The sequence below is a fragment of the Ursus arctos genome, unplaced genomic scaffold (assembly GCF_023065955.2).
Source record: "Ursus arctos isolate Adak ecotype North America unplaced genomic scaffold, UrsArc2.0 scaffold_1, whole genome shotgun sequence".
NCBI classification, from domain to species: domain Eukaryota; kingdom Metazoa; phylum Chordata; class Mammalia; order Carnivora; family Ursidae; genus Ursus; species Ursus arctos.
Window position 1 is genome coordinate 62,844,478 of NW_026622763.1, and position 72,089 is coordinate 62,916,566.

Genomic DNA, 72,089 nt, shown 5'->3' on the forward strand with positions numbered 1-72,089 from the left:
ACTGGCTACCATTTTACTCCAAAGAAATATTTGCCAATGAAGGTCTCTATTTGGGGGAAAATCTCCTGTGATTGAGCTTTACCTTTTTTGCATAGCTGCCTTTCATTGTGGATCTAATATTAAATCACAAAATAATTAAATGATAACTCTGTTTTTTAAGTGAAAAATATGTATTATGTTTTTGCATCATTAGAAAATTAATATTGATTTTTAAATGAAGTAAATATCACTCAGTCCAAACCCTCATATAAAAACACTAGTGCTTAGCAGATCCTTTGCTTCACTTTTTAAAAATATTACTACCATTACTTTCGAAGAAGCAATAATCAATTTTATAAATAAAAGTGGTATTTATATCTGTGTTCAAGTAGAATTTTATTTAGGAGGTTCCACTACAGAATAGGGCTGCTTTCTCTTTTTTTTGCTCACTGCTCAACAAGTAAGATACTTTCTCCCTAACTTCCAATAAACTACTAAATTAAATAGTTTTTTGTTATTTCTTTCATAATTATGGCAATGTTCAAGGAACAGAATTATTTAAAAAGAATACCTCACATAACAAGTTTTAAAATATTTTAAAAATAAATGTGAAAATGCAATTACATTTCCATGATGATTGTTTTCCCAACCTTATTTATGTGCATGCATTTGCAATATTTCATCTTGTCCCTTCAATCAATTGTTGGATATATTCAGAAATCATGACATAATGATTGGTGATTATGAGTTCTAATTTGAGCCCTATTTGTTTGAAATAATTTATACTTGACAATCCAGCAATAATTGAAAGACTGAACGCTTCATTTTGGTCATTGCAAAATATAATCAAATGTCATTTAAATAACTTTATTTTTTTTTCTTTTCACTTACCAGTTATCATTGAGATAAAAATGGTAAAGAGTCTGCTTAATTGCACTTTGAAAAAACCTGTGTTAGAAAGTGGAGACACCTAGTGTTTGTGAAACATTGCAATAACATTTACCATGAGCTTGTTAAGTAAGGACTGGTGAACTCTGCCTCAGAAACTGGAACACTCCGTAGAGGGAGTGATACTTGAGTGAAGCCTTGAATGGTCCATTGGTATTCAATAGCAGCAATTAGGTTGGGTCATTACAAGCAGATGTAATAATAGGAGAAATTCCACAGAATTGACAGAATTAGACATTTTCAGTGAATTGTGAATAGTTCAGTATAAAAGGAACATGCTGTATGATTGGAAATACAAACAAATACAAATAAAAAGCCTGTAATATTCTGGGGAAACTGAAACAACTGGGACCATCAATTATTTAGCTCAAATAAATTGCCAATAAGATTTATCCTGAAAGTAAACAATATCTAAAATATTAATACTATAATCAATGCTGATCTGATCTCTAGAGAGTTTCTTTCAGAATGTACAAGTACTTATAATTTTCAATTCCAACATATAATTCCATGTATCTTACTCAATATAACAGTCAGCAAATGTTCTATGAACCAATAAAACTCAACAGTCTTCAATATCCAAAGAAGGAGTATTAACTTAGTTGAGCTCAAGATCATAATTTTCAGAACATTAACAAGTATAAGGTGCATATTAATTTTTATTGTTTTCAAAATCATCAGGAACCAGTTACCATAAGTTTAACTCAAGCAGTTGTTAGGACACTGGGAAGTAATACGCATTGTACTGATACTATAGTAATATACTATTGCATGATAATGATGCCCCCAAAGTGCTCTCTCTAGAATAAGTTAAATCATCTAGGCATGCTCTTTCTATTATTTGTAAAGTTTTCCAGAAAGGACACATTCTGGTATCACTCTATTGGTGATAACAATTGAATAATACTCAAAAATGTAACTGTTCTTTAGTAGCTAATAGTGACCAAAGATTATAATTGTCCAATATTGAGCATTATAGAACAAAATACAATTATATTGTTGACATAGGCAACAGAAATACTTTTGTCAGCATTGCTCCAATATTATTACTAAACCAAGCATAGTGCTATATGCACTAGAATTTTCAATCATAGAAAATGAGTATAAATCCACTAAAATGAAATATAATATTTGCTATCAGTAAGGCCATATTTAGGCATTTGACTACACCAATGTATCTCTTATCAGCCTAACCTTTTTTGTAAAACTATGAAACTGGACAATTATAGAAAGAAATCTTTTTAATATACTGGAGAACAAGCAGTACGTGATTTTGATGCCTGAGAGAAGAACACAATGGAACAGCATCCTTAAAGTGCTGAAAGAAAAATCTTTCGAATTATAATTCATTATCAGGTGACAGTATTTGTTAAAAATAAAGACAAAGCAAGATAAATAAGAACTCAGAGAATTTGATCAGTAGTCCTGCTACAAGAAATATTAAAAGATACCCTTCAAATAGAAGTCAGATGACACCAAATAACAATTAAAGCCATCAAGAAAGGACAAAAACATATTTTGAAAATAGTATATATGTGGGATAGATATAAAAGACAATATTTTATTCTTCTTTATTTCTTAAAAGATAACTGGAAGTTGAGAGCAAAAACAATCACAAGGTATTCAGTTTTGTGATATAAGCAGAGATTATCAGCAGCAAAAGCACAAAAATTTGCATTCCCAGTCCTGATGCCTTCATTCCTAGGTCTCTTTATCTGGAGTCTTGGACAGAGATCTTCCCCAGGTGTATTTGCTGAGACCTGTTTATTGGGTAGGAGAAGAAGAGAAATCATGAAGACACTTTTCTGCACCCTGGCTCAGTACCCAGTATTTTCCACTCCTAGCCCTTCCTCCAAACCTCCACTCCCAAAATCCATAAGGCCACCAGACTCCAGAGTACCGGGCTTTGTTCAGGCTCTCTCAACAGTGAGGAAATCCACACATAAGTGCTGAGCCACTGGACCCACCACCAGCACTTAGTTCCATCGGGGAAATGGAACACGGAGAGGCAGAGCCCTTTAGTCTCTTTCCTCCACCATCACCATCACAGTAAGTGATCAAAGGCTTCACTCTTTCCTTTCTGACTTGTTGCTTTAATCGGCTACACCAACCTTTGGGAGCTCAACAGGCTCTCCGTCAGGCCATGTGAGCTCCCGGCACTACACACATAGTAGAAAGGCAGAGAGGACATTTATGAACAACACCAAAACCTGGTGAGCATTTGTAGCAACAAGAACTCTTCTCTGTCGCTGGTAGATTGCAAAATGGTATCACCAGATTTGAAAATGGTTTAGAAGTTTTTACAATGTTAAACATTTACCTATGTTACCAGAGAACTGGTTCCAAACTCAGGTTTGGCTGCTTGGATGCTCAAAAATCAATACTTGAGACACACGTGATGGTGGAAAAGGGAAGGTTGTTTTAGTCGGGAAAATGGCAGCCTGGGGAGATGATGGACTAATGTCTCAAAGACCGTCTTCCACCTCCAGGGGAGGCGGGAGGGCTTTAAAGGGAGCAGTGTGGGAAAAGGGAGGGGTCTACATAGAGGAGAAGCTGGTGCCCAGGCAGTAAGTCATCTGCCATCTGAACAGACTTGCTGGCATCAGTGGCAGCTGTAGTCAGGCCCTATCTTCTGGAAAAGTTTGGTCCTTCACTCCTCAAGGCCAGTGGTCTGCGAATCTTAAAGAAAGTAAATTACTTCTGTTACAGATCAAGGGACTTGGGTCAGCAAGCAAGGAGTGCATAAGCTTGAAGCAAGTTAGCCCTTAAGACGGCTGGGAGGGCTGTTGCAGCTCTACGCCGACCTAACGACTATGCATCTAGGTGTTTGCACACGAGAAATGAAAACACAAAAACGCTGGTACGAAAAGGTTCTTAGAAGCCTGAAACCAGGAAAAAAAAAATCAGATTTTTATTACTTGAATAAATAAATTGTGGTATACATATAATGGAATACTGTTCCGCAATAAAAAGGAATGGGCTGCTAATATATACAACGTGAAAAAAATCTTTAAAAAATCATGCTGAGAGAAAAATTCAGACACTAAAGAATACAGGATATAATCTTCCATTGCTGTGCAGTTCTGTATCCGGCAGACATAATCTTTGGTGAATGAAATTAGAACATTTTTTCTGCCCGTGGTGAGTGAGGTTCAGAGTGACAGGAACGGCACAGAAAGGATTCTTTGGGGTGATAAAAAATATTATGCCTCTTGACACGTTCCTACGAATATAGAAGGTCTGTGCAATTTATGTAAATTGAACCTCAATAAAAAATAAATAATTGTGACTGTCAGTCACATCCCTTCACCTATGAAACTTTGTAGACCCTGTATCTAAAAGATTCAGTGATATCTAAATATTTTATTTTCATTATAAAGAAGAAGAAACTCCAAAAAGTATATTTGTTCACTATGAGCTGCACAACGATTTGACAGTCTATTTTAACATTTACATATCAAATACAGTCCTAAGATAAATTTATCTAAAGATAAATTTCTCTGTGGAAATAATTTAGAAAATGAAATGTTCATGTAACTGTCAGTTACAGTATAAGTATAAACTACAGTATAAGGACTTTGCAGATGACTTTGACTAAGTTTTTAGGTTTTCTATTTGCAGCTGCTGTTTTACAATATTTGGTGTATGTGCACCAAATTTTGTATTTCTTTATTGGTAAAGTCTTTAGAATTGGCTTTTACTAGTCAGATCCCATTAGACATGAACTGTGTCCTTAGCCCAAAGCATCAATGTTAGAAATATACTCAATTAAAAACTGGGATCAAAACTAACTGAAAAGCTGCAGTGATGCAAATTTCCTAATGACTGCACTATATTTCATTCGACAAAAACAAGATAAAAATTTAAAGACAGGAATAGGTATTTGTCCAGCTACTAGATAATAGATAACACCAGCATTTTGATTATTCAAGGAGAACTTGTACTGGACTGCAAATTGGTCTTCTTTACTTTGGAAGTATAAGCAATCATTCTCACATATAATATCTACCTGTTTAATCCTTGATGTCTGCGTTTGAGGTGTGTGTGTGTGTGTGTGTGTGTAAATGGGATTTGGCACATTAGTTTAGCTAATTGAAAATTGTATTCAATTCCATTTCTATTGTACTAACAGACAAATTGGCTATAGCTGGGAACAATTGCTTTTGAAAAGGATTCAAGAACATATTATTTCAAATATAAGTGTATACAATTGAGCAATGATTAAACAACTAAATGACTCCACCCATTCAAAAAAGTATTTATTGTGAATATAGAGGAAAGAAAAATATGCATTTACTAAAATTCTGAGTCTTACCTCTACTATTTATTAGACAGGTAGCTAATTTTTATAGCATCTGCAAATTAATGAATGTTAGTACTTGTTTAAAGCTTCATGCTGATAAATAATGTGTATATAACTTCAGTAAAGAAAAAAACATAATTTTTTTCATTAAAAGTAAAACTTCCAACCCCCCTGCCCCGGGCTTATTTTGCAGAAATTGGCAAACCAAATCCACAATCTTTCTCCAAGGGTGAAGAAACTAGAATAATCAGAACAAGGCTGAAAAAGAAGATGAAAGTTTTAGAATTCACACTGATTTATTTCAAGGTAATTACAAAGCTACTAATCAAGATAGGGTAATATTAGTGAAAGGATAAATATGTAAATCAGTGGAATAAAATATAAACTTCAGGAATACTCCCAGCAATGATTAATTGATTTTTCCCAATTATTAAGCTTTTTCAAGATTAGTTCAACCTAAGAAAGTCAACGTAATATACCCATTAATAGAGTGAGAGAAAAAACAACAAAGTGATTCTTTCAATTCATACAAAAAAAGCATTTGACAAAATCCAACACCTTTTTGTGACAAAAACACTAAAACTGAGCAAACTAAGAATAATAGAGAACTTTTCAATCACGGAAAAGCATCTTAAAAAACTCATAGATATACTATCAATAGTCTTAAATAAATCATAACTGTTGACATTCTAATTTGTTTATTCATTGCCTTTAGGGAAAATGATTCTAAATGCATAATTTTGATATACAAATATTTACTATAGAAATAACTATAAGAGCCAATAATTGGAAATATCTTTAATACCTACTGATCGGAATTTCAGGAAAAAATACATTATAAATGGGATATAACAACCAATACAAATAGTTTTCTCCAAAAACATACATTATATTAATAATTTCGAAGTAAAAAGATCAGTTTATAAAATGGTAAAGAATGATACTATTCTGTCAAAAGTATGTATATTGATATCTATTTACCTTTCCATACCTAATTATACTATCATTATCTACATAAGCAGATATAGCAAACCCTCTTTTTTTTTTTTGTTTAAAGATAAAATCATTGTTTGAAACATAAGTACATTATATATAAATGGGATACTGCATGTTGCTTGCAGCCAATGTTGGTAGGGAAGTGATGGTCTAAGGGGATGGAAAGAGAGGCCAGCATTAAATTATGAATCTCAAGAACTTAATCCATGCTACAAAACAGGGTTATTGTAAGGCAGCAAATTTTTGGCTGTAACTGACAAGCTATTAGTGGGTTGTGAAGTCATTTTGTAGATCATGCCTAATTTTACAAATACATAATTACATAGAATAAGATAGCGTAGAACAAAATAGGATAGTCAGAATGGAAATATCAGAGTGTTTACACTTAGTAAGTTTGCACATTGTTTCAGGAAATTCTTACAGAAATTCTTATACACATAGATTACAGACAGACATACAAATGTACACTAGGTCATAGGGTAAAATATCGTAGTCATTGTGGGGTCAAAATAAAAAATATTGGAAAGTCATTGTTTTATGCTGGTTGGCGCAAAAAAAAAAAAGAAAGCAAAAGAAGAAAAAAGAATAACATTTCATGGCATGTGAAAATTATAAGATATTCAAGTTTTAGGTTCCATAAATAAAGTTTTGTAGGAACACAGTGAGGCTCCTTTATTCACATATTGTCTATGCTGCTTTTGCATTACAAGGGCCAAGCTGTGTTGTTGCAATAAGGAAGACGCTGCTTATAGAGCCTGAATATTTATTATGTTCTTTTGCAGAAACATTTTTTAAACCATGGATTAGATACTGAGTATTTAGCAGGAAAATGAAGGAAAAAGTAGAATAATAGTTTGGAAAGTCTTTGTAAATATATACGGATCTACAAAATAATCGGATAAGTGCAGTTGTGATTCTGGAAACAACAGAAGGCAGTACATTTTAAAAAGAAGAATTCGGTTATTACATTATTATACAAGTCCTTGGAACGTTAATGACTAATTTAAAAATAATAAAGGCAAAAAGATACATTTCGCAGTTTATGTAAATGTATAGACAGCATTTATTTTTTGAACTACTGCTGTATTCCAAAAATTGTGTTTAGAGAAGCAAACGGGATCTGTCTCAATACGTTTAATATGGTTGAAGCAATCATTACTTTCCATTAATATTTCCTCATAATTTGTAACTTTTGAAAACTTCTCAGTTTCAAAAACCAGTAATTTTGTTGAATTTCAGACTCACTTTATTATCTTGTTTTACACAAATGACTCATTTCTTCTTACATGAAATAAAAACTATGGACAGAAGTCTATGAGTGGGAGTTATACACCTATATTCACAGTAAGATTCCCTGATGCAGTAGCCAAAGAAAGTTAAAGTATTTTGCATAATACGGATTATGGCTTCCAGTTTCTCAGAGACCCCTTCCTTCTAATGCTGTTAACTGTTCGTTTCCTTGGAAGTCAAGATAGGTGTGGTCCCAAGCAGGAAACATTTACTTTCAATCTGCTCTGGCCCTGCCTTTCCAGGTTGGATGGAGATGGAGGGAAAGGGAGAGTCCAGGAATCCAGGCTTTCTGCAGAGAACACTGCATTCTGCGTGCACGCATGGGAAGGACACGGTACCATGAGCTCTGGGTTGAGAGGCAGAGAAATCTCACCTGATCACCATCCAACTAGTTGTAGAAATTTCTACATGTTGTTTAATTTCTTGGGATTTCATTTTCCTGATATAAAATGAGGTAACAGCAAATGGTCAATCTCTTTCAGTTTTAAATTTATTTTTGAGTTGACCCCAAGAACATAAGCTTTATGTTTAACACACTTCATAAACGGACTCAAAGAGTCCTATTTATTGACACCATAGTGTATGGCGTACGTGATAATGTCACATAGAGAAGTTTCTGCACATTGTTAGCTTATAATTTCCGAGATAATATTAAATGAGTTGTGAAGCATTGGTGGAAAGTTTTATACGTATAAATGAAACAGATTTTATAAGCAAATGAATGCACTGTGACAGGCTTGAAAGATAGGGTAACATATGTCAAAACAATGAACCTGAAAGATTTAAATTGATTATCTTTAGACAAGAGTCATATTAGATGGACTTAATTAGGATTTTCACTATATTCATTCATAAGACTATAGACTTCACTGCAATTTCTGGGGTCTAATTAAAGTGGAATATAATCATCCAGAATCCAAAATAACACTTAGTAATCTGAGCCAATTTTTAAAAGACATTTTCACTCTATTTGTGACATTTAGAATCATGTCTTAGAATTTAAATTTAGAATATTAGCCATGCAGGAGAAATAATAGATTAGTGATAGACTTCCAAATCATAAAACGCTGTTTAAAAAATATTGGATTTTTTTAATTCAGAATTTTTCCTTTCAATATTGAGATCCTTGATAATAAACTTCTTAGGTTTTAATTTACCTTAACTTCTTAGATAAATTAGCTTTTACATTTTAGAAAATTCGTTGCATATTAGGCAATAGGGAAAATACCGGCATATGTATATTTTCTGTGCAATGAACCAGCCTTAATAGCCTTAGGTCATAATTGCATGTTTTATTAATTCACTTAAGAAGTGTGCCATGATATCTAAGATTTATCCACATAGTCCACATAATCTTATATTTTCTTTTTCTTGTGTACCTTGCTTTTAATTTCCTCTAGTGCTTGCTACATATTTGACCTGGAATAGGGACTTAAATAGTAACATTTCTAACTATGGAGACAGTTACTGTTTTGTTTTGTATTGTATTTATTTATTTTAGAGAGAGAAAGACAGGACAAGTGGGAGACAGATTCTCCAGCGGACTCCATGCTGCGCTCAGAGCCCCATGCTGGGCTCGATATCACCATCAGGAAATGGAGACCTGAGCCAAAACCAAGAGTCAGACACTTAACTGACTATGCCACCCAGGCACCCTGACATTTATTATTTTTATTGAAAATTTGAAAACAGATAAGAAAATTCTTTTTCAAAATAACATTTTCATTCATATTTAAAGCCATGGGAAAAGTTATATTTACACAAGTCCACTAGAGATGTAAAGTAGTAAGTCCTATGAAAAATATGAATCTGATATTGCAGTGTCACTAAGGAAATAATATCACAAAAATAGCATCAGGTGTGCTCACAAGGGCATTATTCTAAAAAGATGATGTGCCAGAGAACATTTTTAGTAGTTTCACTGTCTAAAGAAAAATAGAATGCTTAGTCATACTGTGCCAGTAATAGAATTGTTCAATTACTCAACTAGAAATACCTGTATGTGTGTGTGTGTGTGTATACACACATTATATTGTGTATTTTATTTTATGCTAATTATAACTCAGTGAAGCTGATAAAAAAGCATTACATGAAATTACTGGCGAACTAACTGACAGAAATTAAAAATAATGATATACTAAAATTTTTAAAAACTGGTATGTAGTGTAAACTTTGGAAGACTATCATCAGATAAAGGTAATTTAAAAAGGAGTTTCAAAGACAGGAATCTTGAGAAATACCTCAAAGTAAACAAAAGATAGGATTATATGTATGGATGGGAAATACTCAGTTTACAAAGAATAATAAAAATTTTTACTTACGTTTTTACTTTACCTAAAAAGGTGAAGCGAATCCACATGTTTACTAGGTACTCATTATTAGCAGTTTATGACAGAATGGGATAAAAGTAGTGTCAGAATCAATGAAGAACTTTGTTGGACTCAGTGTAAGCCAATGATTAAGAGCAAGATGTCTGAGGTCTAGTGACTTGGTTTTAAATATTTACCCCAAATTCCATAGCTCTGTGATTTTGGACAAATTACTTAATTTCTCTGTAAGCATCAGGACTTTTTGTTTGTAATTTTGGGAAAATCAGTAATAATGTACCTTTGAGATTTGTGGTGAAGATTTAGTGACATAAAATACATAAACTACTTAGCACCAGGTTTGTGGAAAATAAGGGCTCACATATTCTTACTGAAAATTAGACCACCGTGTTAGATCAGGAAAATGTTTACTCGTGGTCTATGTAGTAACATGAGGAAGTTGTATTTTTAAACAGTGCTTCACAATACTTTGCTATGTTAGGAAGTGATAAATGTTGCAATGGGGGAAAGAAGGTAAGTAACTTCCCCATTAAGTAAAGTTCACACTGATAAAGAAGTAAATTTCAGTAGAAACCATGATAATGTCTCTCGTGACATCTCCAAACTGCATGTGTGTTTGCTGGTATGATGTCATTCTTGTGAATGATATCTAGGTCATGTTCATTGAACTCCCTCTGTGTATTAGCCCAGTCTGAGAGAATGAAAAAAGAATTTCAAACTGTCATGAAAAATAAGAGAAATGGAGAAAAGCTGAGCATCAGAGGCACTAGATTTTGCTTAAAGGGTGCCTAAAAAATAATTTGACATCAACATTGATAGGCAAGAAACATTGATATGTGGGAAACCCATTAGCAAAAAACATCAAACACAGGGCTGCTAGATTTAAACAATATTTTGCTTAAAAAAAATAAAAGTTGGGGCGCCTGGGTGGCACAGCGGTTAAGCGTCTGCCTTCGGCTCAGGGCGTGATCCCGGCGTTGTGGGATTGAGCCCCACATCAGGCTCCTCTGCTGTGAGCCTGCTTCTTCCTCTCCCACTCCCCCTGCTTGTGTTCCTTCTCTCGCTGGCTGTCTCTATCTCTGTCAAATAAATAAATAAAATCTTAAAAAAAAAAAAAAGGTTAAAATCCTTAAGAGGGAAAAATCCAAAGCAGAAACTGATCATTTTTGGAAAATGTCTACAAACTCTGCGAACAAAACCCATGGCAGACCTATGTTTCCTATATGGGAAAGCTATTCAGAGGAGCAGAAGTATCAACATCTTCAAAGTTAAGTAAGAAGGATAATCATTGCTTTAACTAAATACATCTTCAAGTGAAATCTGGGGCAAAATAGAGCTATCCCTTGTCATGAATTAGAGGGACATAGTTGTTATCATAGAACTTGTGTTTCTTATGACTGTTTTCATGTTGCTTCTCAAAAACAGATTGTTGAATATATTACCTCATTAACAGAAGTCTCAATAAGTCAACTCCACAAAATAAATACACAGAGAAAAAAATAGAAGAGTAAATTGAGTTTGAATTTTTAATGACATGCATATCAAATTTAGAAGATAGTTAACCATATGCCAAACAATCTGTGGTTTCTTGATGTCATTAATAACATTAGCTCATTGAAATTACGACTTAAGCTGTCTTCTCTTTGCATCATATGCGTCCGTGACCACCAGGAACCACCTGGATCCACGTTCTATATTCACGGTGAACAGATTATATGGCACTGAAAGCCTACATACCGTATCTGGGCCTTACTTAATAGATTGGAGACTAAACTAGTTCTGACACGTTAGCAGCCTCTCAGAACACATCTAAATCCCTACTCAGGTGAACATTAGACCTAGAGACTGCTCTGACAATGCAAAGCTTCTCTTTAAAGGCTTACTCATCCAAGTTCTCATAATCTATTAATGAGACTTAAAAGAGACTTTGATTAAAATACAGTGGTTGGATCAGATCTTTAATATTATGAAATTGAGTTTTCTTTCTTAGATCTGCTAAGCTGCTTTGTCATATAAACTCCCCCCTGATTTTTACAAGCTTCACTACTATGAGTATATCAGAGACAGCACACTGCAAACACAGCTTCTGCAGCATGAGGCAGGGATTCTACCACTGGCAGCCCTAGTCAAACACTTGATAAGCGTGTCATCCATGAGGAGGCCTATGGCCCTTGCCGCTAAATTCTAGGGTATATGGAAGTTACTCTATGCTCCAAATTATTTCTTGAGGATGTACATCTTTTAAATAATCTGGGTATATGTATCTCAACCTAGTTAAATGAGCACCATTTGTAGTCATTGACATTAGACATTTCGAGACAGGTATATTAACAGAAGAACTCTTAAATGTCAGAGTCACAACTGCCCAGGACCTCTGTAGTAGACAACTATCCCATAGCTAGCTGAAAATATCCTTGTGCTATTTTCTTCCTGTGAGTTACTTTCTTCTTTTTCAGTTGACACAGTTTACATACCCTATTATACTTGTTCTTGCTTTGCTGCCAGATATTAAGTGGCCTAAACCACCTGACACCTTAGTTCACTACACCCAGCTTGTGACTATCTTATTTACTTGGACTAGCAATCTTGACACAAACAGTTCCTTCTGCATTTATTTATCATCAAGGTCCACCTTTCCCAATGTGGTTGATTTTATTCATATTTTATGCAAATGTAATAAGTTATAATTCACGTGGAAAATAAATCTGTGAAAAACAATTCTCTATCCACCCCACTCAGGGGTATGATGTAGGGTCTGAGAACATCATGAAACACCATAGAGCAAACCCAAAAGAGAGGAACAACTTTAGGTGTCTGCTGTCTCTGTGAAGGAATGCTTTGGGCGCCACCAACACTGAGCACATCTTAGATTTTAAATACAAATGAAGCCAGAGATCCATGAAGAATGACAATGACACCTTTCACAAAAAAGGGGGCAAAATAGGTAGCACAAACTGTCATTTTCCCAGTACACTTGAGGTAGTTTGCAGAGAGGTCTTATACATAGCAACGACTATATCTCTGTTCTGGAGACTTCTCTTGGCTGTAGGAGGATGCTAGGCCACCAGTCACACAGGGCAAGCTTGAAGTGCGTGTAAGTCAATGCCCTGGAGCCTCTCAAGCCCCAGGAGTTGTAGATAATTCTCCAACATTTAGATGTAGTGCCAGCAGTTATAGATAAATTCTTCAATTCCCTGCCACTCGGTGGGAAAATTCTCTGGCATGTTCTGCACAGGTTTTGGTGGCTCCTAGTGGTATTAAGCCCAGTTGCCAATAGTGGTAGCTTGTTCATTAACTTACTTTTGCTGGATTTACTCTTCTCATTTTCTCACTTCCCTTCTTTCTCAAGTGGTTCCAGGGATCTACTCACAAAGAAATGTACTGTCCCCAAGTTCTTGTGTTAGTATCTAATGATGGCAGAACTCAAATTAAGACCAAACATAAGGAGCTGTTTCCAGAATTGATCGTATTTATAGAAACGTAGCCCAAATTTGTTACCTATATACTATATTGTTTTGACCTCTGCCTTAAGAGGTTAGAAAAGTAAGGATAAATGATTGGCTAATTAATGGAAGTTATGAGTAAGCAGTAACTGCTGTATTCACACGCTTTTTGATATTATCATCTTTTAAATGCTTTGTCTTTAGTCTTAGGAAAACATGTATGTTAGGCGGAAATAATTTTGCCACTCCTTGATTATGTACTCTTCAACAAGTTACTTAATCTTTCTAAACTCAGTTTATATTTTATAAGACTGAACAGAGAATAGCTAGTTCATTACTCAGTTTTAATTATTGAGTACTTTAAATCTCACTGTAGATGCTCCATATATTAGTTCCTGTTTTCTTCCTTCATCTCAGCTTGATGATTTCTAGTATCTCCACTCTGATTTCAAGGTGTGGTTGCTGGATTGTACACAGAATTCTCAGTGTAGATACTTCACGTGCTTGTAAAAGTGTGTTGTTTTGTTTTTAGGAATAAAGTTTTATGGTGCTTTATGTTTTAAACTGAGTGAATTCTAATGTCTTCTGTGTACATTGTGTTAAAAAAAGTGAGGCATGAGCGCTTGGTCTGCAAATCTAGATCGAAAATGATGTTTGACTCATGTTTAAGTACCTATTAGAAAGATGCAAAGCAATATAAAGCTTTCTTTGTCTTGAGTGGAAACTAACATGCATATGCTACATATTTAATCCTGGGAATAAAAAAGTAGTGCTTTAATTATTGTGATAGATAGTATTAAATGTAGACATGTTGATATGGTTTTCTTAGAAGATTTTATTTATTTATTTATTTATTTATTTATTTAAATTTTTTTTATGTATTTATTTGAGAGAGAGCAAGAGAGAGCCCGTTATCTACTTTTTGTAAATAACTTATTGAGGCATAATTACTGTAATGTAAACTTCATATATTTAAAGTATAACTTTGATATAAGTACACATTTATGAAAACACCAAACGCCTTCATGAAAATATCATCTTGGAGGGGTGATAAGAAGGAAAGGAAACATGGGGCCCTTCCAAGATATGAGTAATATTCTATTTTTTCATCTGGGTGTTGATTGCACAGTTGCCTTCGTAGATTTTCACTGAGCTGTAAACTGATGATTTGTGCATTTTTTCCAAATGTATGTTGTATTTCAATAAAAAAATCATTTCTGATTTGTATCAAATCCCCTGTGCTTTTCTAACTTGAATCTCAATGTCCCTTTTGCAGTTTTTTTATACAAAAATATTTTTCACACATTTATGAGTAAAGATTCAAATCTTCCAGGCATTATAACAGTCTCAAGGAACTGTATGTTTAATTAAATCGAGGACGAACTCTTAACATAAATAGTGATCTGCTGTTAACCTAATTTAAAGCTACATAACCATATGTGAGAGTGTCAAGAGTTAAAAGGGTTTTGCCTGATTTATAAGCTGAAGATTTTGTGTAACTAAAATTCACATAAAAAGAATCTAAATCTTAGACAGTTTTTCTTTAAAAGACATACTAATTAGATCTCTAAAAAAAACTAAAATACTGGTTATATTTTCCTTGCAAAATTCCTTATGTCTTGTGAAGAAATAACTTATGTTTCAGCATCCACTGAGTTCATAAACACTCCTCAATATTTTCACACTATGTAATTGTGTTATGTGCAAAAAGCAGTCCCTTTTCACCCTTAATTGTCTTCTAATGTATGTTTACCATATGGCAAGCTGCTGAGTATAACAAAACAGTGATGCTAGTGCTCTTTTATCTTATAGAAATCTCATAGCAAATAAGTCAATAATAATCTTAAGCTGTTTTTTAGGTAGTGGGGGTGTCTCTTGTCCCCCTCTCCGAAGGACTACCAAAATAACCTGTTGATTAAGTCAAGATAGGTTTATTGCTACTGCAATAAGGGAGTGAATTATTGACAGTCTTAGGAGTTTTTTTGGAGCAAGAAGGTCAAGGACAGGATATTTGTAAGATTTGAGGGGTCCAAGTAGATGTGGGTGTTTCAGTGAAAGATTTTGTATTTGTGAGATGAGAATAGTATTTCAGGAGAGCTAGTTAAATATTCTATTGTTCGGGCGTCTGAATTTTCATGAAGTTTCTGGAACAAACTTATTTGTAACTTTCTTCCTGGGTAAGAATTTCTTGGAAGAGTGAAATAATGTTTATGCAGAGTGTTGGATAGTAGAGTTATGCAGACAGTAGAATTTTAAAGAAATTTACCCTGAGAAATGGCTTGATCAATTATTATAAATGCTTAAAATTATCACTAGTAATACAGCATTGTTCTTCCTAGAAATACTGCATGTTTGCGATGCTGAGAACTATATAAAATAGTAACTTAGTCAATAACGTGGAAAACTTGAATAATTTATAGTTAAAGGTATAAAAGCAGTACTAAGTAAATGTAATGGAAAAGCACAAAGTTACTTTACCAAAATGTTTCTTGTAATGATTTTTATCATTTTCTCTTTCCACATTTAAAAAATGTTGTGGAATTTTTTTTTTTAAATGTAGATCTTATCTTCAGAAAGTCTTTTCCCAAATTTACTTTTGTCTATGTATTACTCTAGTTTATCACTTTTAGAGGTACACTTTTTTTTTTCACATTTATTTTACTTAAAATAGCAATGTATCTTACAAGTGATGGTATTTTAAAATTACTGTCAATTCGGTAGCACATATAAAAACCTTCTATTTTCAGCATCAGAATCAGTGATTTTAAGGTTGTTGAAATATTGGTATGTAGGTACATTTTAGTATTAAATATTTGGTAATTCAATATATAATATTGTGGATAAAATTAGGTTATCAATTAGTGTTTATGGGACGAGAAATTTCAAATGCAAGTTGCTTATTCTAGTTCAAGTAGCACAAAATATAGTCACTAAAAATTATTTTAAGAAGCTATTTTTTTAAGTTTTATTTATTTATTTATTCATTCATTCATTCATTTAAGTAATCTCTACACCTAGCATGGGGCTCAGAACTCTTGATCCTGAGATCAAGAGTCACATGCTCTTCCAAAAGAGCCAGCCAGGTGTCCCATATATTAAGAAGTTAGTAACACCAATAGTTTTATTCTAAATATCATATGGTTTCTGAGTTTTAAGTTTGAGTTTATTAAGTTGGTCCATGAATCTAGAAAAAAAATCCATTGTTGGATCTTTATTAGGCTGATCTTGGCCTTAAACTACATGCTTAAAGAGGTTTTTTTGTTTTTTGTTTTTCTTGAGAGAGAGAGAGTGCACAGCAGGGGGTGGGGATACAGAGGGAGAGGGAGAGAGAGAATCCCAAGCAGGTTCCATGCCGAGCACAGAATCTGATGTGGGGCTTGATCTCATGACCCTGAGATCATGACCTGAGCTGAAATCAAGAGTCAGACGCCTAACCGACTGAACCACCCAGGTGTCTCTGTGCTTAAAGAAATTTTAGCATTTAAATGCTCACTGTAAATTAGACTACTGAAGCACAACACAGTGTCCTATTTCTGAGCAATTATTATTTCTATGTTTTCTACAGGGAAATTATCATTAAGACATTCTATTTTCCAAATTATTCATACTTCAAATTTTTTAGATTTAAGGACTTTATTAGTTTACACACTTTGTTCAATTGTTTCATTTCTCCTGCAATCTAAGAGGAGGCTACTTTAAACCAAAGCATTTAACTGTATCTATTCAAGGAGATATGATGGTTACTCAATTCTCTTGGGTGTGAGCTCTACCTCGAGCTGAGAGATGATTCTCCCTAATATCCACCTGAAACAGCTTTGACAGATAAGCAAATATCAGTAAAGAAGTTCTAAGCAGTTATTAGTTTGTTTTCATGAAATGAATAATTATTTTTTAGCCTCATGCTCAAGTTTACAAATGAGTTTTTATTACCTCCCATCAAATGAAGCCACCTCTATTCTCAATGGAGCTTTGACTATAATTTGTCCATCTTAAAGGTGTATATATAGTACATATTTTCAGTATGTCTGTTCATACATTGTGTTTCTCCTCAAAGGCATCTAAATATTGTTATCGTATACTAACCTCAAATAAATATACAGACATTTAAAAAATGAATAGTAATTTTATAAATATTACATTAAATAATTTGCAAAACCTTAACTAGTACATTTTTTTTAAAAAAGTACCCTATCAAGGTTTAAGCTTCAACTTGAATAAATTCTGTTCTGTTTTTATCCTTAGATTATGATTATAAAACATAAAATTAATGGAAGATTTAACAAGTTTATAACATGTAGAAGTTTTATAAAAGTTATATATAAAAAAAAAGACCTCATCAGATAACAGAAATAGAAAACTACTGGACAAAGAGAATCATACTAGTGATACAGAAACTGGCAATGATCACAACAGTGTTAGGACTAGTGATATTTGAATTTTATGGCATTTTATTCAAACTTATCCCCTTAACATTAAGGGACAATCACAGCAGTTTCCAAATGGCTTTTGCCTCCACAGCCCATTTTCTGTACTACCTTCAGAAACAGTGCTCACTATGCTACTGGCTATTGTAAATGCTTACTAGCTCCCTGGTGACTCAAAACCCTAAATACAAAACCACTTAGGGAAAATTATATAGCAAGAAGTTACTTTTCCAGCACATTTCTCTTCTATTTCCTTGCACTCAATTCTTCTTCTCTGCATTACTCAATGTCCACAAACATACCTTTCCATTCCCAGATTTGCTGCTTGTCTTATGCACACACCTATTTACATAAAATCCTGCACTGGCCAAATGAAATCTATTTTGCCTTTACTTGCCATCATACATAGCTTTTTCCACGCATACACGCATTCATTCATCACAGACATGCTTATTGAGTTCCAGCTACATGTCAGAAACAGTCTAAATAGTTGGGATTTAGGTGTATCAGTGAGCAAAATTGGCAATATCTGCATTCAAACTGCTCATATGTAGGCTAGAGTAGACAGAGAAGAAACAATGGGTATGATAAGTAAATTACAGCAGTCAAGAAGGTGAAAAATTCTACGGACTTTTTTTAAGGGTGAAAAGTATAAGTAGGGAAAGGAGTGCTGGGGGAGGGAGGATGAAGATTGAAGCATTAAACTTGGATATTCAGGGCAGGCCTTATCAAAAATGAGACATTTGAATAAAACACAGAAAAAAAAAATGAGGAAGTTTGCCGCAGGGAGAGCTGGGACTCAGGTAGGGCAAAGGCCGTGAAGAGGGAACATGCCTGGAATGTGCAGGAAATGGTATGTAATAAAAAAGAATGAAATCTTGCCATTTGCACTGACATGGATGGAGCTAGAGAGTTTTATGCTAAGTGAAATAACTCAGAGAAAGACAAATGCCATATGATTTCACTCGTATGTGGAATTTAAGAAATAAAATAGACAAACATGGGGGGGGGGGGGAGAGGCAAACCAAGTAACAGACTTAACTCTAGAGAACAAACTGATGGTTACCCAGGAGGGGAGGTGGGCAGGGGATGGGTTAAATAGGTGATGGGGATTAAGGAGGGCTCCTCAGTGATGAGCACTGGGTGTTGTACGTTAAAGTGAGGAATCACTAAATTCTATACCTGAAACTAATATTGTACTGTATGTTAACTAGCTGGAATTTAAATAAAAAACTTGGAAGGAAAAAAAAAAAGAAGAAAGCGTATGTAAGCCAGTTGAGTTAGCTCACAAGGGCACTAAAAGAGAAGCCTAAGAGGTGGGAGTGCAAATCCTACAGGTTAATTTGCAAGGGGGAAAATGCATGGATTAGTACAAAGGAGTGAAGTTGTCTGAGTTATATATATAAAGAATCACGCAGGCTTCTGTGTGATTCTTTGGGGAAAGGGAGGCAGGTGAAACAGGAAGGGTATGAGAAGCTAGGAAGTTGACATAATCAAGAAGTCCCCTCCCCCTAAAAGAAGAGAGATACTTGGACAGGTTGGGGAAGACGAAGAGTTGTGGTACTTTATGTATTTTGACAATAAAGCCAAGGTTTCCTCTATGAAATCTTCCAAAATTCTAATCTTCCACAGTTATTTTACTTGTTTCATATTGTGTTATAAAATATAACCTAGGTCTTATTTTTCTGTATATTTTTGTCACAATGTTTGATTGTGTCTTATGAAGAAGGACAAGAAATATCTAAGACTTGGTGAACACCCCTGAATTAGCTGTTGGTCTTTTGAAGAAAATATAACTACAGAATATCTTTAAAACAACTGAAATAAATATAATGCAAAGTAAAGTCACTAAGTAGTCCTATGGCACATTAGATTTTTCTAAGGAAAATTACATTTTTCTCTATAATCTATCAAGGAAATCAAACCGCAGTAGATATTTCCACTTGTAAAATATTTGTTTTCATATATGGGGGTCAATTATACTTTTCTTTAGCTTGACCTCTCAAATATTATGTCCATAGCTGGTAATCTCCGTTGGTTGGCAAGTATTGTATGGATACAACCACGCATGTGTTTTCACTCCCTGGTTGATCAAATTTAGTCTAAGCACTGTCAACAGTGCCATTAACATCAACCAATCAACCATCAACAGCAAGCAATAATGGGTCAAAAGCTAAGAACTTTGAGATAGGCATGGGAGATCTGGATATGATCTTAATGTGAACAAAAGCTATGGACATATCTATATAATATAAAAATGATGAAAATATGCAGTCCTTCTAGAATATCCTTCCTGGAATTGGCTAAAAAACTTCTTTCTATATATTGCCAATGGATGAAACAAAAGCATTAAGGGGCTGAAACTTCCCCTCCTCAGAAACAGCAGCATCATTGGTAAATTGTTGAGAATAAACCTTAAAAAAAATACCATAATTTGGAGTGACAAGGCCTAACAGTGTACAACATTGTCACCAATTTCTTAGCAGTGAATTGACAACATATTAGAGTAGTAAGCTACTAATCGTTCCTTGTGAACAACAAGTAGAATCTATGTATAGCTGAGGAATGGGATGATAGCCCAAGAAGGATTCTGGGAACCACTGCAGCTTGTGGATACCCTTGAATTTGGGGGGGTAGGGATCAGTTTTCTGAAAAGTAGCTCCAGGAAAACATATCCCTCCTCTCTAATTCTGTCCATGCAGTTGGCCCTTGAGTGGCTGAACTGCTAATGTCAATAATATGACCACCTCTCATCCCCCGTTTATAATCTGAGAAGAATGACATGGAAGTATGACTGACAGTATGGACCACATCAAACCACAATTATCCAGACTTAAATCATTTCCTAAGTAAGGGTTGTTTACCTTTGCATATCACATGGAAACATCGAAAGTTCCTCCCAAACCAGTTCCTTTTAGTAGACTGTTTTGAGTGGAAAATCATGCATTTACCTCTTTCCAGCAATTTTTGTGATCTCAGTTCTAAATTTTCTGTGAATAGATACTTGAAAATTAATACACATGCATACCCACACATGTTATTCTTACGCAAAGCATGTACTGATACATAGAAAGTTTGGCTTTCAGCCTGAAGTACATTCATGTGTGTTACTTTACAATTTAGATTATGGATGGATTAGAACCTGGACCCTTGTCACTCTATTTAGAGCATCCTTCATGCTGCAAGATGTACACAGTTGGACTGAAAAATACTGACCCAAAATCCAATTATAGGGCTCTATTCTTATGCAGCTAGTCTTGATTCAAAATGCTACTTTCAAAAATATCTGCCTTCCTCTTAAAGTTATCACAGTATTGTAGTATAAAAGTAAATAAGCAAAAATCTGATTAACTTTCCTTCATGGTTGACAAAATATGTTTTACAACCATGGAACCTCTTTTTAAATGCAGGAAAAACTATTCCTTTAAACCCACATCAAACCACAATTATCCAGACTTAAATCATTTCCTAAGTAAGGGTTGTTTACCTTTGCATATCACATGGAAACATCGAAAGTTCCTCCCAAACCAGTTCCTTTTAGTAGACTGTTTTGAGTGGAAAATCATGCATTTACCTCTTTCCAGCAATTTTTGTGATCTCAGTTCTAAATTTTCTGTGAATAGATACTTGAAAATTAATACACATGCATACCCACACATGTTATTCTTACGCAAAGCATGTACTGATACATAGAAAGTTTGGCTTTCAGCCTGAAGTACATTCATGTGTGTTACTTTACAATTTAGATTATGGATGGATTAGAACCTGGACCCTTGTCACTCTATTTAGAGCATCCTTCATGCTGCAAGATGTACACAGTTGGACTGAAAAATACTGACCCAAAATCCAATTATAGGGCTCTATTCTTATGCAGCTAGTCTTGATTCAAAATGCTACTTTCAAAAATATCTGCCTTCCTCTTAAAGTTATCACAGTATTGTAGTATAAAAGTAAATAAGCAAAAATCTGATTAACTTTCCTTCATGGTTGACAAAATATGTTTTACAACCATGGAACCTCTTTTTAAATGCAGGAAAAACTATTCCTTTAAACCCACATCAAACCACAATTATCCAGACTTAAATCATTTCCTAAGTAAGGGTTGTTTACCTTTGCATATCACATGGAAACATCGAAAGTTCCTCCCAAACCAGTTCCTTTTAGTAGACTGTTTTGAGTGGAAAATCATGCATTTACCTCTTTCCAGCAATTTTTGTGATCTCAGTTCTAAATTTTCTGTGAATAGATACTTGAAAATTAATACACATGCATACCCACACATGTTATTCTTACGCAAAGCATGTACTGATACATAGAAAGTTTGGCTTTCAGCCTGAAGTACGTTCATGTGTGTTACTTTACAATTTAGATTATGGATGGAATTAGAACCTGGACCCTTGTCACTCTATTTAGAGCATCCTTCATGCTGCAAGATGTACACAGTTGGACTGAAAAATACTGACCCAAAATCCAATTATAGGGCTCTATTCTTATGCAGCTAGTCTTGATTCAAAATGCTACTTTCAAAAATATCTGCCTTCCTCTTAAAGTTATCACAGTATTGTAGTATAAAAGTAAATAAGCAAAAATCTGATTAACTTTCCTTCATGGTTGACAAAATATGTTTTACAACCATGGAACCTCTTTTTAAATGCAGGAAAAGCTATTCCTTTAAACCCCAATGAACTCAATGACTCAGCATACAGGAAGAAGGAGATCTAAGCCAGAGAGAACTAAAACAACTAGAACAGAACAAATACTTAAAAATGCAATTTGAGCAAAAAGGCCTTAATGTTTCCTTGACTAAACTTTAGACAGGCTTCTCCCTGACTCTAGGCCCCTGACCTAGAGCATTTACTTTAGAAAGTGTGTAATTGTAAATTCTTTCTCTGCCCTTTTGAGATGTAAATCTTTAGAACATCTTCATGATGGTTTTATAACCCAGGAATGCCTTTCTCAATGACCTGGAAGTCACCCCTTTAAAATGTATCCATCAAGGAAGATAGAACCCTATCTTCCAGTTTTGCTGGGAGGGTAGCGTTTAAATTCCTCAAGCACCTTCCTGGAAGCTGTAAAACTACCTGCTGTCCGGAAGACTGGAGAAAGTTTACTTTTCCTTTTGAGTAAAGCCAGCTAACAAATACAGGTGTTCTTCAGTCCTTCCACCCCATGCCAGCTCTTAAATAACTCTCCAGTGTTTACATTCAGCTGAGTGGAGCTCAGATTGAGTTCTGGTCCTCCTTCCCTATTGCAGTGGCCTTGGAGAAAGTCCTTTTTGTCTATTAAACTTTGTCCAATGTAATTTTTACTTTGACAAATTCAAGACTATTTTCCTGAAATCAAATGAGGTGAATTTCATATTAAGAGATAGTACTTCCAGGGAAAGCTGACATATTTTAGTATAACTTCAGATTTTAAAGACAAAATAATAATAATAATAATAATTAATAATAATAAAAAATACTTTGGGCAGCCAAACATATGATTGAACTATTTCACTAGAAAAATTAAATCCTGCTATAGTAGAACTTACTTATTTACGGCATTGAGGTAGATTTCAGTATTGGTCCAATTCTTTATCTATCCCTGTATCCAGATTCTTTGTCATATTATTTTGCAATTTCTAAAGATAAAACAGTAGAATATATTTCCTCAACAGTTGAATTTGGGTAAGCCACATGTCTTACTTTCGCCAAAGGAATGTCACTGGTGTGATGTGATTAAAAGCTTTGAAAGTGTTCCTCTGATTGCACTTACTTGCTCGTGCACTTGCACCATCACCGTGAGATGACGTGCTCATCTAGAGCCTAGTCTCCCCTGGGATGGATGGACCCTTCTGGGAAGATAGAGACATGTGGAGTAGAGCTACCCCATCCGAGCCCAACCTCAAATCAGGTGACCGGAACCAGCCCTTAGGTATGAAAATTACCTCAACAGAAATCATCAGAGCTGCCTGGCTGAGCTCAGAGTAGATCGGTGGACTATCAGCTGATCAACAGAACCTTAAAAAATGACAGTTTAATGCTGCACACCACTGAGATTTTGAAGTGATTTGTTATGAAGCAGAAATGGGATCCAATAACATTTAATGGCCAAAATTAGTGGAGTGACATCTCCAACATTCTTATGGGAATGAAGAAATTTATATCCAGGCAGTTTGTCTTTTATGTGCAATAATGAAAGACAAATCACTTGAGCATGCAATAACATAGGGGACACTGTTAACATGAGTCCTTCTAAGGAAAGACGAGAGAAATATCTTCAACCATTCAAGTGAAATTGTGGAAATTAAGCAAAAGAACTGTCCCTGACCATTTAATATATTTAATTAAAGATTCTTAGTTCTAAAACCATGATGGGATAAGGGTGAAAGAATGGAATATATACATCACACACAGTGACAACATAGAAATAAAACATCTAAAAGAAGGGTGAGGGGGGCAAGGAAAATATGTAGAAAAAAATAAGAATGCTTAATGTATGTCTTAGCTATAATAACTGTGACTCAAGGCTGACAAAACAAGTAGAAGAAATCCAAGCTTGTTCAAGAATGTGAAAGTAAATTCTGAGAAAGATAATACTACTGATAAAAATTAGGGATCTTGTTCTTAAAAAGAATAAAATCTTGCTCTTAGAACAAGAATCTGAACCTATAAATAAAAAAGAAGGAAATAGATCTTATATAAAATCCTAAGTCTGAAGTTATGTAAGCCATCTCTCTTGGCCTGTCTTATAACTTCCAAGCCTGTATTTTACTCTAGCCATTGCGGGGACAATAGTGGTAGTAGTTTCATGCAGCTGTAACCAGATGGGGCCTTTCCTCAGCTTTACAACTTTTTCTTTCTGTTTCTCTGACATCTATGGCTGTATTGTGACTTTTGTTAAACTAACATTTGTTAAGTACAGCCTTAGGGTGTTGGGTAGTGCGTGAAGGTTCAACAACAGACTGCAAGGGGGTGAAGTAGAGAAGTTCATTACTCACAGGTCCTGAAGGAGGTACATGGTGTGCATTCCTCAAGGAGCCACAAAGAGAGGTCAAGGCACGGTGCAGACAGACAGCTAGCAGCAGGCCCTGGGGCACATGCCTTTAGTAGGGTTGAGTGCTTGGGGCTCCCAGGCTAAGGGAAGATTGGTATTTCAAATCAAAAAGAGTGGTTTTGTAAGCTCAGTGAGGGTCTTATCCAAGCGGTACACAAGCAGAGGGAGTTGGGAGGCAAGAGAGACTATTTATTACCAAGTGTGTTGAGGAATTCACATCAGGAACTTACAATTATTTGTGACTCTGCCACCTGTTATCTAGGACATGTTATCAAGGCCATATGTCAGTTCAAAGTCCCTGAGGCCTCTTGGCCGCACAAAATGGATGCCAACACAGAAATGTTATGGAGTAGTTTAGCTAAACTCTCAATAGATAGGGACTCCTGACAAAGTCACAGGACCCTCTCTCAGAAAACCTGGAAGTGTTCAAGGGTTAATAGTTAACACACCAGGAACCAGCTCCTTGACCAGCAAGCTGAATGCTACTAGCTCCATGTCAGAACATGCCAATGGAGTTGGGCATCACTACCCACAGCTGTGTGCCCTCTTCCCTTCATTTCTCATTTCTCTCTCTCCAGCCCCTCACCTTGTTCTCTGAGATCACTTCCCAAAACAAAACTGCACAGCAAGCCCTTGTTTTAGGTGCCATTTTCTGATGGAAACCAAGGTTTAAAAAAAAATCAGAAGATGGGGCACGTGGGGGGCTCAGTCTTTTAAGCATTTGACTCTTAATTTTGGCTCAGATCATGATCTAAGGGTCATGAGATCAAGCCCCATGATGGGCTCTTCATGCTGGGCATGGAGACTGCTTAAGATTCTCTCTCTCCCTCTGCCCCTCCCTGCTTGCTCTCTCTCTCTAAAAAATAAAAATAAAAAATAAAAGGTAAATATTGAAACAAATTGTTGAACTTTTAAAACATTTAAAGAGCTACAGTAAAAAATATGAAAATGTCACCTACTATGTGGGAAAAAAATTACAGTTACTGTTGATACGACTGTGATTTGTTGCCTACTTTCATAGTTGAAGGAAATGCTAAATTTAAGTTCCAAGTTAGGAAACACTCAAGATCTCATGTTATCCCTGTCGCATTTTAAGGACCCTGCTGCATTGCATCAGTGGGCCCATGAGTGAAGAATTTCTGGTATAAGAACTGATTTCCATGGCAAAGTCACTTATGAGTTGGTATAAACTTTATCCTATTAAAGAACTAACATTGGGGCGCCTGGGTGGCACAGCGGTTAAGCATCTGCCTTCGGCTCAGGGCGTGATCCCGGCGTTATGGGATCGAGCCCCACGTCAGGCTCCTCCACTGTGAGCCTGCTTCTTCCTCTCCCACTCCCCCTGCTTGTGTTCCCTCTCTCGCTGGCTGTCTCTATCTCTGTCAAATAAATAAATAAAATCTTTAAAAAAAAAAAAAAAAAAAAAAGAACTAACATTATTCACTCCAAGACAATTTCTTAGAAGTAGGTACATTTTTTAAGGATTCCAGTTGGCCTTAAACGTCATTGATCACATGTACAAAGTGCATGTATGTATTTTCTTAATTATACGCAACTTTAAAACTTCTACAGGGCAGATTTTGTCCGTTATTTACAGAAGAGGAAAAATTAGTAAGTGCAGGAAGCTGGTGTAGACCCAGGTTAGCAGAATTCCTTGTCAGGATGGCATACGGCAAGCTCTGGAGGCTTCATAGCTGGTATGGTGTCTCGGGTAATTCACTTAACCACATACACTCTTAGAACCTTATTTGCAAATTGAAGAGGATGTAACCCTTTTACGAGATGTTTATCAGTGTCTTTATTTATAAAAGACGTTCTGTGCAGGTAAGTCTGGGGGCATAGAGGGAGAAGGAAAAGCATGGTCACTGTTTTAAGGAAATTATTTTATTGGTGCGATGAGAAATCTTTACATGAAGCAAATGGAGGACTGGGATTTCTGTAACAACGGATGGAAAAGATGTGAAAAGCTCATCAGACAGCTAGTCACAGTCAAGTCTAGACAATGGAAACTGCCCCACCTTCCCCAAAAGAACGACAGCAGCCTAGAGAAAATCCTTGCTGGAGAAAGGTAGATACCTCTCCTTCCAAATAAGGAGTGGAACAGGAAAAAGGGTCTGACTGAGGCATGTAGACTTCTCCCAAATTCACTAGCCAGAAAAGCTGTTCCTTCTCCGAAAAAGATGCCATGAGGGGAGCACTAACCACATGGAAGGAAAACATACGAGTAGGGAATATGTGCATCATGTATTAAAAGATGAGAATTTTTATGTCACTTTACGTTTGTAAGAATCAGGTCAGCCTTACCCAATGTCGTAAAACATACTGATCACATATTAATTGTCAGAGTGAAACAGCGGATGAGACCGAAGAAAAAGAATTGGTAGAACATGAGTATCATAAACCAAGATCAAAGCAAAACCCAAGTTCAGTCTAGTCACAGGCAGAAGAGGAAGACAGGAAGGAATTGAAATGAAGAGAGAAGAAAGTTTATAAAAAAGAAAGAAATCTTGCCATTTACGATATCGTGGATGGAGCTAAAGTGTTTACGCTAAGTGAAACAAGTCAGTCAGAGAAAGACAAATACCATATGATTTCACTCGTATGTGGAATTTAAGAAACAAAACAGATGAACATAGCAGGGGGGAAAGAGAGAAGCAAACCATAAAGCAGACTCTGAACTAGAGAGAACAAACTGAGGGTTGCTGGAGGGGAGGTGGGCGGGGGACGGGCTAAATGGGTGATGGGGATCAAGGGGGGCACTTGGGATGAGCACCGGGTGTTGTATGTAAGTGATGAGTCGCTAAATTCTACTCCTGAAACCAGTATTACACGTATGTTAACTAAATGGAATTTAAAGACAAACTTGAAAAAGAAAAAAAAAAAGGAAAGAGGCAAATTTGACATGTGAACTGTTAGTGTGACTGTGAGGTCCTAATTCATTTAGGCAAATTCCTAATTCATTCATGGCAAAATAAGTGTCCTAATGAAATAGTGACTTCACTGTAGTCCGAATTGGTGGGTAATTTTAGCATGCATGAGGAATTAGAAAACATGGAATCTAGGCGATGCAGTTGGAGGTCTAGAAATTCAGACAGGAGACTACAAATGTCACAAACCCTGACTCCGAGTGTAAAACACAAGAGCCGGATGAGATGAACAGCAAAGCTGAGGTGATTCGGAGTCAGCGAAGTGTTAAGGCTCCTTTCCAAGAGCTAGAATTTGAGCCAGATCTTTGTGGAGCTGGGTTTTGTGTAAGGATTAAATTGGTATCCTTTGTATGATAGGGTGAGTAGAAGAAAACAAGCAGCTCTGACACTAAATAACACTACATTTATATTTTAAAATCAAAGAACCTCAGGTTTGGAGTGTCTTTAAAGGGCATATTCAATTTCTGCATTATGCAGTACTGACGCCAAGTTGAAAGAAGATCATTGTGAATTGAAGTCCAGAGGAAGGCAAGAAATGACTTTTTAAAAATAAAAACCTTCGACTACATTAAAATAGCTTCTGAGTTATTTTTAAATCCTGCCTTAGCCAAAGAATTTCCAACATCAATAAACATAAAGGACTCAGGTTACCATCTAACATTTGTATCAATAGAATATGCTAGATAAATTTCCTTTTGATAAAAAGTTAAGACGTTTTCTTAGATATGCTCATTCTTCATAGAGTATAACTTACTAATCACTTAATACCACACTTAATAAATAAATAAATCACTTAAATACCACAACATTCTCATCAACCCAGGCCATTTTAAAAAAAGAATTACATCAGCTGCTCTCTGTAAAAGGGGCAGTTTACTCAAATTTGTGTGTGTGTGTATATATATATATATATATATATATATATATGGAAAATAAAATGAACAAGCTTCATATGTATTTGTACAATCCATTTCCTTTGAAGTGGAGGATTATGAAGGAAATGAATGCCTAGTCATATAATATCTTTTATGTTCTATTCTTAGAACACTAGAACAAAGACATAATAGCATTACACTGGTTGATTAATTTTAATTATTTGATATTTTCATAAACGTACTATTCAAAAGCAGAATGTCTTGGGTTATTATATTATTATTATATATTATATTATATTATGTTATATTATATTATTATATTATTTCTTATGATATGATAAAGAAGGCTGGACATGCCAGAAAGACCAAGCACTTGATTAGAGGGCTGGCACTTTCAGCCCCATCCCTCAAACTGAGGAGGGTAGTGGGACTGAAGATTAAGTTCAATCATGTGGTCAATGAGTTCATCAATCATTCCTACTTAGGGAAACCCAAATAAAATCTCTCTACACTGAAGCTCAGTGGAGGTTCTGGCTTGCTGAACACATTGCTGTCCTGGGAGGATGGCATGCTTGGATTCTACAAGCAGAGAAGATGGAAGTTCTGCACCCCCTCCTCCCTTGAGACCTTGCCTTATTGATCTCATCCATTTGGCTTCTTCTCAGTTGTAATCATTATAATGCAATTATAATAATAATTAAGTAGAGCACTTGCAGTGAGTCCTATGAGTTTTGCTAGCAAATTATATAACCTGATGGGGGAGGAGGCATGAGAATCCTGGAATTTGTAGCCCAGTTGGAGAAAAGTGGAAGTAACCTGGGGAACCCAGCTGTGGCTGGAGTCTGACATAAGAGCAGTCTTGTTAGAGACCTCATCCTGTAACTTGCGGGATCTGACGCTAACTGGAGGTATTCAGTATCACAATTGAACTGAATTGCAGGACATCCAGTTGCTGCCAAAGAATTGGTGTCAGAATACATTCGCAAATGTTAAATAATAAACTAATCTTAGTTTTTGCAAACAAATGTATCTTTGTAGGCATGCCAGCAGTTAATTAGTTTGTTATGAAAATAAAATTGCACATAAAGAAATGAACCTTATACTTGGCGTATCATAAGAATGCAGCAAATGTTACCATGGGGAGGCATGAAGCTCTGTTATTTGTTCAAGTGATTTTAATTTTACTCTTTAAATTAATAAAGAAAGCTGCATCATATCCATGTTTCCATTTGCTGTAGTATTCAGAACCATCATGCAAAAAAGATGCTATATTTTATAAATGTGATAACTAGCTTCCAAGACAGCCCCAAATGATCTTCACCTTTTGATATTTACTTTCTTACATAATTCCCCTCCATAGCAAATCAAGGCTTTTTTTCATGAAAATATTTTTATTTAATGGCTTTTCATTTAGCAGCAGGATCTTGAGAAACAAAATCAGGTCGTTAAGTGAGGAATGGGCAGATAACCCTGCCTGCTTGTCTATCTACTTGTGAGCATGATACACCCAAGATCCCCAGAAATGCAACTTTTGTCACTACATCCAGACAGATGTGATGCTAGCCGAACAGCAACCTTTTACTGATAACAAAGCAGCGATGTTGGAGGATGTTTCCAAGGCACCAAGAGTAGACCTGTCTCCATGCTGGTGCACGTGTGCATGTGTGTGTGGGTATAGCTGGGGGAGGGATCTGTGAAGCTGGGAGGGCCAACTCTGCAGAGACAGGAGTGGGGAGACAGCAGAGCCTCAGAGACACAAGGTGCTGGAGAAGAGACGTCAGAGGCTACATTGAGCTCAGCTCCCAGGAATAGCGGGTGCTTTGGGCTCAGGCAGCGGCTGGGGGCTGCTGCACTTGCTGTGGTGGGCTTTCACAGGGGGCTGCTGTAGCCGTGGGCACGTCGTCAGCTGGGTCCTGGTACCCATCCGGGCCCTGGGGACGGGGTGAGGGTGCTCCTCCTTGTCCCACAAAGACCTCACTGACCCCTTCACTGGCCAGGTGTAGTCGAAGGTGGCCTGAAACCCAGGAAAGTGGCCTGGAAGCAAAGCCCAGCTCCAGGACAGAGAAGAGCAGCAGCAGCACCAAGAGAGTCTTCCAGGGCATCTGCTGGTGGCAGCCAGCTCCGCCAGAAAGGTACACATCCAGAGACCAGCACACAGCAAACTGACAGTGTCCGGCCCTGTGCAGTTTGAGATGATGACCAGGGTGGCTGCCCCTGCAGAGAAGAGGGGCATTCTGCTGTCCAGTGGGTACCAGAAAGTGGTGGGAATGCAGCAGGAGAGGTAAGGTGCGGCTTGCAAAGTGTTATAGCTTCTGTCTTTGTTTCTCGGATTACTCATTCTGGGGAAAAGCAACTTCTATATCTTGAATACATTGAACACATTTAGACATCCCATGGAGAGGACCATGTGGGAGGGACTGAGTCCTCATGCCAGGAACCTGTAGCAACTCAACAGTCATATGAGCGAATCCGTCACCTTGAAGGCAGATTCTCCAGTCTAAGTCAATCTTCAGATGATGGCAGCCCGAGCCAGTACCTTGGCTGCAGTCATAAGAAGTCAGGGGCCAGACCATCCATCTAAGCCAATTACTGTTTGGGGTAAGGAGTTACAGAGCAATCGATAACTAACACAGATGGTGGTATCAAAAACAGCATGCTTCCACTTAAAAAAAAAGTAAAACTGAAATTAGAAATGTGGAAGTGGCTTTAGGACCAGTCCGTAGCTAGAAGAGAAGCTGGAAAGACGCTGAGGGAAGTGTTCACCAGAGTTTAGAGATCTTTGAGCATAATGATGGCAGAAGCCTGATGAAATTTATTGATAGAGCTAAAAGAAAGGGAGGACAATTTTGATGGTAAATTTTAGAGTCAAGGGGATTCTTGTGATGTAGAGGCAGCAATACTGTTGTTGAGGTCAGCATGAAAAGTAGAAGATAAAGTTAATGAACCGGGTGATCAAGTGAAGATCTCCAGGCAGTGTCGTAGGTGTGCACACCGGCCTCTTCCTGCTGCTTAGATTACAATGAGAGAAGAGTGATAACCTAACGGAGAACAAACAAACAAACAGACAAAAATGAAGATAAAGGAGCTAGAACATGCTTAGTTTAAGAATTTCAAGTTCTCCAGGTAGCAAGTAAATCTAATATTAAAAAACAGTTCTCAAAGATCAAGAGGAAACTGAATGTGACAGTTTGTAACTATTGTGAGTTTTAGGCTAAGAGAAGAAGCGAGCCTAAATGGAGGCAAAGTGATATTGGCAGAAATTCTTCATAGGTCCGAGGAAAGTTCAAAGATCTCACACAAAGGAGTATAAAATGGTCTCAACGGGAGAAAAAAGAAACACTAGTTTAAGAGGCTGAAAAAATGTTAATGGCTTCCATGCATAGTTTTATACATATAGCTTTACATCAGAATCGCCTAGGGAATTTTAGATTTTAGATTTTCAGAGGACGCACTGAAAATCAGATACATTCGACTCTGAGGGTGAGGCCTAAACATATTTAAAATGTCCCCTAGTGATGAGTATAAAAATTCAAACTTGAAAATAACTGTTTTAGAGACAAACTGTATATCCTATAAAAAACAAGAATTATATTTCATCAATCATCTATCTAAAATACAGGATGAAAGAAGATAATTATTAAATAAGCCAAATACTGGGAGAAAAAAACAATTTTGAACATGTTTCCATAATAAATCTTATTTTAAATTGAATATATGCATTTTTTTTCATGTGCACAAAATTCAAATACATCATCATTAGAAACATGCTCTGAAAAAAATTGAAAACTACTTTAGCTGAAGTAAAATTAATCTAGGAGGAAACCATTATATGGGAAACAAGATAGAAAAAGACTTTATTTAGATTTACAATTTTTCTAAATTGACAAAATGCATATTCATATTGAAGACAAATTTCAGATTGGGTTTTTTTTTTTTAAGATTTTATTTATTTATTTGAGAGAGCATGAGCGGGGGGAGGACTGAACATGTGGCTTCTATAGAGCTTAGTTTGAGCTGGGCTCGATCCCAGGAGCGTGATTTGAGCTGAAGTGACGCTTAACTGAATCACCCAGGTGCCCCTCAGATTGGGTTTTAAAAAATATTCAGCAATGTGTTGTCTTAAAGTAACACATCAAAGCAAAAGACAACAGAAAATTTAAGTTTAAAGGGAAATAAATAAACAGAAGGCAAATATGGAGCAGATACCCCAAATGGGCAATTTCAAATCAGATTAAATATAATTCAAGACTAAGAATAACGATAAAAGATTAAAAACAGATAGCTAAAAGAATAATTTACTAAGACTATATTGTATTCCTGATATAGTCTTAACATCTATATAGAGTCAAAATTTGCCAGAAATACAGAAAGAAATTATTCTAAAATTACGGTTTTGTGTGTATCTTGAGAACTGATAGATGTACCTGAATAGAATAATCAAAGTATCAAAAGTTTGATTAGAAAATAATGAATAGTTCTCTAAACAGATACATACTATATACAATTGCCTTGGACACATAGCATATAAACATCAACATTAAAAAGAAAGACATTATGTGGCTCAGTCAGTTGAGTGATAGACTTTTGGTTTTGGCTCAGGTCATGATCTTATGGACTGTGGGATCAAGCCCCCATCTGGCTCTGGGTTCAGCAGTAGTCTGCTTGGGATTCTCTTCCTCTGCCCCTCACCCCATTCGCGCTCTCTCTCTTCCTCTCAAATAAACAGAAACATAATAGATTATAATAAGTGTTAATGTGTTAATATATTAATCATATTTTTAAATAACTCATGGCTTCTATGGGGAAATATGATAAATTATGAAACATTTAAAGCAAAATATACTAAAAGCAATAAATTACAAATTTACAGACTAAATCCAAAGTGACCACTGAAGGATGCTGAGAGGGAGACAGTGAGAGACACAAATAGAAATTAATTTTAATACTTTCATCAGAAAAGAATGAAAATAAAGGCTGTAATAGTTCATGTAAGAAAAACTAGAAAAGATTAAAATTGTAAATCCAAATAAATAAGGAGAAAAAAATAATAAATATAAAACAGAATAATTTAAAAAGTGAAAAATAAATTTTTTACTGAAACAGTTTTTTCCCTCTAAAATCTAATAAATCTTTGGCAAGGCTGGTAATAAAAAACAAAACGAAATAATTACCTAACAGAGCTGTTCTTTGTTTGTGGGTTCTTTTGTTGTTGTTTTTTTGCAAGGATCAGAAATTAACAATGGATGGATTAAATATAAAAAAAATACATTAAGCAATAATGGGAAAGTCCATAGAATTTACTTCAAACTCAGAAGAACAAGGCCTGGAAACAGTTGGGATGAAGGAGTCCGAGCAGGCGTGCCCACACGCGTCTTAAGGATTGAGTTGCTGTCAGCGGGCAATCTGGCCAGCTCCAACTTGCAGTCCTGTGGCCAGCCAACACCAGCCAAAACTGCCAGAGCCCTAGCACTTTTGACTCTGCAGTCTGGGGAATTAATCCGCTGTCTTTACTTCTTTGCCTTTGGGGCTCCTTATTCAAAACCCACAGTTAGTACTTTTGATTAGTGAGGCTTCATTTGGTCATGTTCTCATGCGTGATGGGCGAGCTTGACTGAAAAAGAAGTACCTGGAATTTTTTTAGACAGAAACTGCAGGAGGTTCTGCCTCCCATCCTATTAACCCCTTTTCCCCTAAATCTCATGTTTAACCTTCATTAACTAACAGAAAGTGTGTTTCCCAAAGAAACCAATTCAAACCTCTTCAGTTACTGCAGCTAGAAACAAGTCTTAGACTTTTAGCTAAAGTAAAATCCTTTTCCCATTCTGGGATGATTTCATCTGGATTATCAGTAATCTGTAGTCATGTGATGTTGTGACTCATGATTTAAAAAAATACATATTTGGTCTTTGTCTCCTTTCTAACACAGAGCTCCTAAAATCCTTGGAATTTTTTAAATTTCTGGGAAGGATAAAGGTGTCTTTTGTTATGTTAATTAGCAACTTTTCAGATTGGAGGCTACCTGCCTGGAGAAGGAAACAGGTGATTAGAAGCTTGGAATTTTTGGGTCCACACCTCTGGAGGGAAAGGGATGTTGAGTCAATCAGTCAGGACCAGCCAATGATTTAATCAATCGTATCTACATAATGAAGTAAAAAAAAAAAAAAAAGAAAAGAAAAGAAAAAAGAAAAGAGAAGAACAAGGTTCAGAGAGCTTCTAGGTTGGTGGGCATGTGGAAATTTGGAAAGTGGTGCCCCTGGGAAGGGAATGGAAGCTCTGCCACTTTCCTCCATACCTCCCCCGATGCATCTCTTTTATCTGGCTGTTCCTGTGCTACACACTTTTATAATAAACTGGTAATCTAGTAGGCAAAATGTTTCTCTGAGTTCCGAGAGTTCATCTAGCAAATTAATTGAACCCAAGGAAGAGGTCATTAAGCCTTCAATCTGTAGCTGGTTGGTCAGGAGCCCAGGTGACAACCTGAGCTGTTGACTAGTGCCTGAGGGGACTTGGGGGTGGGGGGAGGGCAGTCATGAGGTATTGAGCACTTAACCTATGGAGTCTGGTGCTATGTCTCTGTAGATAGTGTTAAAATTGTAGGACATCCAGCTAGGGGTGGAGAGTTACTTGTTGGATATGTGGGGAATCCCCTGTTTCCCCAACCCCTTCTATGGGAATTGGGTACAGAATTGAAAGCCAAAACTGTCAATTTATACACCCCCAAAATATTTTATACAATACTGTGTATAAAAGCAAAATGAAGGAAAAGTAAAATTTAATTTAAATATATAAATCTATTTTTAGGGGCGCCTGGGTGGCGCAGTAATTAAGCGTCTGCCTTCGGCTCAGGGCATGATCCGAGAGTTCTGGAATCAGCCCTACATCAGGCTTCTCCGCTGGGAGCCTGCTTCTTCCTCTCCCACTCCCCCTGCTTGTGTTCCCTCTCTTGCTGGCTGTCTCTGTCAAATAAATAAATAAAATCTTAAAAAAAATAAAATAAAATAAATGTATTTTCATTTCACACTTTGGAAGGAAATATAGTCAGATATTGCTGTCCTTGTTTTTATATATTTGTCAAGAGGCTCTAATAATGGGTGGCATTAATAATTATTCTCTTTTATTGTCTCTCAGAGCTGCTCCTGAGTATAGCCCCAATGCTACCACATAGCTATACCTCTCCACATCTGAAGTATGCCAGCATATTTACAGAATTCTCTGGAAAGCAGGCTTGAATGTTTGTTTTGTTTTTTTCTCCTCACATAGCTATTCATTGAGGGAACACCGGACATGACTATAGATAAAATGCTGGAAGCGGTAGCATCTTAGCAGATGTAAACATGCCAATAGGTAAGCCCAACGTTTATGCACCTTCCTTCGGCCTGATCTTTTGTGATGATGGAATCTGTGTGTCCCACTTTGTGGCTTGATGATAAGAAAGCCCTAGCTTAAAATGAAAACTTGGATTATGTGACCACCTGAGTTCCCATAATCAGATTTTTGCTTTTTAACTAGAACCAGAAGCAACAGCATTCCTTAAAATCAGAGCCACAAATTGTCAAAGAGGGCAAGATTTTACTCAAAACCAGAATCCAAACTGGATTTTAAGTAGGAATGCTCTAAGGATCCTCACTTTGAAAGATTTAAAATCTTTAATGCTGGCTCTAGTATTTGTAATCCCCAGTCTGTCCCTCTCTGCCCCCGCTCCCAGAATATGACAAGCTTTGGGTTTAAACCTTGGTACAGATGGAGCTTTGGATTCTTCTTGGCTCTTCACTTAATAATAGTCTTTACTCTAATGACTGGAGTTGCTCAATATATTCTTACTTTCTTAATCTCACCACCTTTCAAATAGCTCCCTTTTTCTGCTCCTCTTTACAGCAAAACTGCTTTTAAGAGTTGTCTGGATTCACCATTCCTGACACATTTTCTTCCATTTTCCCTTGAACTCACTTTAAGGGGAAAAAAATTAAAAGGTAAATTTCAGGATTGGGAAATAATTACAGAGATGCAACTCAAAAATTGTATCACATTTCTCAGATATTAAATACTACAATGATTAATGTCATTAATTTTAGGATTGAAACCAAACTTTAAAAAATGACATGTCAATATCCTTGATGTTTGCTGCCCAAATATGTATCAAAATGAATTTCTTACCATTCTTTCAACTGTTCCATGAACTTGCTATAAACAACCACCTGCCATAGCTTTTGAACTTTAACATTATTATGTGCTCTGCCAACCTGCTTCATTTCTCCAACTCCTACTTTCCTAAGGTTACAATTTATATATTGTAATATTATGACTTATAATAAATATGTATCTGGTCTTTCTCCTCATTTCTTGCATTGCTCTGAAAACCCCTGGAATTTCCTGAGTGATAAAAGGGATAAAGGTGTCTTGATATTCATAACAAACCCCTTTCAATCACACCTGAGAAAAGCACCCAAAGATGGAAGCACATTTTCAGGGGAACCAACAATGATTAGAGGATTGGAATTTTCAGCCCCTCCCTCTGATTTCTGGGAAGGGGTAGGTAGGGGTTGAATCAATCACCCATGACCAATCATGTCTATGTAATGAAACCTCCAAAGAAAACCAGAAGAATGGGATTCTGAGCACTTTTGGGTTGGTGAACACATGGATTTGGGGAGACTGATGCACTCAGAGCTCGGAAACTCCGCGGCCCTTCCCACGTACCTTGCCCTATGCATCGCCTCCATCTAGCTCTTGATTTGTATCCCTTAATGTCCTTGATAATAAATCTATAATCTAGTGAGTGAATAGTTTTCGTGAGCTGCTGTAATATAACCCAAAGAGGGGGTTGTGGGAACCTCTGATTTATGGCCAGTCAGAAACACAGGAAATCTGGACTTGTGATTGGCATCAGTCTTGTGAGACCAAGCCCTTACTCCGGGGAATCTGATTGTATCTCCAGGTAGATAGTGTCTGAATTGAGTTGAACTGTAGGATACCCAGCTAGTGATAGAGAGTTGCTTGGTGCTGTGGGGGAAAAGACTCACACATTGGAACTGGAATCAGAATTGCTATATATCTAACTTAAGACATATGTTTCCACAGAAGCCTATAAAAGCCCTAATGAGAAGCTTGGTAACCATGCATTAATTATAATTTCTTATTCCCATTTTTATCTTTCTCCATAACAGTAACAACATGCCAACCATCACAATAAATGAAACCTTAAGTTAGGGTACAAGGTCAATCAATTTTCACTGCATGAACTAAAGAATACATTTGAGGAGTCTTTGATTCCTTGCTTCATCTCTTCATTTATACATTTGTTCATACTGGTTTAAGGTTCCAGGATATAAACTATAAATAAGAAAATCAATGCTGTGAAAGTTAAATATATGTATATTTTGAAATGCCATCTTCTGGCTTGATAGGGTTCTATAATTACATAGAATGTAGTGATCCTCCAGGCAGGGGAAGGCATTTTAAATCTGGAAGGGTAGGTGGCTTTTTCTTGATTCCATGGTATCTTGTCTCCTAAAGAATCTCTGTTATCAAAACTGAGCCAAAATTCAATTAAGATGGAAATCTGATATTCAATGAATTTTATCAATTGCAAAGTTCCATTCATACACGCAAGTAGATACACACACATATCTCCTGCATATCTCCCATAGGGAGTTTATCGTAATCATTTTGTTGTGGTCATCTTTGCTTTTAGTAGGGCAGACCAATAAGGTCTACAAAAACAAAACTTACAAAGTAAACAAGAAAAATGACAACTCTTAATGAGCATTTACTATGTAAAAATAATTGAAATAGTAAATGTGTTATTTATATTTGGGTTTTAAGATGAGAAAATTGAAGTTTTAAAAAAGATTAAGAAACTTTCCACAGATCATCCACTTAGGAGATGGTAGAGCCAACCAGGCTTCCAATCCAAAAAATTTACCTTCAGAAGTTCCAAAACCAGTCACAGTATTATGTTGCCTCCCATAGAACAAGTCAGCATAGTCGCAGATACTGTGAACCAACCTGGAAAACCTCTGCGACCAGAGAGCAGTGAGCATTTACCAAAGTGAAAAGGGAGCATTTCCAGTCACATGAGTGACATACAACAATTTTCACGGTTCACTTGATAATACATCCTAACTGATTTAATTATCTCCTTCTTGATCATTTATTTTTTCCATCATGTTTTCACCAGAAGAGACTATATTTGATCTTGGATGAATAAACCATTTTGTCAATAGGATGTACCAAAGACAAAAGATTTAGTTGATCTAGAAGCAGTGAATTTATTAGGATGTTTACTTTTATCCAAGCTTGTCTTCAGTTAAATACATGCAAAATTGGATCCACAGATACTCTTTGTAATCATTTCATTTGTGAGTTAGTGAATCTATCAAAAACATTTATGCATGCAATGTTTAGTGTTCAAAATTATGCATTCACTTAATTGTTTTATTTCACCCAATTTGCCACGATCTCAAGGAAGTAGACATTAGCTTCCATTCTATTTAGAAGAATTAGAAATGTTAATATATAATTATAATGTAGTGTGATGAGCATCATAAAAGAATAAACAAAATTAAATGAGTAAATATAACTGCTGGAGAATAGAATAGAATGGAGGTCAGTAATCTTTTCTCAAATAAATTGGCATCTTACCCCTCAGTTCTCCCGTTACCTCCCACTTGGCCAGGAATTCAATTGATAAAAATAAAATATCAGGAATTCAACTGATAAAAATAAATATAGGAGTTGTTCCAGAACCATTGAACAAATAAGAGCTTTAAAAGATTGCATTTGTTATTAATCCTGACTTATTTTCTCTAACTCATTTATGAAGCTTTAGCAAGAGAAGTTACACTTAATTCTGTTCCTGAAATCCAGGTGGAAAAGCGGACAGAAAAAGAAAGTGTTCATTTTGAGCGTTTGGATGACTTTATTAAGATAAGCATCTTTTCCTTTTTGGTGGACAACTTGGAAAAATATATGACTTTTTAAGTCTGAAGCGAAAAGGCATTTTAAGTGGTAGGTAATTTTGGTTTCTTTATAGAATGAGATAATCAAGATATTGTTTTTGTTGTTTTTGTTGATGCTAAATAGTGATTTGGTAGAAGCCAAGTGAAGTAATTAGTGTGGGTTCTCTTTAAACTAATGAAATTATAGAAAAGAAGTCCCTTGAGTGATGCCTGAAAGCATTTGACTGAAAATATGCACTATGTAATTTATCTATTTATGTTAATTTATTCAACATATATCAAATATAGAGGTTGTTTCTGATCAGTTTGCATTATAACTATCTTTGATTTGTATAGACTTTAGAATTTTGTAGGTAAGTTTCTGATTAAACAACACTCTGATATATACGGGAAGAAGTTGCAGTTTATTTTCTTGCAATTTAAAAAATATAATAACACTTATATGAATAATACTAAATAATAATTGAGTAAAATTTATTTGAGGATATATATTACACTCACTGTGAAATATTATCTTTTTTAAATATAATGGACTAATAGTTTAAAGAATAAATCAATATTGGTTTTACTTTATAATTTTGATCATTAGCAACAATAAAATATCTTTTTCCTTTTATTGGCCATTTGTTTTTCTTTTAAGAATGTATGTATTTTATAAATTATTCATTGGGGTAACAGAAGGGTATTTAATTAATCATATCTCCTGAGGTCATTAATGATACTTTTTTAGTATTGATTATAAATATATTGATATACTTTGGCATTTTACCGCTTTTACCTAAAATTTTAACTATCTATATTATGCTTAATCTAGAGATGTTTTTACTTTACATAGTTCACCCATTAGTTTTCAGTTTGGAGTATTTTTTAACCCTTAAAAAAGTAATTTCTTATTCTACAGTCTGTTAAATTTTTGCTAATCATATCATTTCTACTTTCAAAATTTAATTTAATTTTTATTTTATATTTTATACTATTTATTTTTTCTTATTTTTTAAAGATTTTACTTATTTGAGAGAGATTGAGAGAGAGAGAGCATGAAGGGGGGGGTCAGAGGGAGAAGCAGACTCCCCACTGAGCAGGAAGTCCCACATGGGGCTGGATCCTGGAACTCCAGGGTCATGACCTGAGCAGAGGCAGAGGCTTAACTGACTGAGCTACCCAGGAGCAACGTGTTTTCTATTAAATATTTAATTGATTGTAATTTGTGTCCTGCATAATGAGGACACCAATGTAAGGGTTTTCAAGATCTATCTTTAATTTTAATACCTTACAAATATTTCCTCTGTTTTCTCCAATCCACTGTCCCTACAGTATCTCTTTCTGATATTGTTTCTGATTGATAACTTGCTAACTGCTCTCTTGCTGCTGTGTTTGCACACGTGTTCATTTTTCACACTGTCAGGAGTGTCAACTTCTAAAAAAAAGCATGCCAGATCATTTAATTCCTCAGCAAAGATGCAAAACCACCACTGGCTCTCCAAAGAATCAATATTTGAAGTGCAAAGCCCTTAAGGTGGAATGTAAGGTCCTTCACAATCTGACTGCTAGATTACTTTTCTGGAGATATTATGTAATTTTTGTACCCTGTATAACAATCGTGACATATATCACTCCAGAATATGCAATGCTATCTCATGTTTTTGAACATGGTCTTCCCTCTGCTTAAAATTTCTACTTTTCCCCACATATAGCTTTCTCTTCTGCTTGAAAAAGGCTACCCACCGTTCAAACCCCAATACCATATAACCCCTTTTGTTAAAACAAATAGAACCAATGCTATTTTTTCTGAATCCCTAAATAGTGCTATTTCATTTTAACATATCAACTAATATTTATTTAGCACACCATGACATGTGTCTAGCAATTTGCTAAAAGATACGGAAAATCGAAGATAATTATAATATACTGGCAATGGCATACATGGGGATGCAAATTTCCAATATCAGTCAGTCTTTATTTCTCTATTTTTTATGAGGTATTCCCTTCAAAGTATAAGTGAAACTAAAAAATCTCTGGCCTCTATTAAGTTGACACATTTTTTTTCTTGAATGTAGTTACCTGCTAAGTTAATTGATTTTGTACCAAAAAAATGGATTGATATTAGCCTATATTTAAAACCTAAGTTTCTCAGAAGCAAGGATTGCAATTTCTCATGAAAATTCTATACCTCAAGAATGTACTTAGGCTGGTGTCCCCACATAATTTCTCTTTATATGTTGATAGGCAGACAACATCCTCATATGCTTATTTTCTTCATAATATTTTATTTGCCCAAAATTCTGAAAAAACTGCAAATTCAACAGATCCAAAACTGAATTCAGTCATTTTAAATCTCCAACTACTTCTCTTCTCTTTTGTACTTGACCTCATGGGAGACAACATCATTTACTATCAGACACCCAATCTTGAAGCCTTGAAAGTTAGTTATATTTGACCCATTTTCTCTCCCTCTCACCTTACATGTCACAGTTAATCACCAAATCTTGACATTTTCTCCAGCAGTATCTTCCTAATTGGTTGTCCTATTTCAATCCTACACTGTTCCATAGTTTTTTTTCTGAGTAAACCAGAATTGCTTTTCTAAATGACATACATGACCAGTTCTTGTTAATCCTACAGTGGTTCTCAGCACCAGAGCCGTCCCATCTGGATGCTGTCTGTGCCCAGCCCAACACCTGTCATATCAGAGTAGTTTGCAAGGGGCACTGGAGGTACATTTAGTCATCAGAAAAGTGCAGTGCAGGAGTGTAATTGGATAAGACATTTTATGAAGATCAAGCACTAGCATGGACTGTGGGGACCTCTGAAAAATTTTGGCTGTTAAAGAGACAAAACTTATAGTAAGCAATCATCTAAAAGTCTTCTCTCATTGATGTATTTGGTGAGGATTTAGAATCACATTCCCAACCAGTTGCTAAAGCTACAATAATTGCATATTTTTGATCAAAGAAATGTTTTCTCTCTTAAAGTCTGGATTCAAATTAATTTTCGTGTATTGATGTTACCATCTCTTGCCAAATCTGCATGGTTTAAAATACCTTCTCCCCACTAAATTTTAATGGGTTGCCAAAATGATACAACTGTTTGTGTGGTGGATTTTTAAAATCTATAACTCAATATATTTTATATAACACAGCTGTTGTTAGAATATCCATTTTTAAATGTTAATAATTTTCTTCCTTTTATTTTCTTATATTGCATTTTATTTGTGCCATTTAGCCATATTTATAGGCCAATCACAGATAATATTAAGTTAAATTTGTTTTTTTTTTTAAAGATTTATTTATTTATTAGACAGAGGGAGACAGCCAGCGAGACAGGGAACACAAGCAGGGGGAGTGGGAGAGGAAGAAGCAGGCTCATAGTGGAGGAGCCTGATGTGGGGCTCGATCCCAGAACGCCGGGATCACGCCCTGAGCCGAAGGCAGACGCTTAACCGCTGTGCCACCCAGGCGCCCCTAAATTTGAAGTCTCCACAGGAAAAGCATTTTAAAGTGCTATTTGGGGAAATTACTTCAAATACCCTTTGTTTCTGTCTCTAGTTCTTTTATGTTTAAAAATATGATAATAGCTAATGGATGAAAATTGTAGCTTAGTTTAAGATTCCCAGCCACGTACTGTGATCTCCCTCATCTCTCTTTGATCATTGAGAATGGCAAATCTAGTTAAATTAAACTCATTTCATTTGTTTGACTTAACCTTTCTTCTTTGATATATAGACCTGTTTATATACTTAAATATCTTCTTCAATTTGGATTCAAGATGAGGCTTGAAGTATTGCATTTTGACTGTAACTATGAATTCATGCAATTTAAAAAAATCTGTGTTATAAACATTATTACTTGAACACTTTTCTCTAGGCTCATGTGAGGGTTTGTATTTGATTTCCTTTCAGATTTAATGGATTATTGTCCAGGAAACCACAAGCTTGGAAAAAAAATACGAAGCCGAAGTTCAGGGTTTATGATGAACTGTGTGTGTGTGTTTTCTTTTTCCAGACTACCCTATTTTGCTATGAAGATGTATCCATACAAAGAAAAGCTGCCTTGTCAATGAGAAAAGTCCTTAATGGGCTGCCCTTTGGCTTGTGGAGGGCCAAAACTGAAATCCAACAGGTTACTTTTAATTAGTTAAGATGTCATTTCTAAAAAAAAAAAAAAAAAAAAAAGCGAAACAAAGTCATAATTCTGGTAGATGGTTTCCTTCAATCAGGATTTGGGAAAAGCTGGCAGGACCCAATGCTGTCAAGCTTTAATGACTTCTCGAGCCTGAGTGACAAGACATTTCATTATAAGTAGGTCAAGGTCAGTTTGTCACTCCGTAGCAGCACGAATATATGCTACAATCCCTAGAACATATATCAGAATGAAATCAGAAAAGCTAAGGAGAAAGGATTAATGTTATAAATACATTTCTGTTTCCCCGTCAACAATTTATAAAATCGGCAAAAGTAGTGTTGTAAACTGAAAAATATAAAGCAAAATAATAAGATATTCACAATTTATATATTTCTACAAATGCTATTTAAACAAATCATTAAATTGACAAACTCAGGTAATGTACACATTATTTTAGTTTCTCAACTGTGGAAGACATCTTAATAAGGTTATAGGTTATCAGTAAATTTTATTATTTTTGTCAATGAATATATTTATTAAGGAAGAGAGTTTAAAACTGTGGGGTTTCGAATTGTTGATTAAAAAACAGCTAGTTTGTTTTTCTTGATATAGTAATTTTATTGCTAGAGTAGTTTTCATGGCTATGGGAGATATGTTTTTCTCCTGGAATTCGCTACCCACTTTTTTGTCCCTACGAAATTTCTCTTGACTGAAGACCAGGAAGGAAATAATTTAAGTCATCTTTATCTTACTGTTCCTCAAAACTACCCCTCAAGCTCATTCTTGTTCAGCTTTGTTTTCTTCTAAGAATTTTTTTAGCAACTACAGGAAATAATATCAACTAACAAAAATAAACTGTTGTAATAAAATGTATATATACATAAAAATACACACACATTAAATACACCTATATGTAATAGTCCAAGAAAGCCAAAATAGAAATAAAGGTAAATCCACGTGGACCTCATTCAGTTTTTGACTTAATACCTGCAGTGACATTGCTTTATTTTCGGCTTCTTCTTGTAGCTTTTTTAATTTATAAAAAAGTAAATGTAATTTATAGTCTCTCAGGAAAACAGGATGTTGAAAGAAAAGTAATGATCCACAATCACACTACTGTGAATATTTTGTTGTATTTCTGTCTAGTATTTCTCAGACACTTCCATGGAATCTTTGAAAATCCCTCCTTGGTGACAGTCTTATAGGTAAATTCAGCTTTCTACAACAATTCACAGAATTGAGTTTGTGTTATTTGGGTTTGAGGTGTGCTATAGTCCAAACAGTATTAAGAGATGAAATATTCAAATTGCATTGGTTTTAGTTGTGAGCTAATAAATAGTGTATCCCCACTGATTTTATTCCTAGCTTTAGACCAACACCGTCTGTGCTTAATTCACAGGCACCCAGTGCATTATTTGGGCACACTATTGAAGAAATGCTTACCCCAAATAAAATATTTAGATGTCTCCTAAGAGAATCCTTCTGTCCTTTCCTTTGCCAGTAGGAAGTTTACTTTCAATCCTAACTGGGGGAGCTCAGGGACTCCTAAGCTTCACCATCATAAACATAGCTACATCTAATTCATCTTATTTAAAAAAAAAGTTACTTTATGTCAACACAGATTAGTGACCTACAGTTGAATGTAACATGCTCTTTTATTGCAAAATAATCTGGTATGATAATAATAAATGATGTGGTTGATACATTATATTATGCTAGTTTCAGGTGTACAACATAGTAACTTTTGGTTGCTCTCTTTAAAGACAGTCACTGATTCGTTTAAAGCACCAATGTGCCCTGAGCAGTTGTAAGCGCTTTACAAATATTGATTAATCTTTCTGAAAACACTGTGGTAATTATTATTATATCATGAAATACATGATATGTATACATATATGATGAAAATGGAAGTAATGTGCTATGTTTATCAGTCACTTTCATCCTTTCTAAGTTTGGAATTGACTGTATAATCCCAGGACCACCCAAACATTAATATTAACTACTAGAGAGAAAACGAGGGAAACATACAAGTTTATTTCTTAGACTCAATAGCAAAAAGAAATGAAAGAACAAATACATAGAGACACTGGCTTTTGAGATTTTATCTAAAACTCTTCAACAGCTTTTTATATGAAGTCAAATTCAGTCTTAATTTATATGATGTTCACTATTGGAATGAAATTTTTTTTTTTTTTTAGATTTTATTTATTCATTTGACAGAGAGAGAGACAGCCAGCAAGAAAGGGAACACAAGCAGGGGGAGTGGGAGAGAAGAAGCAGGCTCCCAGCGGAGGAGCCTGATGTGGGGCTCGATCCCAGAACGCCAGGATCACGCCCTGAGCCGAAGGCAGACGCTTAAAGACTGAGCCACCCAGGCGCTCCTGGAATGAATTTTTATTTCTTGTTTCATAGCTGTTCATTTTTTGTTGTAGGATATTTTTAAATTTCAAACCATATTTTATCCAGGTTATTAACTATCGATGTGCCTTGAGATCAGCACATTTATTTATAATTTAAAGATGTTTATACTCTTATTTGATATTTCTTTCTGAAATTGGATTTAAGAATCTATAGATATTCAGGGGCGCCTTGGTGGCTCAGTCATTAAATGTCTGCCTTCGGCTCAGGGTGTGATCCGAGAGTCCTGGGATCCAGCCCCGCATTGGGCTCCTCTGCTGGGAGCCTGCTTCTCCCTCTCCCACTCCCCCTGCTTGTGTTCCCTCTCTCGCTGGCTGTCTCTCTCTCTGTCAAATAAATAAATAAAATCTTAAAAAGAAAAGAATCTATAGATAATCAAACTGATACGTGGAAGACTATTGGTTCATTTGTCTCCTTCTTTGTCTTTTTTTTTTTTTTAAGTATAATTCAACAGGGTTTATTTATAAAGAGATTATTTACAAAAATGTGAGCTGGAGGCAAAGGAACCAGAAGGGACGGTGCGGGGTTAGTAACAGAGGAGGTGTCCAAACAGAAGAGTGGTAAAGCAAGGCAAAGCTGGCTTTTGCTTTCTCACCATGTAGGAATCCTGTGCTGGCCTGCAGCGAAGGAGCCAAACCTCACTCTTTTCCACCAGTTGATCTCCTGTAGGAGCTCTTCATCAACCAAACACAAGCCACAGGGCACAAGAATACACAGAAGCTGTCCCAGTACAGAGCATAGCGGAGAAGAACATGGACTAGATCTGACAATCAAATGGAAGGTGTTTGGCACAGGTGGCTTCTTCAGATCATCAGTTAAAATGTTCAATAATGGAGGGCCAGGGAGGATATTCTTTGGCACAACCACCAAAAACCATTCCAGCTACACGTTGACCTATTAAATGGAAAGAGGCCATCGATATAAGACATTTTAACCAGGGAAATTTCTCCACATTCTTAACACATCGATGCCTACTTCTGGTACTGTTTTCAAAGCTGTTTTTACTTGATTTCCTGTACAATGCATTGAGTAAAAAAGACATCTGATTTCTCTTTCCTGAACTAAATTATGTAGAGTAATAGTAGCTATTATTAACTGAGCTTAGATCATTTAAACACCTCAGGGCTAGTAAGGAGCTGTCCCATTTTGTCTGTTTCCAGAACCCATACTCTTAACTACTACACTCACTACTAGAAAATATAACTGTGTATGACATATGAAACATATATGCTGATATATATGTGTATATATATAACATTTGATATACGATATATAGAAACTACATGCTTAATATGTTCTTCTCATCTTGGTGTTCGTTCCATTTTTTTAAAGATTTTTTTCAAATTTATTCATTTTTCAGAGAGAGCACAAGCAGGGGGAGCAGCAGGCAGGGGGAGAAGCAGGAAGCCCGATGCAGAACTCGATCCCAGGACCCTGGGATCATGACCTGAGTTGAAGGCAGTTGCTAAACTGACTGAGCCACCCAGGCATCCCTCTTAGTTCCATTTTTGCAAGAAGAACATCAGATCTTCATTTCATTTTCCTAAGGAGAAAACCCCTGCCCCACCTTTTTCTAGAACTACTAGAATCTATAACCCCTTCAAAATACACACAATACACTCACCCAAAACGTAAAACGATGATCTCATTTGTGGCTGAATATTTTGAACCTGATGTCACAATTAAAGTCTGTCTCTAACAAAGCTGCAGCTCTTCATTAGCTGTGATAGTCTAGAACTTGACATCCACGAGCTGATATTCTTTGGAGGTAAGACCCGCTCTTATAGTTCGCCTTCAAATCAAGTGAACAGTCCTCAAATAACCCAACGATCATTTCAACCAAGCATAATAAGGTGGAGGAGAATACAAAGACAACCTAGAACAGCTTCTTAGTTTTTCTGTTCAATTTGACGCTATTGATGATTAGACTTAAGTTATATTTTGTTGTCCTGTAATCGATGAGACTTAGTCATTTCAGGCCAAGCCAGACAGAGTCTAACATCATACTAAAATTACAGCTACATGATGGGGCTGTGTGTGTGTGAATGTGTATTACCCTCTGGTGCTGGCCTCTGGGTGCAGTGATATATACAAACAAAAGGTAATCAAGAAACCTATGTTTTCATAACTTTCATATATTGAAAAAAAGGAATCCCTGAATTTTGTAGTATATTGTAGATTCATTCACTTAGTTTCACAAATGATGGACAACATCCCCAATACATACCCACCTATACACACACACATATGTTGTGTTATTTCCCAGAAAAGGAATTTAAGCATATACTTTCATATATGCTTACTAGAATACTAGAATAGAAGTCAGCAAATAAAATGTCTATGAATTGATATACAAAGTCTTGCCAACCATCCACCAGACTTTTATTAGAGTTTTGGACACATATATTCAGTGCACAAATGCCATAGAAAAATCTCAGTGGTTTAGAAGATTCATCAAAATAAATGTAACAGAAATTATTTCATTTAGCCTTAAAAATATAGGGCTATGAAGTTTAATAATGATTTTATATTGTTAAAAACCCCACATCTTTTTTGAAACATAATAGCAATAGATATTAATTGCCTTAGGCACTTCAAAAACATCTTTTCCCACATGCTATTATTATTTTTTTAATTATCCCATATAGTTCAGTTTATTAAGTAACACTTCTTAAATTATACAGAATCAAAATTCCTTTGATTCAGACAGCTGTCATCATAAAAACCTGACTGTAACGCTCAACGTGGGTTAGCCTCTGACTGCAAGGAATGCCCTACTTATATTTAAACTTAATGAACTGTCATCTTTACTAGGTAGCCAATCCGAAGACATGATATGCTGAAGCAGTAATCAGAATCTTCTCTTCCCCAGGGAGATGGGTTTTGCCCTCGTGATGGTTAATTTTATGTGTTAACTTGGCTAGACTATGGTGCCCCCCCCCTTTTTTTTTTGGTCAAACACCACTCTAGGTATTTGCTGTGAAGGTATTTTTAATATGTGATTAACATTTAAATCAGTAGACTTTGGGTAAACGAGATTACCTTCCAAAATGTGCGTGGGTTGAGGGTCCTAAGAGAAAAGACTAAGGTCCCTGGAAGAAGAAGAAATTCTGCCTCTAGAGAAGCAAGAACTTTTCCCTGGGTCTCCAGCCTGTGATTTTGGACTGGCCAGCCCACACAAACACATGAGCCAATTCCTCAAGATAAATCCTTCTCCGTATGTATATATAGTTCTGTTTCGTTGGCGAACCATGACTAATATGATCTTTATGTTACTAAAATACTAAAAACCTACTTGGGTACTCAGATTCAGAAAACTGGGGTTGGTACTTCTAATGGGGCCTTCAGGAAATGTTTTCACGTGATGGCCTAAATGACAGCTGAGCACAATTTTTGGTGCTGCCAGGCTGCATTCTGGGGAAAAAAAAAATTATGTGACGACCTTTAATTTCTCTGAGCCGTAATTATACCAAGTGTAAAATAACTGAGTTGAGATGCTAAAAATGAAATAAAGGGCCATGATCAAAACTCCTGTTTTCCCACTAGATAATCAACAAAGTAAAATTATTTTACATTATTTTGTTTGGAAAATGCAAATTTTAAATTAATAGACACAAATAATTTACAAATTTTTAGCACATATTAACATAAAAAACAATCTTTGTAATTCTCTCTTTTGTATGGTCAATATGGCATCATAAAACTTTTGTGTCAGGGATGTGACAGAATAAGAAGTAATAGCTTAGATATTGAAATATGGAAAAATACCATTAAGGTACATGTATGTTTTTCATAAAAACTAGCAGTGATGGAAACAACTAAAAGGTACACTCCTGATTTTAATGAAACATGCATATCCATTTGGTTTTTAGGCACTGTTTTACATGTCATTTTGGCTAGTAAGTTAGCCCTTGCTATAACTATAATACAGAAGTTTTACAGTGTTATATTCTTCAGTAAAATAAATGGGTAAATCAGATCTTCTGAAGTCAAATGTATTTCAGTTTTTGACAAAAACATGAAGGCTGGGGTTTTCCATTCTAAAAAACATATATTCCTCTTTCCACTTTGATCTTGCTGCTTGAAAGGCATAGTTGTACAATCATTTCAAGAATTTTTCTTTCAAAGAGTGTTAACAAACAAATTTTTATAAAACATTAAAAGTAAGTCCCCAGATGTTTCTCTGGAGCATTTAATTTTCTCATTTTAATGTTGTGCAGTCATTTATTTTGAGCTGTGAATGACAATGAGAGATGGCTTGTCACAATCGGTTGTCTATTGCATCTGAAATATGAAATAAAATTAACTAAGAAGATTGTCTTTAATGAAATTTTCAGGAAAAGCAAGATAGGTTTCATTAGTTGTTTCCCAGTTGAATTTTTTTGTGTGAAGTACTCTAGTTCATAGATTCTCGTGGTTTTTGGAATAAACAAAATTAAAATAAAACAACAAATGGACTTTCTAATTCTCTTCAACACCATTGTAAGTTAAGCGTCTCTATTTGTACTTGTCTACTTTTATATTACTTTTTAAATTTTTGTTTAATTTTCCTTTTGTTAGTTACATTCGATTTTGAGCCTGGTCCACTGCTAGGTTAAATTCTCCATATAACATTTTAAGCTTTATGTTCATATATTTTATATACAATATTGATAGACTCAGCTCATCATTTTTGTTTCTGAATCTCATATGAATTCTTGTGTTTGCATCCCATCTAGAATCTTGTGAACTGAAAATGTGATAACCTTTACCTATAAGGCTTCCCCAAATTACTGATAACACAAATAATTGGCTTCATGGTATATTTCTCAAGATATGCTTTCATATATGCTATCATCAACTACTAAATACTTTAGAATTTGCATGACTCAATTTTCATGTAGTCCTTAAACCCCAAGTTTTTCACGGATAGCTTTGATGAAAATTAAATACCATGTTTTAGCATTCCCTGCCCAGCAGGCATTTGCCACAATAATTTTTTTCTCAAAGAAACTATCATTTTACATTATTTTTTCCTTCATAATGTTTCCAAGGGTTCCACATTATTATTTTTTATCAAGACCATATGTCTAGATTTATAATATTTAATTTTTCATGTCTGTAAATTTTGGAAGTATTTGGCCACTGTCATCTTCAAGCCCTCTTTTTTTTTTTTTTCAACATTTACCATGTTTTAAGCTTCACCCACATTTCTTACAAATAACAATCTTGCTCAGAAAGTTAGAATTATTTCAAGAACTCAAGGGCTCCTGTTTCTATCTCCTTTCAAATCCACTGCCCAATGAAATTATAAGATCAATTATGCCATTGAAATAGGAACTCAGAATGAACATTCCCTTTAGCTTGCTTGTGTAGTCCCTACAGCCCAGGTCCTCATATGTCCCTAACAGGTCATCATTAAAAAACTGACAATATTGAAAAACTGCATAGGCACATACCAATATTTAACTTTGGAAATTTGATTTTCATCATTTTTACATGTAAACAAAGTTCCCCTAATTTCTCTCACACCCTTGAGAGTAATCAACCTCTCTGTATTAATTTTTTACATGTTTACTTCACATGGCAAGTCAAAGGAGTCAAATGTCTTTTGAGGGCAGACACAATGACTCGTTCATGCACCTTCATCACGAGCACAGTGGGAGAAAAAAACAGTTGCTCTCGCTTTATTGTCTACTTATATTATTGACTCTATCATCCGGATAAGCTGAATTATTTCTAAGTTAATAGCTTTCCTTTTTAAAAAAGTCTAAAATAAAATGTCATAAATTATAAAATTCAAACTCTTTAACATTAATATTAAATTACCTGCCAGAATCAGCAGCCTATTAGCTTTATTTTTCTTCAAGTAATTTTATGGTTGATACCATTTCTGAAAGTCAATGACAGTCTTTTTATATATAGTTTTTAGGGTTACCTATTTCTCTTGTAATTACATACATGCATTTTTAAAATTCCAGAGCATTTGATAACATCCACATGGCGACATAAATTGACCCAAATATGTTCTTTCTTTTCTATATTATTGCAATTATTTGCAATTGCATAGTGAGATATATTATTTCAGAGATTTTAACTGGTTCATTTAAAAGAAGGCAGCACATTTTAAGTGGATTAATAATATTAGTGTCTGTGGACAAGATATATTTAACCTTTGTATATTAAGCTTCTCTGATATATTTATTCAGTTTATAAAAAGAAATTTATTGGCTTAGTTGAATATATGTGATGTTAAAAATACTGTGAAGTATTAGTAAGTGATATCTGCCACCTTTTTATTGATCTTGATATTAAGTGCTTACCCCTGGAGGCATCTATTGATGTAAGGGCCATGTAGGCACGCCTTTTATTTCATTATTTGCTTTTGGGATATACTTTATTAAGAAAGTAAATTAGATATATAAAATATTTTGGAAACTTTATAATAATATATATATATAAATATAAAACTTGTACTAAAGTTCATTTATTGACTATTATTACTACATAGCTTTCAGCTCACTTACATGGTAATACTTAATATTTTTTAGTAAAAGTTTTGTCAAAAAATTAACAATTTTGTCAAATTAAAAAAAAAAACACAAAACATATTCCAAAACAAAGAGTTTAGTGCCAATATATTTATTGAGAAGTGCCCACCATTACTTTACTAATTTTATTCTACTGCATACAGTTAGAGGCACCTATTGACACAAAGGATATTGAGGTTGTTATGAGGACACATAGTTTTTTTTCGTTCTATATGATTCATGGTTTAAAATTTTTTAATGTTAGATCTTGAAGTTCATAGTTACTGTTCATTGTCATAATTTATTTGTACCATTCCTGATTTTTGCAAGCATTTTGACTGAGAAAATGGGCACTGAGAAAATGGGCACACCATATATTTTTTCTCTAAATATAACCAAAATTGGAAGCATTCAGTATTTCACCTTATAACAGAAACACAAAAAAGCTAACATTGAAGGGAAATAAATGAGTCTGACATATTAAATTTTAAAGATGTATTTGAAAACTTACATAGGACATAATGCATCGGACACTTCAATTAATTGAAAAAAAACTATGAGCATTTGAGGTACATTTTCTCAAGTAAAAAATGTGGTATCACAATTTATTAAATCACTTTTTCAATAATGTCAACTATATCATTGGTTTGTTTCATTCCATTCTCTTTCTTTTAATGAATACATTTAATAACATAACTAATGCTTATCCTGATGTTCCAGAATCCTAGACACACTACGCCTTACTCGTTCACACATTTGCTTGCTCATCAAGATTTACATTATGGTTGAAGAAGAAGAAGAAAACATTTTTCTATTTATCGTAAGTTGGTAGAAGGCAAGTAAATGTAAGGGGAACTCAGTAAACAAATTTGGAAGAGCAGTATAACTAGTTGCATCAGTTGAGAATTGCTGATTCCTTAGAGCAGGAAAGTAGGAGGAAAATTTGGAAAATCAGGCACTGTTGGTAGTGGCCACATGTTTAAAAAAAAAAAGAAAAGGAAAACCTATTGGAAGTGATTTTCTCTTTTGGGAGCCTTAGAATAAAAACAATGGTTTGTATATACCATTTGTCTAAAGCAAGTGCTCTATCAGAAACATTTTTAGTATTAAGCAAATTAAATTAATTTGGACAAAATGATTCTGCAGATCCAAAGATAATTAATGTTTAAATGATTATAAACCATACATAACCTGGGCAAGTAAAATGTTTTAATTGAAATAACTAGATCATTGAGGCATCGGCCAGTTTTACCTGTGTCAACCAAATAAATGCAGTGATGCTGCCTTTCATTCTCTATGTGTGTTGTCTCTTCATGTGGCTCTGTATGCAGCATGCTCGTATATGTACATACTAACAGACTAAGTAAACAATGAGTCTCAAACTATCATGAACAAATATCAAATATAACTTGAGAATATTAAAAAGGAAACAAAATTCTGGCAAAAATAATACTTACATTTTCCTTCTAAGCTCAGCAAGTCAGTGATGGAACTCAGGGATCTGAACTATAAACTAAGGATCAGTGTTTCAATGGTTATTAAAATATATTTTGAGAGGCACTGTTTTAAACAGTGAAAATATCCCTGCCTTAATGTGCATTGTGATTAAATGGTGGGCTGAAAGTGTGGGCATTTTTATTTTTCCAAATGATTTTTATTTATTCTCGGTATATTTTTTGATCATCTTGAATACATTCATGCATTTTTTTTTCTTCCATCCATTTGTTCATCATATAGCTATTGAGTATTTACCATATTGAAGTAATTGTGCAAAGTACTGGAAATAAAACGGAGGACAATACAGATAATATGTTTTAGTTATTTAATGTTTATAAAAAAAAATCCCTTCAAAATTCAGTGTCTTTAAAAACCAATTTTATGGGGCGCCTGGGTGGCTCAGTCGTTAAGTGTCTGCCTCCAGCTCAGGGCGTGATACCAGGAATCTGGGATCGAGCCCCGCATCAAGATTCCTGCTCCGGGAGCCTGTTTCTTCCTCTCCCACTCCCCCTGCTTGTGTTCCCTTGCTAGCTGTCTCTCTCTCTGTCAAATAAATAAATAAAATCTTTAAAAGAAAATAAAATAAAAACCAATTTTATTATCTTTCACAATTTTGTGCACCATCTGGATACAGCTGGAACTTCGTTTTATGCAATGTCTTGCTGGGGATGAAGCCATCTTCTCCAGGGCTTCGATGGGCTAGTGTAATACTCAGCTCAGGCTGCCATAACAAAATATCGTAGACTGGGTGGCTTAAACAATGGAAATTTATTTTCCATTAGTCTTTGAAATGGGAAGTCTGTGATTGGGGTACCAGCCTGGTCAGGATCTGGGAAGGACTCTCTTCCTGGAATGTAGATAGCCATTTTCATACTGTATCCTTGTAACAGCCCTCTAACCAGTCTCAAGGATCAAGTTGCTTCAAGCTTCTGAACTCCCTTGCTTGTCAGCCTGAGTTCCTTGATCTATAGCAGAACTAACCTACTTTCCTTGAGATTTGTAGACCACTGGGTTTGAGGAGAGAAGGACCAGACTTTCCCATAAGATAAGGTCTGATCACATTTCAAAACAGTTGCAGCTGATGCCAGCAAGTCTATTCAGGGTCATGACAACATACAGTTAACTGCCTGGGCACCAACTTCTGCACATAGCACCTCCAACTCCAATTTCCATGCCTTTCCCTTTAAAACTCTCCAGCTTCGCCTGGACAGGCAAGATAGTCTTTAGGAAGTGAGTCCACTTCCTGGGGAGGAAGTGAGTCCACTTCCTGGGGAGGAAGTGAGTTCCCAGGTTGCTGGCTTTCTGAATAGAGCAAGCTTTCCTTTCCCACCATTACTTGTCTCTCAGGTATTGATTTTTGAGTGGCCAGCGGCCAAACTGGAGTTCAGATTGGATTCTCTGTCTGGTAACATCCTCATACGACAGTGAAAGAGAGAAAGCTATCTCTCTTCCTTTTCTTATAAGGTCACGGTCCTATCAAATTAGGGGCCCATTCTTATGACCTAATTTAACGTCAATCACATCTTAAAGACCCTATCATCAGATACAGCCAGATTGGGGGCTAAGGCTTCAAATATGAATTTGGTGGGGGGGACAAAATTCAGTTCACAGCAGCAGGTATGTCTAAAATGGCTTATTTACATATGTGACACATTATTGAGGATAACTGGAAATCTGATCATCTGGAATACTGGGAAGACTGAGCTTCTCTATTTCTCTGTGTGGTCTCAGGGCTTTTCCCTCTTCATACAGCATTTCCACATGGTCTATCCACCATAGAAAGGGTAGAAAGTCCTTTACATATTAGGTCAGAGCTACCAAAATAAAAAACAAACCACTATTAGGTCTTCTTAAGGTTTATGACTGCAACTGGCACAGCATCCCTTCCATTGTATTTTATATTTTTAATTGAATCATAGGGCCGGTCAAGTTCAATGTTGTAGAGAAATATACAGGGTCATAAACACCAGGAGGCAATGTTAATTGGAGCCATAAAAATCATGTTTTTTAAATATATATTTTATATATTTTTAAACATACTGTATCCAGTTAAATTAATTATGTGGTATCTTTAGTGATTTGAAAGAAAATGGCATTGTGATGAATAAAGTAAGCAGAGTCCCACTGCGAATAGTTGGATAGGGACAACTTTAAGAGGAAATAGTGTTTAAACTAAGACACAAGGATAAGAAGGACTAATCATATCAGGACCAGGTACAAGATTATTCTAGACAGAGGAATGAGTAAGCACCAGTTTCCTACAGTGAGAAATAATTATTTGTTTGATACAATGTGTAAGGCCCTGAATATCCAGTACAGACAGGAAAGACTAGCTTCTGAACTCATGGAGTTTAAATCTAGTGGCTGTAACAGACATTAAACAATTAATTATACAATTAGTGTTTTAATAACATTTACAAGACGATTAGGTGCTGTTAGAGTGCATATTTAAGTAGTACCTGACTTAGTCTGAGGAATGTAATCAACAAGCAACGAGGAACATCAGCTGCAATTTCAAAAGCCTAAGAGAGCTGGATGAAAGAGTGTTCATGAATTCCAAAGATTTCAGGCAATTCATTTGGCAACAAAATTTAATCTGAAATGATGTGAAGCTATTTATATATAGCCTTTATTCATCTCAGTTAGTGTGAATATTTACACATATTACTGGAAAATTACCGTTTTGAATATGTATATTGACTCAGACTCTGCTGGGAGTGTTACATAAATTAAAATCAGAAAGCTCCTAAATTCAAAAGAAACACATATAACCTTAAGGTTTTCAGATAATGAGATATAAACTTATATTTGGAGGTTTTCCAGATAGAGCCATTTAATGATATGCTAGGGCTGAACCAGGAGGAAAAGTGCTGCATATAAGAAACAATGAGGGGAGCCTGGGTGGCTCTGTGGGTTCAGTGTCCACTCTTGGGGCTCATGTCATGATCTCAGGGTCATGAGATCAAGCCCCACGTCCCACTCTGCGTTCAGCAAGGAGTCTGCTTGTCCCTCTCCCTCCCCCTCTGTCCCTCCCCATGTTCACATGAGCTGAGGGCATATTCTCTCTCTCAAACAAATAAATAAATAAATAAAAATCTTTAATAAGAGAAATTAAAGAATGGGCAAAACAATCATGAAGAAGAATAATAAAGTTGAAGGATTCACACTTCTCCATTTCAAAATTACAACAAAGATGCAAGCATCAAGACAATATGATACTGGCATAAGGGAGAAATACAGATCAATAGGAGGGAATTGACGGTCTAGAGATACATTACTTATAGTCAATTGCTTTTTGACAAGATTCCAAGACAATTTAATGAAACTTTTTGACAAGTGATGTTGGGACAACTGGATATTAATATGCAAAGGAATGAAGTTGACACTTCCCCCTATACCATATGTGAAAATTAACCCACAGTGAAGCATAAATCTAAATATAAGGGCTAAAGCTATAAAACTCTTATAAGAAAACATAGGAGTAAATATCTGCGACATCGATTAGGCAAGCCTTCTTAGATATGGTACCAACAGCAAAAATAACAAAAGAAAAAAAAAAGATAAACTGAACTTAACCAAATTGAAAACTTTTGTGTTTCAAAGGGTATAATCAAGAAAGTAAAAAGCTTAAAAAATGGGAGAGACTATTTGCAAACATATGATGGGGGACTCATATCTAGAATACATGGAGACCTCTTACAACTCAATAATAAAAATATAAGCTGCCTAATTAAAAAAATTTGCCAAGTATCTAAGTACACATTTCTCCATAGAAGATACATGAATGGCCAATGAGCACATGAAAAGATGCTCAACATCATTATCCACTAGGGGAATGCAAATCAAAACCACAATCAGGTAATAATTCATACCCACTAGAATGGCCATAATCGTAAAGACTAAAAATAACAAGACCTGGCAAGGATGTGGAGAGATGGGAAACTCCGTCATTGCTGACAGGAAAGTAAAATGGTGCAGCCATTTTGGAAAGCAGTTTGGCAGCTCCTCAAAAAGTTAAACATAGAATTATCATATGATCTAGAAATTTTACTCATATATGTATAACCAAAGAATTGAAAATGGATACTCAAACTAGTACATGTATATGTCTATTCACATTATTCACAATAGTCAAAAAGAGGAAACAACCTAAATGGAATCAACAGATGAATAAATAAATAGTGGTATATATATATACAATGAAATATTATTCAGCCATAAAAAGGAATAAAGTATTGATACAAGCGACAACATGAATGAACCTTCAAAACATTATGCCAAGTGAAAGTAGCCATGTTACAAAAGATTACATGTTGAGTGATTCCATTTCTATGAAATGTCCAGAATAGAAAACCCACTGAGACAAAAAGTAGATTAGTTGTTGCCAAACTAGGAGATGGGAATGGGAAGTGACTGTTAATGAGTATGGATATCTTTTTGGGGAGATAAAATGTTCTAAAATTAGATACTGGTATGGTTACATAATCATAAAAATAGTAAAATTGTAAAAATAGTAAAAATACTAAGTTGCACACTCAAAGGGGTGAACTTTATAGTATATTAGTTATATCTCAATAAAGATTTAAAAAAGAAAAAAGCAACACGAGGAATGAAATTTAAAACTGTATATGTTGGTAATTCTAAATAAATACCTGTAAATCATTTTATCAAGACAAAATGGAGACATTTAAAAAACGGGGTGGAGATTTGTCCTTTTAGTGCATACATGCAGAGTTTGGAAACTGTCATCCCCATTTTGAAACAAGAAAAAGCCCAAACAAACTGAAAATCAAAGCCTTTTCTCAGGTCAACCAGGTAACTGCCTTTCAGAAAAAACCAGTACTCTGAAATCTGAAGAGACAAGGACATCCAAAGAGATGCAGAAACTTGGATCTGCTTACTTGGAGTCAAAAGCACTGAATGCATAAACTGGTAAGAGCATTTAAATGGTAATTTTGACAAATCCCTGGAGAAGGAGTGAGGAGATAGCAAGTAACTCCTGGAAGTTTCAAGGAGACTTTTGAGGATTTTTCTTCCAGAAACCTCACAAAATGAGGACTTGAGAAAGATCCTCTCCCAGTCCTGACAGGGAGTGGAAAAGCAACTATTGTGAAGCAAATCCAGATTCTTCTCCATAACAAAAGTCAACTATCCTGGGGAAAGGACTTCACCAGAACAGCTTTTGAAACCTTATCCTAGCTGGTGGAGAGGAGTTCCTCCCCTGTCTAGGCACTCAGCGTTTTCTATCTCACAGAAGTAGGCTGGAAATGATATTGTCCACAAGGAGCCAGACTTTAAGAAAATAGACTGAGAGCAGTAGAGCCAGTGAAAGGATTAGGAGACAGGAAGGGCAATGCTATGCCAGTAGTGAAGAGCATTGCCCTGGGACACGGGCCCATAAAAAGAGACTTAATCATAAGATTATAGAAGGATCCTCCCTTGTGCTCATTCCATTATCACATCAACAAGGCTCCAACCTAATTACAGGGGGTTACAGCTAAAAGAGCTACAAGAGATACTCTCTGAGAGGCAGCACATTTGAAAGCCCCAAAGTCAGAAGAGATAGAAATAAGGACATTAGGGGAATTTGGAGCCTCTGGTACCTACAGCTACAGCAAACATTCAACACTGTCCATGGCCTAGAGGTATTAACACAAATCCACACACTGAAGACCTGTTTGCTTCAGTTTGTCTTACCCAATACAACATTACCAGGTGTGCCAATATGCAAGAAGAAACACAGTCTGAAGGAACAAAGCAATCCTCAGAACCAGACTCAAATATGACACAGTAGTTGCAATTATTATATGTGGGAATTTAAAAGAACTATGATTAGATATTTAGGACGTTAATGGAAAAAGTAGACAACATAGAGATGGTCAGTGTAAGTAGAGAAGTGGAAACTTAAAGAATTAATTGACCTAAAAGTTAACTGTTTTCTTTTGAGAAGAAATAATAGTAACAATGCATTGGGTTACTTGATAAATGAAATAAATTTGAAAATGTCATGAAGAATGGGAGGGAGAAATTAAGAACACTTTTAAAATATCCTCATTATATGTGAAGTGGCATAGTGATATCTGAGGGTGAATTTAGATTATTAAAAAATGTATATTGTAAACTCTAGAACAACCACTGAAAAAAATTGAAAAAGAAGTATAAATGAAATATATGGTAAGAAAGAAAATAAAATAGAACATAAAATGTTCAGTTAAAACTAGAGAAAGCAAAAAAAAATTGGGAGAAAAAAAGAACAAATTCAGTAAACAGAAGATAGAGATTTTATTTCAACTATATCAATAATCATTTTCTAATCTGAATTGAGTGAATGCATTGAGTAAAAGACAAAGATCTTCAGAGTAGATTAAAAAAATCAAGACAACTATAGCGTCCACAAGAAATTCAATTTAAATATTCTCATTCTCCCTCTCTCTCTTAAAAAAGGGGGTGGGGTGGCTCAGTTGGTTAAACAGCTGACTCTTGATTTTGGCTCAGGTCATGATCTCAGGGTCGTGAGATTGAGCCCTGCGTCCAGCTCTGCACTGGGCATGGAGCCTGTTTAAGATTCTCTCTCTCCCTATCCCTCTGCTCCTCCCCACCCTGCCTGCTCTCGCTCTCTCTTAAAAAAAAAAAAAAAAAAAAAAAAAAAAAAAAAAAAATCAACATAGATTAAAAATAAAAAGATGGCAACAGATAAAACATATTAAAAACATGCTAAAACATACTAAAACTAGAACATACTAGTCAAAATAAGGCTGAAGTGGTTATGTTGATTTTAGACAAAGCAGAAAAATTATCAGGACAATTAGCAGAGAGAAAGAGGGCTATTAAACAATCACAAAGGAGTCAGTTCTCCAATAAGATATAACAATCCTGTGTATGTACCTAACAACAGTGCCAAAATACAGGAGGCAAGAACTACTAGACTGGAAAGGAGAAACACAGAGTCAAATGATTGGAGACTTCAACACCTTCGCTAGTACTTCTCAAAATGGTTGAAGTCATCAAAAACAAGGAGGGTGCGAGAAAGTGTCATAATCAAATGTTGACTAAGTAAACATGATGACTAAATGTAATGTGGTACACTGGATGGGATCCTGGAATAGAAAAAAGACATTAAATAAAAACTAAAGAAGCTGAAATAGAGTGTGGGCTTTAATTAGTAACAGTTCAGTGATACAGGTTTATTATTTGAGACAAATGTATCATACTAAGGTAAGATGTTAAAGGTAGGGGAAACTCAATGGGGGGACTCTGTACAACTGTCATAACTCTTCTGTGAATCTAAAATTATCTTTTAAAGAAAGGTTTATTAGGAAATAAACTGGAAATAAAAATGTAGCATATCTAACTTTGAAAATGGAAAACATCAGAGTTAAAGAGTTCAGTTATTCTTACATCATTAAGAAGGAAGCTAGAAGTAGAGATAGTGATTAAAAAATATACTTTGCCTAATTAAGTATGCTACTTTAATCTTAATATTGGCCTGCTTTTCTACAAATGGAGGGGGAGATATATTGCTAAAGAAAGCAATCTCAGCAGTTGTGTTCTGAACCCACGTGTTCCCAGTTTCTCCCAGCTATCCCTGGTGATCTGAGAGCACTGCCCTTTATTGGTAACCTAAAGTTACTTTCTGTTTTCATGGGAAGACATCATTCCCATTGCTGCTTCCAATAATAATAAAAGGGCTGGGGTGAATATTTGGAAATGAATTGCCTAGAAGGTCTTATTGCAATACCAAAGCTCTCAATCTATTGGTTTCCCCTAGATCCCCTCTACTCTGGCAACTATCATTTTGTGACACAGAACACACTTTGCAGTGCTTTTACCTTCTGTGGCAATCCTCTTTAATTCCATGCTGGTATAAATTTGCTTCTTCAATCATATCTCATCTTCTTTCCATTTCATGGCTTCCATATAATTTCTGTTCCTTCAAGAACCATATTTATTATTTTCAAGTGCTATTCACTCTTTCGCTCTCTCTCTGACCCTTCCAACTATCTATCTACCTACATGCATATCTTCCATCCATCTATTATATTGTTGACAATTTTCCCATGATGTTTGGCATTTGTTGTGGGAGGGAAATGCTGGGGGGAGGCAGTGTTCGCATGCATCATTTGGCAACAGCAATGCTTTTCACGCAGTTATTCACGTTTGAGTCATTCTCTCTGAGTAGTGCCTCTGGAGCTTCTGCCCAATGCGCATTTAACTTAAATCGATATTTTTATAAAATGCTTTTGCAGCTTAAGTTGCATGAGCTTTAAAAGACAGGAAAACAGGAATTGGCAATTGGGTGATGTTACATAGTAATGAGCATTACTAGTCCACACTAAGTGACCCTGATCACATCATGATTTGGTTTCAGGACTTTTGATCTTTTAACAGTAAATGACTCTAATAACAGATTGGAGTTGGTCATAAGCACAATAAGGCAATCCTAACAACAAACCGCAATAGAAAGCAAAGTCATTGATTACCTATGCACATTGATTTCAATAGCAGTTCATTCTCAGAAAAAGGTGTGTCAACATGTCAGCAAGGATAGAAAGTGTTGGGTGTCAAAGCAAATGCATTACCTCCACAACAAAACAAACCCTAGCACAATGTCTTCCAATAGCTAGTTGGCAAACTTGCATCTCCACATTTAAACTTTCATTCCACTTTTTCTGTTCCTACAATCCTAATTCAAAAGATGTCTTACCTGGACCGACATAATTTATTTCCTAAAATGTGATCTCTTACTTCTATAATGTTTCTTTAGACTTTTTCGGAAAAGTCAGTATCTGAAAAGCAGATAATACACCAAAAATACTTTTGAATCATGCTAGACTCTTCATCAGAAGCTTTTAATAATGGCTTACTGATGAAAGCAGTGGTTCATCAATCTGGTTACACTTTAAAACCACCTGGGAAACTTAAAAACAGCAATAACAACAATAACAAACAAATGAAAACCAATTAATGCCTTAGCCCAATCTCAGAAATTTTGGTATATTTGGCCTGTGGTAGAGTTCATGCAAAGTACTTTCTAAAATCTCTCTTGCATGACTTTAATGAGGGTACGGGATTAAAAATGCTGGATTTGAGGTTCAAGTCCAAAATCCTTAGAAATATAATGTTCTCCCTAACTATTTTTACTGTTTAATCGCATATTATATACTATTCACACTCTCAACTACAATAGGCTGCTCAGGATCCCTGGGTCTTTTCTAAGGTGTTCTTTGGACTACTTGTTCTCTCCAATTTCTCCAGTACACCCCAAACCCATCTAAAGTACCAGTTTAAGACTCATCATGATAAAATACAATTGAATCACTTTTATCTGCTTCTTTCAAAAATCATTTATTATTCTCTTTATCTAGTTCTTTGTGTTTATGTATTTCCCAATTGATAGCAAAATCGATGGTACTTAGCATAACAGCTTGAGTTGTTTGGTGAAGTTCTGTCAGTGCTTCATTTTATTTTATGATCTTGATTTGACTTAGCACAAACTCATCGGTATTCCAGAAATCAGATTAGCTTGGATTTTCTTAATTTCTGTCACACACATATATTGCCTTCTCAATAGATGCATTATATGAGCAACAAGTATAGTATCAAAAGGGTTGTTACATGTTTTTAAATGTTGAAAAAATGTTCAACTGATAGTAACTCAATTACACATGGAGTATAAATTTTTAGCATGAGATCATTTCTGATTTGACTATATTTTGAATATTCACCTTTATATAGAACAACTGCCTTTTAAAAAGGAATACTCAAGACTCCCCTTAGTAATGCCGGATTATACGGTCAGTTTTTCACCTATTTATATTCTACCACATCAGTGATTTATGTTCCCAGAGAGGATAAAAAAAGAATAAAACTTGAGAAATGTATTAGAATGAAATACATTTTATATTTGTTAGTGTTCTCTGGGCACCTATCAATTTAAAGTAAAGCTTATTCCAGGAAGACGTTTGTCTACAACTGTTGGGTAATAGCATTTCATACACCTCAGTATAAAATCACACTCGTTTTTAGGTACCCAACATACAAAGTGATATATATATATATATTGCTTTTTTTTTAAAAAAGGTTTTATTTATTTGACAGAGAGAGACAGTAAGAAAGAGAACACAAGCAGGGGAAGTGGGATAGGGAGAAGCAGGCTCCCCACCGAGCAGGGAGCCCGACATGGGGCTTGACATGGGGCTTGACGTGGGGCTTGACGTGGGGCTTGACATGGGGCTTGACGTGGGGCTTGACGTGGGGCTTGACATGGGCTCGATCCCAGGATCCTGGGATCATGACCTGAGCCAAAGGCAGTCACTTAATGACTGAGCCACCCAGGAGCCCCATACAAAGTGGTGTTAACTTTAGCTTGAGGAGTTAATTGACAGCAATGATGCAATCCTAAAAATTCCAAATTTTTAATATAAGAGAAAGTTAAGCATCTGCCTTTGGCTCAGGTCATGATACCGGGGTCTGGGGATCGAGCCCCATGTCGGTGTCCTACTCAGCAGAGAGTCTGCTTCTCCCTCTCCCACTGCCCCTGCTCATGCTCTCTTTCTCACTCTTTCTATCTCAAATAAATAAATAAATAAATAAATAAATAAAGTCTTTAAAAAAAAAGATTTAAAGTACACTAGAACATGTTAAAAAAGGATTGCCAATGCAATAGCTATAATCTCTCAGATATAAATATTTTTGGTCTTTTTTTGACATTTATTTTTATTAGTGGACTAATTATGCAGAAAACTTCTTTCTTGGTCTCCTCCGTTGATATAACTAGCATAACTATCAGTTTCTCAGGAAAATATATCAATATAACCTAGGCAACTAGATACATTTGAAAGCCCAAAGCACCTGAGTCCTTCCATAAACAGAGAAATACCCTTATATCATTATTGTCTGCTTCAAGAAAGTGGAAATTAAAAATGAAAAATTCCTTTCTCAGTACAAAACTATAAAATCAGTACTTAGTGGATCAAAAAATGTTATGCAAGAGTAAAAGAAATGTAAGGAATATTTGGCCGTGTGACTCAAATGAAAATTGTTCGATGTCATTAGTATGTGTAAACAAAGAATTTGACATTAAAGTGAGGTGTTTGCAATAGAAAAAAAAAAGATTATTAAAGGCATCTAAGAACGATAGTTGGCAATATTTTCTAGCTCTCACTGGATAGTGGAAAGGCCTCCGACCCAAAAACAAAAATTAGTTGAATATCGCAAGCATAATCCTAAGATAAAAATAACTGTTGCTATTTTAGCTTCTTGAATTTAGCTATTAAGATCATTCATTCAATTAAATTCCCTGAATTTTCCCCATGTTTGCAAACTAAACTGTAATTAAAACATAGCTCTTAGCTTGTAGGTTATTATATGTCACCTACAGAAAAGTAATGTACGACTTATTTTATATTCTGTCATATACTTGCAATTGTAAGGCAATGAGTATTGAAGTGGATTCAAATTGAGTATAACATTTTTTTTACTAATTGCTATTTTTTGTCAGGTTAAAAATAATAATCAAAGTCATGCTATATTCTCTCTCTGAGTTCAAGATCCTTGAATATGGCAATATTCTAAAGGCTGAGTCAATACTAATGACAATAGTGGAAAATTGGACTAACAAATACTATTGAGAATAAAAATAAAACAAAACACTGAATGATGAAAGTTCAAGCAAAAACAAATTCTCCATAGGAATACTTATTGCAGTGATATCACAGGGTCAGATAATTAAAAGAGCAAGACTGCACAGGGCATACTCACGCGAGACTTTAGTAAAGGTAAAGGATATGGAACAGGAAAAAGAAAACACATGTAATAATAGAAACTCCAAAATTTCCAAACACAGTCCCCCAGGGGCCTTTCCCATCACACAGGTCATACTTTGGTTTTGGATTATGAATCACCAAGGTATGTGCAATATTTCTCAGATCCAGGCGGCCCATACCAGAGTTCACGGAGGGCTCTTTTATACTCCACTTGTCACTTGGCTAAAGCCAAGCTCTGGATACATTAAACTGGGAGTAAAGTACCAATTTTTACTTCCCTGAACAATGGAGACAAATTAGTAACATGTGCTCCCAGGAAAGATTTGAATTTAAACAGCACATTATAAATTATTAGTACTGCTCATTCTTTTCTTGGCCAATGGTCAGTACCAGACTTCCAGGCTTCTCTAGAAAGAGGCATGACGCTGCCCCTGTCCGGCTATAAGGTAACTATTCTTTTGAACTCGTAAAAAGCTGGATGACTTGTACCTGGAATTTAACCTAAGCTGTAGCCATAGTGTGCAAATTGTTTTGTAGGCCTCGTGACCCCTATGGTGATCATGGTAAGAGCACCTGAAGAAATCAAAACTAGCCCTTATATTGAGGTATAATACGATATAGCCAGATAGTATTTATCTCAAAACTCAAGAGAGGCTTAGTATAACTAAATCTATTAAAATGTTGACAGTAAATTATCAATAAAGAATATCTACAAACTAGTACAAAACACTCCAAAATTCCTCAGACCCGTGGTTAAAAGCAACACCATTAAACGGCGTGTTTCATATCTTGACTAAGGGTCAATGTAATGGCAGGATTTTAGCCAAACAGCTCAAGCCAATTCTAGGTTTACTGAAATTCACCCTCACAGCACATGATCCATGAGATAAAGAGCTCAAGAAATCTTTATCCTTTCTAGAATTTTATGCAAATGTTTTCATATAGAATGTAGCCTTCCATGTCCAGCTTTTTTCCTTATGTATAATGTTTTTGAGATTCACCCATGTAGTTGCATGTATCAGAAGTTCATTCTGTTTTATTGATGAATAGCATTCATTTTACAGATGTAGCAAAATTTATCTATTCACCAGTTGATGGACATGTGGCTCATTTTCAGCTTCAGACTTAGTATAAACTTTTTGGTAGAAGTGTTTTCTTTGGGGGTAAATATTTAAGGGTGAAATTTCTGAATTGTACGGTAGTTACAAGTTCAACTTTATTTGAAACTGCTAAATTGTTTTCAAAGTGAATGTACCATTTTGCATTCCTACCAGAAAGGTATGAAATTTCGAGTTCCATATATGCACCAATACTTGGTATTGCCATTCTTTGTATTCTTAGCCACTTCAGAGAGTATGTAATGCTACCCCGTTATAAACAAGAACAATTTTCCAAGAGAGAAGATCCTAGAAAGAGAATTTTTTTGGCAATATTTCATATTGATACTATAACACTGAGCCTATTAATTACTCCTACAAGTGTTCTGGAGTAAAATACATAAAACTACCTGTATTACTTAAGATTCTCGAATTAAGTAATGAAAGTAAAACTTTAAGTCTTGGACTTTGAAACAAAAAATACTGAAGTTGGTATGCATGAGTTAAGGTTTCCCAGCACCTCCTTTGTGTGTTTCTCTGTGTGCCTGTGCTTAAGTGTGCATATGTGCAAAAGAGAATGTGAGACAGAATGAACACCCATTTAATTGTTATTTTAGAAATACTGTCAAGAGATACTATAAAAGTCTAAAGGCACAGCCAAAAAAGAAGAAAATAAATTAAGCCTGAATTACTATTTGTTTACCAAAAGAAAAAAAAGAAAAGAAAGAAAAAGAAAGTGGTTACAAATGAACTTCAAAATGGTATTGGGTAATTCCCTGTGAGTATTTTTGCTATTTGAAAAATATATTCCAATATAACCAACTGATAAGATCTAAGAGCTACGTATTGGAAATTGAAAATGTGCCAAGCAAACTCTTAATTCAAGAGGATTGACTAGTTTGGAGGTTGCATAGATGTTTTTAAAATTAAATATGGTGACTTGCAAATAGAAAAAAATGAAGACTTTGTAAAACACTATACCAATGTTCTTTTGTGCACACAAAAGCTTCAGCATATAGTGTATGAAGTCTTCATTCCCATGCTGTGGTCTCATTTTTAAATGCATTCACTTCACATGGCTCTGTAATGAAAGATACTTTCAATCTCTCTTTTTTTCTTTGGTGGGAAAGAATTAGGTACAAAGGATACCATTTGCCTTCTAATTCATCTAGCTATGTTAATGAGCTATAGGCAGACTCGATTGGTACTCGGTATAAACTTCAATCAGTTACTATGAAAATTCTTAGTATAAAATGTATTGAACTTATAATTATTTCTACATAATTTCAATCTTATATTATCACTGATCATCTTTAGTATGTTGCAATTTACAAAATTAGTTAAAATAATTTTATATTTGATATTTGGAGAACTCTTTCAATGTTTGAGGTTTTAGGAATCACTGTTATAAGAACTCACTTTAATTAAAAATATTTATTATGGCATATTTCAGAAAAAAATCTTAATTACTTTGTGAAACAAAACATGCACATTTCAAAATTAGAAAGTAAAAACAATTTTATTTAGCAATATATTAAAGACCTGTTAAAAAATAATATTGGCAAGTTTTCTTCCATTAACTATGTAATAGCACTCCAGCCAGTCTAAAGTTCTAACTTGCTTCAAGTTAACACACCCCTCACTTGCTGACTTAAGGTCCTTGAGCAGTAACAGAACTAATTTACTTTTTTTGAGATTTGCAGACCACTGGCCTTGGGGAATGAAGAACCAAAATATTCCTAGGCCACAGAGGCCAGAAACCTATTTCAAGTCATGTCAGCTCTCTGATTAGCCCAACAATCTTTTAGTAAAATGTTTTTCTTTTTTAAGGTCACACAAATAACTCTACTGATCTCCCTTTGTGCATCTGTAGACCTTGCCTGCCTTTGCAGAAAGAACAAAGTAATTTTGCACAACCCTGGGTACCAAGGAACCAGACCTTCTTGCACAACCCCCACCCTAGGTACCAAGGAACTAGAACTTTTTGCACAATCTCCGAGCTCTAAGATAACCCTGGAGCTGGCATCATCAAGACTGCAGGTAATCAAGAAATGTCACAGACCACTGCACTCCCTTAACTGATTAAACCCCTTTAAAAATCTCTGGGCCAGTGAACTGGCCTTTGGACAGAGGCCAACTTCTTTCCAGGTGGCTGGCTTCCTGAATAAAGCTCATATTCCTTTCCAGTCAAACTCGTCCCTGGACTATTGGCCTTTCTAGTGACAGGCAGCCAAAATTGGGTTTCAGTAAGGTAAAAGGTTTTATTACTGAAGTTAAGACCATGACCAAAATCACATGAGGTGACAAATTTTTATTCCATATTTATAAATCAGGAGATGTGGACTATGCAGCATCAGGCAACAACGTGGAAAGAAACCTCAGGTTCTTTTAAAAAGTTAAATTATATGTTTGAAAGCCCATGAGCAAGAGCTATACACTTGAAAAAAGTTTTCCTGATACCATATACTACAATATACAGAAAACAGTGATTTAAAAGTGTAAGAAAATACTACTTAGAGGCAGGCCTAGATAGTAGCAAAAGTGACACTTGAGAAACTGAAAAGTAACTTTTATTATGGTAATGAAATTTTTCTCCACAGAATTTAGATATTAGAACCTCTCCACAGAAAATAGATATTAAAACCTCATGTCTAGTATATTCTATGTGGGGTATAACCTGTGTAAACGTGGCTACTGTCAAGATAAATGTCAAAATATTACATTCAGTGTCACTGTTAGGTAACATTTTTTTCTACATTAACCATGCTATATTTGCTAACAGTTGGATAAAGTATAATTAAAATATAAACATAAAGAAATTGTTCCCTTTTTATTTTTTTTATTTTATTTTTTTTAAAGATTTTATTTATTTATTTGACAGAGATAGAGACAGCCAGCGAGAGAGGGAACACAAGTAGGGGGAGTGGGAGAGGAAGAAGCAGGCTCATAGCAGAAGAGCCTGATGTGGGGCCCGATCCCACAACGCCGGGACCACGCCCTGAGCCAAAGGCAGACGCTTATCCGCTGTGCCACCCAGGCACCCCGTTCCCTTTTTTTAAAAAAAAGAATTCAGTCATTTTCTTACTCATCTGGGAATTAGCTAGCCATCCGAGTAGTTGGTTCTAATTTGTATACAATTGCACTGTGAGTTTGGAAAAAAGTTCATAGAGATTTTGAAACACAAAGAATGCGTATTACTGGGGAATACTCATATGAAGAAAGCTTTGTGTCCATGGAAGTCATGGACTATGATCTACTAGGGTACATGAACCAACATACCTAAAGAATAAGTTTTAAATAAAAGGAGATTTTTTTTCCAATATGCAAACACTATGCCAACTAATGAATAGTTCTTTGCTTCATGTCATCATATATTTGTGATTTTCTTTCCTTGTGCTAACCTTCTTGTGTGTGTGAGCCATTTAGAGTGTATTTTATATAATTGGCACATTGTTAATTCATTTACTCTTCACAGGTGTACAAGGTAAATATATTTATTATGTCCATTTCAAACATATGGAAACTAAGGTGCAAGCATAAGTAACTAGACCAAAGCAGTACTGTTAGAAAAGGGTTGGGTCAGGGCTTAAACACAAGTATTTGCCCCCGGAGTTGGTACACTGAAAGTAACTCTATCCTTAAAATAGGTACAAACTATCTTGGAAATTGCACCCTCATGCCAAAGGAAACTACCCCCAAATAAACAAGGAAACAAAATAATTTGAAAAAGAAAAAAGAAATGCATATACTTAAAATTTTGGATTGCATTTTATAAATGGAGCTTCTTTTAATCTGTTGTGATCTCAATTTTACATTAGAGATTAGCAGAAAAACAATTGTTTTCAATGTTCTTGCAACTTTTAGAGTTTTTTTTGTTTGTTTGTTTATTCTTTGGTCTGAATATGCCAGACAATGGAAAAAATGAAACTCTGTTAGATGTTAATATGGTCTAGGAATCCATATGTATGAGAATACTGTCCAAGACCATCATCCACTTTTCCCAGTGGTCCTTGATGGATTATAGACCCACCTGAAAGAACGAAAAGAATAAGGACACTACATCGGTTGGTGAGCTTTGAGTCTAATATGTCAATCAAGAAATCTGACAAAATAGATTGAAGCATAACAATAATAGGAAGCATGCCTTGCTTTGCTCGCTCAAATTTGAATCACAGAATTTTACAGTTCCTCAGTGATCCAGAGATGGAGGAATCGTGATGTGAAAAGAGGAAGCAGAAGAATGTCATATCTAGCTATTTTCTGGGAATGCCTGCAAACATTTCATAGTCAGGGTCCTAGAATACAATCAGTTAGATTAATTATCTTATATGCCTGGAGGAAGATAAAACAAAACTAAAAACAATTTTCTCCCGGTGTTTGCAGCTTGGATCTGAGTTGGGAAGCCAGGCCACCTACAACTCTCTGTCAGTTTTCACTACCTGTGAGTTCAAAGCCTTAGAGATATCCACAGGTGTAAGCCAAGAGTCCTCTCAGGTCTTTTCTGAGATGCATCTGGTTCTGGGCATGCAGGTTGCATTCCATTTTCTCCTGTGTGTGTGGTAGTCCTTTCGAGTGCATATTACCCCAAGAAAATCCTTCTTTAGCTTCCTTCATCCTGGGCTTTTTGATCTGTCTGCTGCTTGTCCTGCATGCTGTCCTAAGCATGGGCAGTGTATTTCTCTAATCTTTCCAAGCTACCCAGTAAGTCATTCCAGCTTTTGGATGAGTAAACAGATTTCATCCTCTGTGTGGGATGATCAGACAAGGCAAAGCAAACCTGGTCTCCCTCACCAATAACTGCCCAGCATTCAGGAAATCTGAAATAGAGAGTACTATGTCATGTTGGCCAAAACTGTTATCCTTCACTATGAATTGGGACCAGCATATGGAAAATACACATACTGTGCACTCTTGGCTGTCAATGACCCAGGTGATTCTGATATCATTAGAAGCAAGTTAGAACAGACTGGTAAAAAGTAAATCATGCAAATTTTTTAAATATAAAACTGGCAGAGATTGTTAAAATGAAAAACAAAAGCCTTCAGGGAACCACCAGGCAAGTAAAATGCATGACCATGGTATTCTAAGAACAAGTTCATATTAATTCCATGGCACCAACATGCCACAACAGGAATGTGGACCCTGTCCCCCTGGATGCTGTCACTGGGCTGGGG